This window comes from Nicotiana sylvestris, chromosome 8 (assembly GCF_000393655.2).
Source record: "Nicotiana sylvestris chromosome 8, ASM39365v2, whole genome shotgun sequence".
Taxonomy (NCBI): Eukaryota; Viridiplantae; Streptophyta; class Magnoliopsida; order Solanales; family Solanaceae; genus Nicotiana; species Nicotiana sylvestris.
This window is the reverse complement of record NC_091064.1, coordinates 26,486,230-26,558,318: the sequence shown is the minus strand read 5'-3', so window position 1 is coordinate 26,558,318 and position 72,089 is coordinate 26,486,230.

Below are 72,089 nucleotides of genomic sequence, written 5' to 3'. Positions count from 1 at the left end.
CCACTGAGGAAGAAACCATTCGACAAACGCCGAAGGGCTCTTTTTTGGTCCCCAAAAGCATGTTCTGGATATATCCCCATCCTAAGGTATTCCTTGATATCATGAAACCAGGGTTCGCCATCTGCTTCTTCTTCTACGGCATTGCAGTAGGCGTGCTGATCACGGACCTGGATGTGTAGAGGATCAACATACAGTTTGTCAGGGTGGTGCAACATTGATGCTAAGGTGGCTAAGGCATCCGCAACCTCATTGTGAACTCTCGGGATATGTTTGAACTTTACCGATCGAAATTTCTTGCTCAGATCATGCAAGCATTGTCGGTATGGTACGAGTTTTAGATCTCGTGTTTCCCATTCTCCCTGAATTTGATGTATCAAGAGGTCCGAGTCTCCCAATACCAAGACGTCTTGGACAACCATGTCGGCAGCCAGGCGCAAACCCAGAATGCAAGCCTCATATTCGGCCATATTGTTGGTGCAATAGAAGCGCAGTTGAGCCGTAACAGGATAATGCCGTCCTGTTTCAGAAATGAGTACTGCTCCTATTCCAACTCCTTTTGCGTTTGCAGCTCCATCGAAGAAAAGCTTCCAACCCGGTTCCTCAGGTAATTCCAAATCAGTCGTGTGCATCACCTCTTCGTCAGGAAAATACGTTCTTAAGGGCTCGTATTTTTCGTCAACGGGATTCTCTGCCAAATGGTCTGCCAGTGCCTGGGCTTTCATGGCCGTCCTCGTTACGTAGATGATATCAAACTCTGTGAGCAGAATTTGCCACTTTGCCAACCTTCCCGTGGGCATAGGTTTCTGAAAGATATACTTCAATGGGTCCAAGCGGGATATGAGATAAGTAGTATATGAAGACAGGTAGTGCTTCAACTTCTGAGCTACCCAAGTTAGGGCGCAGCATGTTTTCTCGAGTTGAGTGTACTTGACCTCATGCACTGTGAATTTCTTGCTAAGATAGTAGATGGCCTGCTCCTTCCTTCCTGTGTCATCATGTTGCCCCAGTACACAACCAAATGAATTTTCCAAGACTGTCAGGTAAAGGATTAGGGGTTTCCCGGGCTTAGGCGGGACCAACACGGGTGGATTAGACAGATACCCTTTGATTTGGTCGAAAGCCTCTTGACACTCTGTCGTCCAACCTTCTGCAGCATCCTTTCTCAGTAGCCGAAATATGGGCTCACAAGTTGCTGTGAGTTGAGCGATGAACCTGCTGATGTAATTGAGTCTACCCAGCAAACTCATTACCTCTGTTTTGTTCCTTGGCGGTGGCAAGTCTCGGATGGATTCAATTTTGGATGGGTCTAACTCAATCCCCCGTCGACTGACGATGAATCCTAGCAACTTTCCTGATGGAACCCCGAATGCGCATTTGGCCGGGTTAAGCTTGATATCATACCTCCGGAGTCTTTGGAAAAATCTCCTTAGGTCTGCCACATGGTCCTCCTGACGCCAAGATTTGATGATCACATCATCGACGTACACCTCTATTTCTTTGTGTATCATGTCATGAAACACAGCAGTCATTGCTCGCATGTACGTTGCCCCGGCGTTCTTTAACCCGAACGGCATTACCCGATAGCAGTAGGTTCCCCATGGCGTAATAAACGCTGTCTTCTCAGCATCCTCTTCGTCCATTAGGATCTGATGATAACCCGCATAGCAATCCACAAAGGATCCGATCTCGCGCCCAGCGCAATTATCGATCAGGATATGAATGTTGGGTAACGGGAAATTGTCCTTGGGACTTGCTTTGTTAAGGTTGCGGTAGTCGACGCACACCCTGATTTTTCCATCCTTCTTTGGGACTGGTACCACATTGGCCAACCACTCGGGATATCGAGTGACCCGAATGACCTTCGATTGCAACTGCTTAATCACTTCTTCTTTGATCTTTACACTCATTTCTGTTTTAAATTTCCTTAGTTTTTGCTTGACCGGAGGGTATGCCGGGTCAGTGGGCAATTTGTGAACCACTAAATCGGTGCTCAATCCAGGCATATCATCATATGACCATGCAAAAACATCTTTGAATTCCCTGAGAGTTTCGATCAATTCTGCTTTGACATTCGGCTCAATGTGGATGCTAATTTTGGTCTCTTGGATGTTATCAGCGTCTCCTAGGTTCACAGCCTCAGTGTCATTTAGGTTAGGCTTGGGTTTCTCTTCAAATTGGCACAGTTCTCGGTTTATTTCTTCGAAGGCTTCCCCTTCGTCACCTTCGGGTTCATTATCACAAACGACCTCTTGCATCATTGAGTCAGATTCAGATTGATTATTTAGACTAGGTCGAAGATCCGCTGTGCATGCCATGTCATTAGGACCAGTAAAAAGAGAACTGTTCAGAAAGAAAAAGAACAAAACAAGAAATTAAAATGGGACAAAAGAAAAGAACTTTATTAAATTTGCAGGATAAAAAGGGTTCACACTTTTACAAAACGAAAGTAAAGTTGGGATTACACCCTTGAATAATCCGATCAAACAAACAAACAAACAAAACATTAATCAAAGCCTACTACCAAGACTCCCCTCGGACAGGAAGAGGAGTAACCGTCCAATTGTTGATCTTGGCCTCAGGCCCCACAAATTGTATCTCTGCTCTGCTGGAACCTTCTCCAGCTTCCACCATACTGACATCCGCAAATAGCCTCTCAAAACTCTGATTGAGGTCTTCATTTATACCGATCAAAGGTCCTCGAACCTTTGGGATCGCTGACCCCTTGGCACTTGCTTTAACAAAAGACCTTGAGAGGCGTGGCACTGGTTTAGGCAGAAACCAGACCTTCTTCTTCATTCTTCGCGCCTCCTTCCTGTCTGCTGCGGTTGGTTTGAACCCCAACCCGAAGGTTTCCAGATTCTTAGGAAGGGAAACAGGTTGGACTATCCCTTGAAGTTCAACTCCCAGGCCTTTTCCCGGCACAAATCCGTTACCCAGCATCTCCGATACCATCATGACTGTTGCGGCAGCTACCCTAGGGTGCGGGATGATTTCTCCTTCAGAGATTTTGTTGGCCGACCCTGTATCGAGAATCTGGTAGACCCAAGGACCCTTGTCATCAGTGGTCTCTATGAAAGGCACAATGGTTCCGCCCATGGTGCATGTTGTATCCTCACCGTGCAACACGACCTCTTGTCTTTCCCACTCGAACTTCACTGTCTGATGTAGGGTGGAAGGCACCGCTTTAGCTGCGTGAATCCAGGGTCGTCCTAACAGCAAGTTGTAAGATACCGTGGCGTCCAATACCTGGAATTCCATGGTAAACAGGACCGGGCCAATGGTTAGTTCAAGTACAACATCCCCCACAGTGGCTGTTCCGTTTCCGTCAAACCCTCGGACACAGATGCTATTCTCCCGGATTCTTCCACGGTCAATCTTTAACTGGTCCAGGGTGGATAATGGACAAATATTGGCGCTTGAGCCGTTATCCACCAATACTCGGGTTACCACCGAGTCTTCACATTTGACAGCTAGGTATAGAGCTTTGTTATGCTCCGTACCTTCCACCGGCAGGTCATCATCTGAGAATGTCACTCTGTTCACCTCGAAAATCTTGCTAGCAATGGTTTCCAGGTGGTTTACAGAAATCTCACTGGGTACATGAGCCTCGTTCAATATCTTTAACAGGGCCCGACGATGTTCCTCGGAATGGAGGAGTAAATGACAATAGTGAGATCTGGGCAGGTGTTTTTCTCAGCTGCTCAACCACAGAATAGTCTTGCACTTTCATCTTCCTCAGGAAGTCTTCAGCCTCTTCTTCTGACACTGGCTTCTTGGTTGCCACTGGGTTGGTTTTCCTTAACCTCCACCGGAGCAAAACATCGACCTGATCGAGTCAGCCCTTGCGCTTCACAACTGACTTCTTCCACCTGTTTTCCTTGGTACGTTATCACTGCTTTTTCATATTTCCAGGGGACAGCCCTGCTGTCAAGCATTGGCAGTTGGACCACCGGCTTTATGGTTACCCGTTCTCTACATACCCCTTTCAACACGACCGCCGGTGTGGGCAGGATCCCTGGTATTGCCAACTTGCTTGGCTCGGGTTTGCTTGCTATGACGGACGGGTTCTTCCCCCATAATACTACCGGCTTGACACCTTCTCCCTGCGACTGTACATTTGTTCCTCCCCTGGTTAAGACTTCTTTTGGGGCAGCTTGGATCATCATCACTGTTTGTGAGGGTTTTCTTAATTCGCCTCCCTCACACACCAACTCAATCATGTGAGCTTCGTGGTGCGCTGGCAGTGGGTTTTGGTTGATGTTAGGAGCCTCTGGTGTCTGGACCTCGATCTTATTGCTGTCAATAAGATCCTGTATGGCATGCCTTAACTTCCAGCACTTCTCGGTATCGTGCCCGAGCATCCCTGAACAGTATTCACAACTGATTGAACGATCCAAATTCTGAGGCGGGGGATTTGGTTCCCGAGTATGGACAGGACTAACCAAACCTAATTGCCGCAGCTTGTGGAACACAGCGGTGTAGGTTTCTCCCAGTTCGGTGAAGGTTCTTTGTTTCCGCAACCTGTCATTTCTAGCATCTGGATTTCCCCGGAAACCTGCCCCCGAAGGATTTCTATATGCCCTTGGTGGAGGGTAAGTGTTTTGTGGTGGTGCATATATGTTCTGGGGAGCCGGTGCGCGCCATTGTGGGCGAACCGGAGGCTGAGTGTATACCTGGGCTTGGTGTACGGAACAATGTGGTTCTCGAGGTGGATAGAAATTTTGTGGTGGGTTGTATGGGTAGTTTGACCTGTGAGGCCTGGGTTGGTTGTAGTGCGGCCTGCCAGCCCTGGACCAACTGCCTGCCTCGATCGTGGCAACCTCTTCTTTCTTTCTTCTTAGCGCACCTCCCGTGCCGCTTTGAATAGCCTGGGTTGTGGCCTTAAGTGCCGAATAGTTTAAGATCTTGTCCGACCTCAAACCTTCTTCTATCATGACCCCTATTTTGACCACCTCGTTGAAAGATTTTCCAACCGTTGTCACCAAGTGACCAAAGTAGGTTGGATCCAATGTCTGCAAAAAGTAGTCTACCATTTCTCCCTCTCTCATGGGAGGATCGACTCTAGCTGCTTGTTCTCTCCAGCGGAATCCGAACTCGCGAAAACTTTCCCCGGGTTTCTTCCCAGTTCTCAATAACGTGAGACGGTCAGGGACTATCTCTAGATTGTACTGGAAATGACCTGCAAAAGCCTGTGCCAGATCATCCCACGTGTACCACCTGCTGAAATCCTGCCTGGTATACCATTCCAGTGCAGATCCGCTCAGACTTTGGCCGAAGTAAGCTATCAAAAGCTCATCCTTGCCTCCTGCCCCTCTCATTTTGCTACAGAATCCCCGCAAATGTGCCATGGGATCACCGTGCCCTTCATATAAATCAAACTTGGGCATCTTGAACCCTGCCGGGAGTTGGACATCTGGGAAAGGGCACAGATCTTTGTATGCCACGCTGACTTGGTTGCCCAGCCCGTGTAAGTTCCTGAAGGATTGCTCCAGGCTTTTGAACTTTCTCAACACTTCATCCTGTTCAGGGGCCTTAACCGGCTTCTCAACCTCTGCCGGGACTTCCAAATGGGGATTGTAAGCCTGTGGTTCGGGTGCATGGAATGTAGGTTCAGGGGGATAGTATTGTGTATCGTGAGCCTGAAACAATGGCTCACTGGTCGTTCGCTGCAAAGGGGCTGATGCAGGTCCCACAAAAATGGGAATATTGGGTGTTGGGAGAGGTTGATGGGGTGGTGGAGCTTGGGAATCATGAGGGCTTCTTTCTTGATGATAGAGGGGATTTGGGCGGCTTGTGGAAGGGCCAGAGTGAGGGTACTCCGGCACGTGTCCCAGTGTCTCAGGGCTCTTTTGCGTTTTGGCCAGGGCTAGCTGCATTGCATGCATCTCTAGTCCCATCCTTTCAATCTTTTCCATTGCCTCTTTTAGCAACTGGCTCATCGGCCTTTCTTCATCATTACTATTCTCTGAAGTAGTCATGCTTGTTGCTACCGGTCCTTTGGATCTGGTTTGGTATGAATGTGTTGCCAGAATTCTTTAACAACTAACTGTCTGGTTATCAGACAACAACAAACTTTGTTAGTGTCAGAGCTTAACAGATTTGATCATAACACATAGAGGATGCAATGCACCTAGGCAGTTAACCGTTTCTACATGCTTTGCTTCAAACCACATGCGTCATCCCGGTTTGTTCATTCGTCTCTTTTTAGAGTATTCTGCGAAACCCCGCGTTTTATTTTATTTACATTTTCTTTTCTTTATTTATTAAAAGCGGTCGAATCTTATGGGGATTGCCTACGTATCACGTCCCCGCGTGAATCAGACCAGGCGTAGTTCTGCCCCAAAGTAAAGACACATAGAAATTCTTCCGGAGTCACTTAATTTCATTATCAAAATTTGCTATTACACATTGCTTCAAACAACATAGCAACAGTACAGACTCCACGGTTCTTTGACCCTATTTGATTGAAGGAAAAATGGAAAACAACATATGGGAAAACATCAAAGCTTAACTAAAACAAGACTCGACCAGAGGTTAATTTTCCAACTTAGGGACTCGCGAGGCATCGTTCGGCCTTTTCGCGGTTCTAGGTGCGAGATCCCTTTCGAGCTGCTCCAACTCGTGCATGGTCTGTTTGACATAACCCATCACTACTGGGAGAACGGTAACGCAGGTCATGTTTTCACACCGTCGACACCTTCTGATGATGGCATGGGCAATGGCCCTGATCTTGTCTCTGGTTTTTTTCTTCTCTATGAGTAGGTGTCTTATCTGATCACTGCACGTCTTGAATACCTGTGAGTCCTGTATATGCTGATCCCTCAGCTGCCGCACTTCTTCCTTCATTTGGGCCAACAAGTCGTAACAGTATCTACTCTCCGATTGGAAATCCCCGGCCTGCTTAACTGCTTTAAACTCGAGTGTAGCCATCTCCCTCTTTATTTTAGCAACAGTCTTCTCATGGTCGCTTTCCAATCGATTCAGGTACCTGCGATGCTTATCCGTTCTTGTATCCCACTGTGCTTTGAGCTCTGCTATGATGTTTTCAGATTTCTCCAAACCATCTCGCCATTCCCTGATTTCACCTTTTAGCCCTTTTATCAGCTGCTCGTCCGATCGACGCCTTGGTTGTCTATCTGCATCCAACCTTATCTGTTTGATCTGGGCTCTGAGCATTTCATTTTCTTGAATCAACCTGTTCCGCTCTCCCAGATCGGTAGCAACTTGCACGTTGTGTTCATATTTCAAGTTTTCCACTTGTTGCTTTAACCTGCTGATTTCGGTGCAATAGCCTCTTTCTTTTGTTAACCAATCCCACTGCTTTTGTGATGATTCGGTAAAATTCCGGATGTGGGGTCTCTTAGCTGGCCTTTCATGCTCGAGTTCCCTTCTGTACCATGCAAGGTAACCTGGCGCCGTTTCTCCTTTGGCTTGATCCCGCACGCAAGTATCTGATTTCAAATATTGACCCTCATTCCAGATTTGGCGAATCTTTGCTTCTGGGAACTGTCCGTTAGGACTTATCTCAATTGCTTGAGTGCTTAGATCTTCCTCATGAGGTACTGTCTGGCATTTTCCGAACTGTCTTAAAACTCGGCAGGGTGCGTAAGGTTGAATGCTCTTAAGCCCCATCAGCAAGAAATGAGTTTTAGCCGCTGACATATATAAGACCTCATCAACGGGCAACCATCCCAACTTCCATTGTATTTGGCTGGCAGTAAGAGTTTGAAAGAACGAGGTCCAAGCCAGGACTCCTTCGGGCAAACTGATCTCTTTGGCTCTCGCGTAAGATTCTTCTATGCGGGTCTTTTCCGGGGAACCATGGCTCAAAATCTCGGAATGATGGCAAAGGTGCTCGGTCATCCATATCTGCAAGAACAAGTTACAACCTTCGAAGAAATTTCCCCCAGCTTTACAAGCTGTGAGAGCTCGAAAGATGTCGGATACCACCATAGGCGCGAGAGTACTGTCACTTTGCGTGAGTAAAGTGCTGACGACCCCAGATATCTTCAAATCAATGTTTCCATCTTTCCTGGGAAATACCAGAAGACCCAGAAACGTTATCATGAACGCCACCCGTCTGTGCTCGTCCCACTTCTGACGAACTCCTTTGCTGCACAGTTTGTTGATTGGATTATTGAATCCCCCCTCGTGACCGTATCTATCATATATGAAGCATGGAGTACAGAATCCGGCTGCTAGATCCGGGTTGTGGACTGTTCTAGGTATTTTCAATGAATCCAGGAACCGATGTACCGTGACGACTCTTGGGGCGACCAAGTATTTTTCCCTCAACGGAAGTTCAGTATTCCCGATGTATCCGGCCATTTCTTCCAAAGTTGGGGTGAGCTCAAAATCAGAGAAATGGAAAACATTGTGCGCCGGGTCCCAATAGGTAACCAAAGCTCTTATGATATCTCCCCGAGGCTGGATTTCCAACAGACCCACAAGACCTTTCAGATTTTTCTTAACCTCATTTTGCCCTTCAACACCTAGATCATTCCACCATAGCCGTAACTTGATAGGGATTTTGGTCATTATTGAAAAATGTTCATTTTGCATCGTGCTCATCCTGCACATTTATTAAGGTGATTTTAACAAAAATGACTGACTCAAAATATTTTACAGAGGGGACCAAGCTTTGAACACGGCCTTTAAGCACTTCGGGGACGAAGATTTTAAGGCTGTGTGGGTCTAAAAATGCTAAGCAAAACCCAAAAGTGGCTATTTATGCAAAGTCAGCCTTCCGGCGTCCCTTTCGGGAACATTCGGCTATTCATGTCAAAACAGCATCACCTGACTTATTTATGACTCTTTAAAAATTTGAAACATATTTTTTTGATTTTGGCTATTTTAGCAAAATGGGGGTTGAACCCGACGAGGGTTGCCTACGTATCTCACATCCGGTGAGAATCAAACCGGCGTAGTTCGGGGATATCGTAAAGTAGGGGAAAAAATCGAATAAACCTAGAAATCAAGAATGCGTATTTTTACATTTTTTGAAAAGAGATAAAGATTATATTATATTTCTTTTTAGGAAAAATTTGGACCTTTAGTCTGAATTCATAAAAGGGGTACTACGAAAGAAACAACACATTTTTTTTGAATTATGAATTTTTGATTTTTTTTTTTTTTTTTATTTTTAAAATAAATACCTTTTCTTTTTTTTTGATTTTGAAAGTGATAAAAGAAAATTTTTATATATATTTTTTTTTTTTTTTAATGACTCTCAATAAACAAGACAGTTTTTTTTTTTTTAGGAAAATTTCGGCAAGGTTTTGACACTACTTGGACATTGGTTTTTATTTTCCAAAATTAAGTAATTATCTCCCCTACGCTGCTATTTTCCCTTCTTTTTTTTTTTTTAGGAACCGGTCGACATGCGGAATCGAAGCAAATAAATGCACAACACAGATAGGAATGCAGCATGATGGTCTTTTCCATTTCAGGTTGCCTGTCCTAGACGGACCCAACCCCTGTGTTGAGTCCCCTAAGTCAAATGCAATATGATGCAAATAAGCGTTCCTACTAGGGATCCGGCATGAAGTTTCGTTATACTAGGTTTAAACCTTGGTATTTGTTCTAGACTGTGTACCCGAGCGGACAACTCGAGTCGAGGAGGGGGCTACGTACCGGGGACCCGCGAGATCGTCCGGCTTTGTAACTTGTCCGTCCTCTTTCTTATTTTAGGTATTGACATTAACAGAATAGGGAGTCCCGACCAGCGAGCTTCTCCCCGGAAGTAAGAAGAGAAGGGTTTCGGCACAGTTTATATACAGTTCAGATAATATCAAAGCGGTAAAAGACAACATTTAGCACGTTATGCAAAAACATGTAATAAAGATCAGATAATAAAGCCAAATATAACAATTATTCTAAGCTCGAATTCTTGAACCCTGAACCGGAGGTTCTGGGTTCGATCCCCAGCAGAGTCGCCAGAGCTGTCACACCTCCTTTTTCCGCACCCGAGGGGACAAGGGAGTTTTTTCCAATTAAAGGACAATCGAAAGGGGATTTATTTGTTTATTTCAGAGTCGCCACTTGGGAGGTTTAGGGTGTCCCAAGTCACCAATTTTAATCCCGAATCGAGGAAAATAATGACTCTATATTACAGTCTGCATACCAGAAATCCGGATAAGGAATTCTGTTAACCCGGGAGAAGGTGTTAGGCATTCCCGAGTTCCGTGGTTCTAGCACGGTCGCTCAACTGTTATATTCGGCTTGATTATCTGATTTTATACAAGTGTGAACTTGCGTGCAAAATTTAACTTTTAACCGCTTTTGTCATTTACTGTTTTTATCAAGGATTGCAACGTTGTGAAAATGTATCTCGAACCGCGTTACAATCAATGTACCCGTGGTCGTCGACACACTTTGACTCCGTTGAGATTTGGATTCCGGTCACATCAAATGTGCACCCGATTTTAAGAAGATTAAATTATTAAAGGCGCGCCTAAAGCGACTAGCGTATTTATTTTGGGTAAGACCGTGGAATTTTACTAAACGGTCCATCCCGAAGTCTAAACAATTTTTAAAGCAAATATTCATTGAGGGCCCCGCAATTGGTATTTTTATTTGGCGAGGCTCATCTCATTCTTATTATTATTATTTTTTTTTTAGATGAATTTGCAACGTTATGGACACACACCTCGAACCACGTCACAATCAATGTGCCCGTGATTAGAAATACGTTTCGACTCCGTTGAGATTTGGATTTGGGTCACATCAATGTGCACCCGAGTTTACGGAAGTTGAATTATTAAAGGCGCGTCCTAAAGAGTCTAACGTATTGTTATTTTGGGAAGGTTGTGAGATTTGCTTAACAACCCGTCCTGGAAACTAGATGCTTCACTAATATACATTTAACAAGGGCCCCGCATCTGCGTTTTGTTTATTTTTATCGAGGCTCATCTCGTTGTTATTTTTAAAGGATATCCTATAGCAACTACGTTTCTTGTCGTGTTTGTCTCTATCAATTTGAAAGCAGTAAATAGCCTTAGTCGATTATAAAACCGGATTTCAAGTGCTTTTACAGAATAGTAAAACGTGACTGCACTTATGGACAACTAGTCGCAAATTATGGGCCCAAACCTATCTCGTGCATGATGGCCAGACTTGGGCCCTGTTTTTCCGATACTGGCCTAGCTGATTTTTTGATTTGGGCTCGGCCTTCCTGAGGTTGAGGCCTAGAACTGATTCTTTGTTCTTTATCAATATATATGTGACAAACTAGCAAAAGGAGAAAGAACTTTAACTCATGTGAATAGTTTTCCTACTTGGCCTACATTATAGAATATGCTACGCCATCAGACTAGGTCTAAAATACAACTTATTACACTGGGAAGGGTTTTTTTCACCTAACATCATACATACATGACTATCATTCATTAACCTATATTGATGTCAACTAGGCTTGCAAACTACTTCCAGCATCCAAACAAGAATAAAATTATTCTACATTACATGATATTTAATGCAACAATCTATGTATAAAGAAGACATTCTTCAAGTTTCTCATTTGTATTCATCCTCATATTTCCGATTACATCTGACAGTGTATTAGGTGTGTACCTGGTATGGAGAACAACAGAAGAAAGGGATAGTCAGTTGGACAATATACCACTAACACAGCAGCAGCAGATACACAGCAACAGCACAGCAACAAACCAAACCAAATATCTTCCACAACCCTCAGACAACCAATAATATTTCCCAGGGAAAGAGTACCAGCAAATAGTCGAACACCAAATGAGCAATCCCAGGAAAGAATAATGAAACAACAGCAATAACTGAGTGTTCAATGCAGCAAAACCACCAGTTCAACAACCACAAACAGCTCAGTCAATGCAAGCAATAGAACTTGGCCAAGACAGCTTGACCAATATGCACTCTTATACAACTTTCAGGCAGTGTTTGGTTACAATGTTTATTGGAAACTGCCTTATACTTTTCAGTTTTCTTTAAGCTCACTAGACCTCTCTTTAGACTAAGAGTTCCAGCCTCAAGACTAAAATTCCAACCTTTCGTTTTCTCTTTTTCTGAAGACTCCCAAAAATCCCTGTTTAAGTTATCAAATGGCCTATTTATAGGCCAAATGCACCAGTACAGCTGAGCTGCCCTGCCTGCCAATTGGCAGAATGCCCATACCCTTTAAGCCCATGCCTAAGCATGCTTGGTGCCAGCCCCTTTGTTCCCCACGCCTGATCTTTGTTTAATCAAGAGTTATGAGCTCGTTTTATTTATTTATTTTAAACCCCATACTCTTATGTCTTGTTCCCCCATTGGCATTAGTTTAATCCTAATTTAGTACCCCATTTGTCAGCTCACTTAAACTAATTACTTCTGTTCTTGTTAACACCCCAGATTACCCCTGTTAAACCCTGGTTATCACTGTCTTGACCCTTTGCAGCATCAGGGCATTTTTGAACTGATGAGAGTTCAAATTCAGGACTGCCTAGACTGAACCCTTTTAGTTATTTTTATAATGCCAACAAACCATTTCAAACATTACTAGGTCATCCAGCCAGTGTCCGAGTTCAATTAGTTATGTGAAAATACTAGCTCATTCGATTCATTAGTTATAGCAAACTAATCGACGACATTTATCGAGTCGACTATACTAATTATAACAGGTAATAATCAGTCGCTCATATAAACAATACATTCAGGGACCTAAAGGGTATCAGACAACTTTTGTTCAATCATTGGGAAACTATATAAGTTTATTCATTTGACGACTAATCTAATCGAACATGTTCATCACAGAATACATTCAAATCATACACAGAAAACAATTGACCAAATAAAAGGTCTTTACAGAGATGAAAGAAATCCAAAAAAAATAACAAAATAACAACCAAACACAAAGAGATATGCTGACAACTTATTTGGAAATAAAACAAAAGAACGGAAAACTTACCAAAACGTTTAAACCAAACAGACCCAAATCTGATTCAAATTCGAGCCCTTGAGGCCGAACAAACTTTAATCAGGGTGTTCTCACATGAGAACACCTTGATTAAGGTCTATTAGACCTCAAACCCTTGTCGAAACTGGCCGGGTCCCCCAGGTGCATGTGTTTCAAGTTCTGGATTTCCTAGATCTGAATTTTTAGGAGTTGTGGGTAGATTGGTTTGGTCACGAGGAAGGTCAGGAGAGTGTCTAGTATGAAGATGGGGTGGTTTGGCATAGGTCCAGGTTCGACTCAAATCTTCAAACGAAGATTCAAGACGAGGGAAGGTGATTCGAGGCAAATGGATAGTAGATCCATGTTCAGGAGAGTGATGGGGTCTTAGGGTGTTCAGGAGGTGGTCACCGGCGTCCATGCCGCCGGCTTTAATGGCGAGGGAGATGGGGGCGGCTAGGGTTTCTAATGGGAGGTCCGGGTTTGAGCTTGGGGACGATGGGATGGGGTGTTGGTATAGGGGGCGTGGGGTGTAAGGGAAGGCTTATATATGGTCTAGGGGTTTAGATCTGAGCCGTTGGATCATATGATCTCAACGGCTTGGATCTGATGCTGAGAAATGAGACGGGGTCGTTTTGTAGTTAAACGGGGTCGTTTGGTTTAAGTGGGGGGTTGGGTCAGACCGGTTATTGGGTCGGGTTTAAAAACGGGTTGCTGAAAGAGGTCCTGAGTCGTTAGATCGTCCTGGGCGGACGGCTCAGATCAAACGCCTATATACGGCGTCGTTTGGGGGGGTTTGCCTGAGGCCTGGTTTGGACTGGGTCGGCTCGAATTGGTTTGGGCCTTTTTTTGGTTTATTTTCTTGGCCCAAACCGATTTCTTCATTCTTTTTTTTTCTTTCCTTTTCTAATTTTTTTTTTTTTTTTTTTAAAAAATAAAATAAAATGAAGTTCAAACCAACATTAATTTAACACCTAACATAATTATCAAAATATTTAAATAGATTAAATCGCACCCTATATATATTTTTGAATTTTCTTTTACTGAACGAATTATGGTCTAATAACCATGACATACACATTTTGTATTTTGTTTAATAATGTTTAAAAAAATAGCAAAATGGACAGAACCGCACGTGACTAGCAGCACTCGTTACGAAAAATTGAAAATTGTACAGTGAAATCATTTGTCACTATTTTTATTTTCTTTTGGAGCGATTGCTCGTAAAGCAAAAATCACGTGCTTACAACGTTGAAGTTGTATTCGGAAAGTCTGGGGTAGGAAGAATCTCGAGAACCTGATGTCTCCTTATCTTGTAACGACCTATTATTTTGGCCGCGATCAACTCTTGTATCAGTAGCAAATCTATCCACTAACAGAAACCTCTATCGCATCCTTCGACCCGTTCATAGGGCAAAAACTGACCCCTTGAAGATCGTCGATTTGTGTCGAAATCATCCTTTGATTTATCTTCATTCTTCTCTTGGTCTCGACCCTTGGTCGACGCTGGGAAACCGAGATGATCATCCTCAATTCTTATTTTTGACTCGTACGGTTGTGAACATCCACCCAAGTTGTTGCTTGGAGCTCGAGCAAATTTTCTTTTAATTTTTGGGAAGCGTCGGAACTTCTCGGATTCAGACCGTTGGTGAATGCTTCAGCTGCCCATTCGTCTGGTACGGCTGGTAGCAATATCATTTCATTCTGGAATCTGGTCACAAAGTCCTATAGTAATTCAGACTCTCCTTGTGCAATCATGAATATGTCAGCCTTTCAGGCCTGTAACTTTCTGTCCCCAGCATGGGCCTTGATGAAAGAGTCTGCGAGCATCTCAAAGGAGTCTATAGAGTGTTCGGGCAAAAGCGAATACCGTGTCAGGGCTCCATTCGTAAGAGTCTCCTTGAATTTCTTCAGTAAGACTAACTCAATGTCGTGGGGAGCTAAATTGTTCCCCTTCACCGCCATTGTAAATGTGGTGATGTGCTCCTGAGGATCCGAATTCCCATCATACTTTAGCACATCTGGCATTTTAGACCGCTTCGGGATCAATTCTGGTGCCGCTCTTGGTTTGAAAGGCAATTGTGTGTACTTCTTTGAGTCCAGCCCTTTTAGTAGTGGTGGTGAGCTCGGTATTTGATCCATTCGGGCATTTATTTCCCTCCTAAACTGCATGAAGCTGACCTCGCCAATTGAAGCTCGGTATTTGATCCATTCAATTTTAAAGGGATCACTCTCGATGTTGTGACCGGATCCGCAACCGTTCCCCTCGGGCCAATTGAAGCTGACCTCGCCCCTCGGGGTAATATTATCGACCCTCTGTGCTGTTTAATTTGCGAGAGCATCGAGAGGAAATGGACCTTATTCATTCGCATTTTTGGAAGCACACAACAATGCCCGTTTCAGCTCTGTCATGACCCTATCATGTCGTGTGAGATGGCCTATAATAGCCTATTCACTGTAATAGTAGGTAGTGAATTTCATATTCTCTATAACGAACCACATACTTAATGCTGTAGAATATTCACCATTAGATGCTACCAAGCGACAATCATTTATCTCGCCTTATGAATATCATTCGCTCCGGTAATAGACGAGATCGTTGCCTTCGGACCTGACTATCTCTGTCTTTGGCTCCACGTGTCACTTTCTCATGCAATCATTTAATATGAACATATTTTACCCTATGCAATCATATTTTCTGGAAGTCAATGAAAGAACAAGTCCATCAAAAAAAGAACACCTTAAAATTTAACATAAGGACACAAAAAACAACAACAACAACATCAACCCAGTAACAATCCCACTAGTGGGGTATGAGGAGGGTAGAGTGTATGCAGACCTTAACACTACCCCGGAGGGATAGAGAGACTGTTTCTGGGATGCCCTCGGCTCAGAGACACAAGGACAAAAAAAAAGAACAAACAATTAAGACAATAAAGTTTCATTTTTGCTGGAAATAAAATAACTATTCCCGCCAGGTTCTTTCTTAAATTGCAAAAAGTTGGTTTGTTCTATCACTTTTAAGGATGAGATCAGGAGAATTATTTAAAGATTACTTACCTTAATAATTAAATTATTAAGGAATCGTATTATTGTATACTATAGAACTTCAATTTTGAATCCTCACACAAGAAGTGTTATGCGGTGCCTTCCTGATATTCCTTGGAAGGGTGACGTAAGGCTAAACAACTGATATCAGTGCAGTTACTATCTGTCAACTGAGGTCCCCTCCGTACGCTAGACTATCTGCTTACGGCTGGGAACTGGCGAGGACTATCGGTGGGGCGACATAGGCACACACGCGCTTATCACTTGGCGCGGGCAAGACCACGGGGCCGACCATGGATCTAGGGTTGGGAGGCTAATCAGTACGCCATGGGACGTATCCAAGGGGTCATGGGGCATGGCTGGAAAGACGCCCATGACCGAAGGCATGCAATCAAGTTCCTCAAAATATTTGTTTAAAATTTTCAGCTAGCTTCTTTTCCTCTTTTCACCCAGCCCCTTACTTCGAAAAACAAAGAGAAAAATTAAAAAGCAAAAAAAGAAAATTACAAGTTGTATATTTATTTATTTACTACATAAAATTTCGTGTCTAGTTTTATCATCTATATATGTCTGTCGCAACACTTACATGTATTTCTTTCATGATTTCCTTTTCTTTGAACATGTCTTTTGTTTATATATTGATTATTTGAAAGAGTAAGTCGTAATATAAGAAAAGAAAAACATGTTGCAAATGAGAATAAGTTGAATTTTTTTAGATTCTGAAGTGTAACGACCCGGTCAGTCGCTTTGAGTATTTTAGCCCCGATCTCCTATTTATTGTCTCCTCTATGTTATATTGTGTTTGCGTGACTTGTTGGGGGTGTTTGGATTTAGTTTCAGGTGAGTTTCGGAGTGAAATGGGACATATAGTCCCTAAGTTGGAGCTTTAAGTTGAAAGAGTTGGCCGTAGTTTGGATTTTGTATAGATGACTCCAAATGGAGTTTTGACGGTTTTAATAGCTCCGTATGGTGATTCCAGACTTAGGAGCATGCCCGAATTTTGATTTGGAGCTTCGTAGGTCATTTCGACATGAATTGACGAGAGTTAGAAAGTTGAAGGTTTGAAAGATTCGGAAAGTTTCACCCGGAGTTGACTTTATTGATATTGTGGCCGGATTCCGATTTTGGAGGTTGGAATAGGTTATTCATGTCATTTATGACTTGTGTGCAAAGTTTGAAATCAATCCGAGTTGTTTTGGTATGAATTAGCATTAGTTTTGGAATTCGGAAGTTCATAGTTTCATAGGCTTGATTGGGTTGCGATTCGTAGAAACAATGTTGTTTGATGTGATTTTTGGCCTCGAGTAGGTCCATTTGGTATTTTGAAACTTTTTGGTATATTCAGACGCGGTCCTGGGGCCCCCGGCTGTGATTCGGATTCAATCCGGATCAATTTTGGACCTTAAGCATTGCTTAAGCACGACTGCTTCTGGTTTGATCGCACCTACAATGGGTGTGGGCGCAGGTGCGGCCTTAGGAGCCCAGGTGCGGTAGTGAGTGGAAGAAGCTGGGATCACAGAAGCTGGAAGATCTCCGCAGAAGCGAAGTCATTTCTGCGATGGAAGGAAGCAGAGGAGCGGGCGTTGGTCGTAGGTGCGACATTTCCTCTACAGGCGTGCGTGGCAGATGCAGTTGTTTTCTTGAAGAAGCGGAGGATGCTGGGCTTAGTGAGAACCGCACATGCGATGGAAATTTCACAAGTGCGGAGCCGCAGACGCGGTTGTGTTCTCGCATGTGTGAATTCCCTGGGCAGAAAAGGCCTAATTTTGAGGGTTTGATCTCATTTTTTATTTTTGGACCTAAAGAGCTCGGTTTGTGGTGGTTTTTTGAGAGATTTTCAAGGAAATCATTGGGGTAATAAATTCTAACTTGGGTTTTGATTATATTGCACGAATATATTGTTATTTTCATCATCTAATTAGTGATTTGAGTTGGAAATTTGGGAAAAAACTGTGAAAGCTTCCTAGACTAAATTTTGGGGTTTTCAAAGGCAATTTGAGATTGGATTTGAGTAACTCTTGTATGGTTGAACTCGTTATCGATAACGTGTTCTGATTTTATAATTTTGGTCGGATTCCGGGATGCAGGTTCGAGTTAACTTTTTGAGTTGACTTTTATTTCTTTGCAAAGATCGTAATTTATTGTTCAAAATAGTTTCCTATAGTTTATATTTATGGTATGAAGTTGGTTTAGCTAGATTCGAGCCGTTCAGAGTTGGATAATCGAGGAAAAACATTACTAGTGGATTGAGTTAGCATTTTTTGAGGTAAATGTCTTGCCTAACCTTTTGTGGGGAATTACCCCTTAGGATTGGTGTTGTTTTGTGATAATTGTGATGTGTGAAAGCCGTGTACGCAAGGTGACGAGTGTGTACACATGCCAAATGTGGAAATTTACCGGCATTAGCTATGTAGATTCCTTTCATTCCTTAATTGAATTATATAACATATTATATTATCATTATTAGTCTATTTTCACATGATCTACTTGTCTTATCTCTTGCTTGTTAATTGCTCTACATGTTTAGTTGAAGTTCTTGTTTTCTTTATTCCATATTCATTATTTAACCGTTGATTTCCTTACTTGGAGTTGTTATTCGTGAAATATCTTGTTGTTAAAATTGGTATTGAGTTATAAAAGCCGTGATTCATAGTGAGGCAAAGTGTTAAGTTGTGAAATACTATTCTTGTTGAGTTATTCACTTCCGGTTATTATTGTTGAGACTCTTGTATACATTGTGGTTGAGCCATGGACTATTTATTGTGAAAACACCGTAATTATTGATTTCTTTGGCAAGTTATGATATTGGGCACTTGAGGTGCGATTTGTGATACATTGTGATATTGATACGCATGCGGTGGTATAAGGTTTGTTGAAACGCATACGGTGTGATAAGGTGGGCTTGATATGCGTGTTGCTAATAGGGGAACTACTTGAAGTCACCGGTGTAATAAGATTGACAAAAATGCGGGAAGCTATTTCGGGAAAATGATTTTCAAAACTAAATTCAAGGTTCCCACAGTAATATAAGGAAAGTTTGTGAATTGTTTTGTGATTTGACACTACGAGGCGGTACCTCGATAACGACTCTTGTTGATAATTCTCTATTACTTCACTTGAATTTGGTTGTTTTGTTTCCTTGACATAGCATTCCTTGTTTTCTTCGGTGATGCATTATTTGCCTTAGTTCAGTGTAGTTAAATCTTGGTATATTTCTTACTTGTTTCATTTCCATCGTTATTATTATTACACTGTTAGTTACTCGTCATGTTCCTTATTTATTCCAGTAGGGCCTTGACCTAACCTCGTAACTACTCTACCGAGGTTAGGCTTGTCACTTACTGGGTACCGTTATGGTGTACTCATGCTATGATTTTGTACATCTTTTTGTGCAGATCCGGATACCTTCTACTAGTTCAGGCACTGAGGCGAGCTCAGTTCAGAGACTTCATGGTATACCTTCCAGCGTGCGTAGGCCTCGGAGTCCCCCTCTATCTAGTCTATTTTATTTCCTTATCCTTTTTATTGACACTGATGTATAGAGATGTTCAGTACCATCTTATAGAGCTTGTGACTTGTATTCGGCGGGTTTTGGAAAGTTGCATTTTATGAGTTGTGAAGTTATTTTATATTAGTTGTTGAGTTATTGAGACTTTAATTATCATTTCCGTTATATTCTGCATGAATGTTAGTTTTACCTAGTCTTAGAGACTAGGTACCATCACGATATCCTACGGAGGGAAATTGGGGTCGTGACATGAAGATACAGTTATATCCTTTTTATTTTGTTAGAGTTGTCTTACTAGTGGATTGAGTTAGCATGTTCTGAGGTAAGTGTCTTGTCTAACTTTGTTTGGGAAATTACCCTTAGGATTGGTGTTGCTTCGTGATAATTGTGATGTGTGGAAGCCGTGTACACAAGGTGACGAGTGTGTACACATGCCAAATATGGAAATTTACCGGCTTTAGCTATGTAAATTCCTTTCATGCCTTAATTGAGTTATCTTAACATGTTATATTCATCATCATTAGTCAATTTTCACATGCTCTACTTGTCTTAGCTCTTACTTGTTAATTGCACTACATGTTTAGTTGAAGTTCTTGTTTCCTTTATTCCATATTCATTATTTAACCAGTGATTTCCTTACTTGGAGTTGTTATTCTTGGAGTATCTTGTTGTTAAAATTGGTATTGAGTTATAAAGGCCGTGATTCACATTGAGGCAAAGTGTTAAGTCATGAAATACTATTCTTGTTGAGTTATTCATTTTCGGTTATTATTGTTGAGACTCTTGTGTATATTTTGGTTGAGCCATGAGCTATTTATTGTGAAAACACCGTTGTTGTTGATTTCTTTGGCAAGTTGTGATATTGGGCACTTGAGGTGCGATTTGTAATACATTGTGATATTGATACACATGCGGTGGTATAATGTTTTGGGGTTGAAACGCATGCGGTGTGATAATATGGGCTTGATACGCGTATTGCTAGTAGAGGAACTACTTGAAGCCACACAGTGTAACAAGGTGGGCTAAAACGCTGGAAGCTATTTCGGAAAAATAATTTTCAAAACTAAATGCAAGGCTCCCATAGTGATATAAGGAAAGATTGTGAATTGTTTTGTGATTTGCGACTAGTAGGCAGTACCTCGGTAGTGACTCTTGTTGATACTCTCTATTAATTCACTTGAATTTGGTTGTTTCATTTCCTTGGCATAATATTTCTTGTTTTCTTCTGTGATGCATTATTTGCCTTAGTTCAGTGCAGTCAATTTTTTTTATATTTCTTACTTAATTCATTTCCGTTGTTATTATTATTATTATTATATTGTTAATTACTCGTCCTGTTCCTTATTTATTCTAGTAGGGCCTTGACCTGACCTCGTCACCTACTGAGGTTAGGTTTGGCACTTACTGGGTACTGTTATGGTGTATTCATGGTATACTTCTGCACACATTTTTGTGCATATCCAGGTATCTCCTACCAGTCCAGGCACTAGTAAGGCGAGCTCAGTTCGGAGACTTCAAGGTATACCTGCCCGCGTTCGCAGGCCTCGGAATCCCCCTCTATCTAGTCTATTTTATTTCCTTATCCTTTTATAGACGCTTATGTATAGAGATGTTCAGTACCATCTTATATAGCTTGTGACTTGTATTCGCCGGGTTTTGGGAAGTTGTATATACTGTGTTGCGGAGTTCTTTTATATTAGTTGTTGAGTTATTGAAACTTTAATTATCATTTCCGTTATATTTTGCATGAATGTTAGGCTTACCTAGTCTTAGAGATTAGGTGCCATCAGGACATTCTACAGGGGAAAATTGGGTGTATTGGGGATAATCGACTTAACATTTGGAATTTATTATGTGGCTGACATGTCAAGACATGTGGATTAATAGAAGAGCGATAGCTGGAAAATAGTACTCAAAGAGATGCGGGTCTTAATAGGCACGGGCAAAGGTTCAAGAAAACAAGAAGGAATGGTTACTCGGGTCTCTTTATAATTTGAAGAGGTACTAGAGGAATGAACCAAGACAGTAAAAAGTACAGATACGTAATATCTGCAATTAATGAGCATAAATGATGAGGAACGTTATAGAATCTTCACGAAACAGTTACGATTGCCAATTATAATATTTTATTAATATCATTAATTGCTCATAATGACTCTATTATGAAAGGAAAGAAACGTAGTACTTAGAAACAGCTATAAAAGGGGGAGAAATAACATTTGTATGGACACACTGATTATTATTGGAATATACTTTTTTACATTGCTTTATATTGCTTGGCTACTTCTCAGTCCAATTTTTCTTTTCTTGTTTCATAATTATTTTCTTATTTGATTATCAGTAACCCGAGTTCTTCTAAAATTACGCTTTGACCGAAATTCCTATTTTCTGGTTAAACAAATTGGTTCTGTTACCGGGAATCTTTTAATTTTTTACTTTCTTAATCAACTCTTTTGTCAAAACAATCATGTTGAATGTCAACAACAATAACCAACAAAATTTACAGCACTAAGAAAATTAGCAACATCAGGAGAATCAACAAAGTGATGGAACTCCAGTCCCCTCACAACGAAACTCTCCTCGACAATCTCGAGAAGGGACTCCTGATGGATCTGAATCAAATATGAACGAGCAGTTTGAAAATGATCAGGCTATTGATGAAGCTTTGAAAAAATTAATAGCTCAACAAGTCAGCAATGCTCTTCAGGCTTTTGCCAACCAGTTGCCGGCTATACCACCAACACCAACTCCAAACAACAACACCGTAGAAAATCCTTGCTCGGGACTCGCTAACTCAGGCAGTGGAGGAACTCCCAGCGAATCTCGTGATGGAGGTCAGGTAACATAGTTGATTCCGATTTACAAAGTTTAGTACTAACTTTGTAGAAACAGCTCAAGGAGCAGAGTGATAACATAGAGCAGATACCTGGAGTGCCGTCCGTAATCAAGGGAATAGATATGGACAAATTCTCTCAACAACCTTGGAAGCCAAGTGCCAATACTTTTACCAATTCCAAAGAAATTCAAGATGCCTAATATTCCAAAATACGATGAAACAACCGATCCACGGGATCATGTAACTGCATTTACAACTGTTGTAAATGGCAACGATTTAACCAAGCAAGAAATTGAATCAGTGTTGGTCAAAAAATTTGGAGAAACACTCACAAAGGGAGCATTGATATGGTATTCTCTTTTACCTGAAAATTCTATTGATTCTTTTGTTGAGCTTGCAAATTCATTTATCAAAACACACTCGGGAGACCAAAAAGTTGAAAAACGAATGGAGAACATTTTCAAAATAAAATAAGGAGATACGGAATTGCTCAGGGAATTCGTAGACAGATTCCAGTATGAAAGGATGATGTTGCCACGTGTACCTGATAACTTGGCGGCTGTGACCTTTTCCAGTAATCTAAATGAAAAAAGCTCGGAAGCCACGAGGAGACTCAAAGAAAGCTTACGAGAATTTCCAGCAACTACTTGGAATGATGTTTATAATAGATATATTACAAAGCTGCGGATAGAAGAAGATACTATCATCCAGTCCCAGAAAAATGAAAGAGTGAGTTCAAGACCAGCTGAAACTGAAAAAAGGTCCGGTAAAATAAGTATGAACCTTATATAGGACCAGCAAGAAGGGATTCGCGTTCAAAACAGGAAAACCCAAGGTATGATCCTAGATCAAGAGATAGAGAGTCAGGGTCATCATCAAGGTTCGGAAAAAAATGAAACATGCAAGATACGCGAGACGGTGACAGAAGCTCAAAAGTAAAAATCGGCGGCTACAATTTTAATGTTAGCACATCCGATTTGGTGGCTGTTTTAAGAAGCATGGGAGACAGTGTATGTTGGCCAAAAGAAATGAGATCAAACCCAAATAGGAGAAATCCCGATTTTTGGTGCGAGTTTCACAACGATCACGATCACAAAACGGCGGATTGCAGATAGTTACAAGGTGAAGTAGAGAATTTATTAAAACAAGGGTACTTAACTGAATTGTTTAGTGAAAAGGGAAGGCAAGCATATATGAAGAATAGGCAGGAACCGCCAAAACCACCTTCACCAAAGAGAACGGTTAATGTCATAAGTGGAGGGGAGGAGATCATAGGCGTAACATATACGGCAACAACGAAGGTGTCAAAAATTACAGTCACCCACGGGAAGCGAGTTCGACAGGTTTTGGAAGAAGATAGTATAACATTTGATGATGCAGATGCAGATGGCATGCTGACCCCACATAATGATGCACTGGGAATATGTTTACTTGTACATGACACTAATGTAAAATGAGTTTTGATTGACCCAAGTAGTTCTGTGAATATCATTCTCTTGAGAGAGGTAAACGAGATGCAAGCCAATGATAAACTAATACCCAAGGCACACACCTTGTCTGGTCTTAACAACTCGAGCGTCATAACAAAAGGGGAGATAATACTCACCACATTCGCAGAAGGAGTAGTCAAAGACACCAAATTTCAAGTAGTAGAAATGGATATGGCTTACAATATGATTCTAGGCAGACCATGGATTCACGAAATGGATGCTGTTCCATCTACTTTACATCAAGTTGTCAAGTTTCATTTACAATAGGGAATACGTCAAATCCGTGGTTACCAACAAGCTTCTCAAAGCATTAACTCCGTGGCAGATTCAAGCGCAAAAGGTGATGAAAAATAGCAATCATAGAATTCAGTTGAGGATGCAGCAACACGAGCCTTAACTGAAGACGGGCAAACAGATGTAGACTCGAGGCCTGATACTATTCAAGAACCAGAAGAAAATGAAAACATCAAAACAACAATTGAGGAACTGGAAGCTGTGGTACTATTTGTACATTGGTCGGGCAGAAAAGTCTACATTGGGACCAGCCTCAGCCCAGAGATGAAACATAAGTTGATTGAATTTTTAACGGCTAACGTAGATTATTTTGCTTGGTCCCATTCAGTTATGACAGGTATACCACCGGAGGTAATGACCCACAAATTAAATGAAGATCCATCATACCCATCTGTCAAATAGAAGAAAATGAACGAGGTTCCTACAAGAATCACGTGATTCAAGATGAGGCGCAAAAGCTTTTAAAAATTGGGTCCATCCACGAGGTAAAATATCCAGATTGGTTGGCTAATACTGTAGTAGCACCCAAAAAGAATGGTAAGTAGCGAGTTTGTGTAGATTATATTGATCTAAATAAAGCTTGCCCTAAAGATTCTTTTCCATTATCGAACATAGATCAAATAATTGATGCTACTGCAGGATATGAATTATTAAGTTTTTTAGATGCCTATTCAGGATACAATCAAATTAAAATGGATCATGTAGATGAAGAAAAAACTTCCTTTATCACAGACATGGGGACTTACTGTTACAAAGTTATGCCTTTCGGCCTAAAGAATGTTGGGGCCACATTGTGAGCACGTGATTTTTGCCCTATATGAATTACTCCCATAAACTCCAAGAAAATAATGTTTTCCCTTTATTTGCAATGATTGTAGATTTTTCATAGGATTTTTTTTAAATTGTTTGCATTTGTCTGTGCATGTTTATTTTATTTAAATCATGAAAAATACAAAAATAACTCTGCATTGCACTCAGGGTTTGTTTTTACATTTTTAGGTTTACTAGTAAATTAATTGTTTTATACAAATGAAAAAATCACAAAAATGGCTCACTTTTGCATTTTTAGCCATTTATTTTTAAATTTCTAGTTCTTCTTTTTAATTTAGGAGTTAATTAATTCTTATAATTATTATATAAGATAATTAGTTTAATTTCATAAATTAATCTAGTTTAAGAGTCCAATCTAAGTTTTAATTAATTGAAAAGAAAAAGAAAACTAAAGAAAAAAGAAACAAAAGAGAAGGAGAATTGGAAATGTGTTTAAACTTCGAAATTGGGCCAATCCAATAGAAAACCCAAACAAGATCTGATCCAATCCCTCCTAACTCGCCCCAACCCAGTTAGAGATCCGGTCCATTGTCCCTAGCCTAACCAAACGACGCCGTTTGGAGGTTTTCATCCCACCCGTTGATTTTCACTCATCGAACGGCTGGGAACTGAGGTCTCTACTGATATTTAACTATCTGAAGACTAGGACCCCCCCCAGTCCGAACTCATTCCCTCACCATCGTCGTCTCCATCAAAGAAACCCTAGGACTCGCCGCCCCCAAAACCCCTGCCATATTTGCCGGCGGCGCAACCCCAATCCACCTCAAAACTACACCTTGGAATCCCTTTCATCTCTTATTTCACAAAATCCAAGCCATGTTCCTCGAATCCCTCTCAATTGTCTCGAATTTCAGATATAACTTTGACACCCCAAAGCCCTAAAATCCCCAAATCTACCTTAATTTACACCATGCAACCCCTCACCCATTTCTTTCCTGTGAGATACACTATTAGAGTCATTTTAACACCTCAAAACCTCTTGCTTGATCTGGGTTCAAAAATGACTTGAAAGGATTTGAATTTGTTGAGTTTGCTGATATGCTGCTGCTGCTAATCCTTCATTCTCTCTGATTTTTCCTTTGAATTCCAGGTATCTTTCAAACAATGGACAACAAGTAAAGTGTGAACATGTATTTCGAATGCAAACATGATTGAATACAAGTCGTTATTGAGTTTTATTTTCTTTTGTTTCTTCCATTTCTTTAGTATTTTATAATAGTTCAATATTTTGCATGTTATATTAGCCTTCTCATGTTGTTGACATGGTAAAAGATGAATTACTGTTGGGTTTTGTTGTTTTTTTTTTGCTGAGAGTTTGATGTTGGTTCTTAGATTCAAGTTAGTCGCCTGTCAATTTCTTGGATTTTTACTAATGTTTGTATTACGAGAGGGGTTTTTGTTGAGATTAAATTTTATATGATTACTTATGGGTTAGCTTAGAACTGAATATTGTTCAGTGTTGTTCTCATTGCAATTGATTTCGAAATAATGTTGCCTTTGAGAATGTAATGTGGTTTAATAGCACTTGAGGCCTCCTGTATGTCAAGCTGCTGTGTACTGGTGATTAGGCTCATTTGGTATTTCTCTTGAATTTGCATATTAGCTTTGTTTCGTGTGGACTCGATCTTGAGTCCCCTTCTTTAGCTTGTGCTTTTTCTTTGTAAGGCTTGGGCTCCCTTTGGGCCTGAACCTTAAGGCTATTGTGAAACAAGGAAACTTGTAGCCTTGCAACTCTGTTAGGCTTTTGCTCGATCCCGTTGCCTTCTGCATTAATATGGGAGTTTTCAATAAACTATTGGGCCTTCCGCCAGGCCCGGGCTTTTGAATAAATATAGATCGGATCTCCTTTAACACTAGCCTCTCTGATTAATTAGTCTAGTTTGAACATTAGCTTTAAAAAATAATAATTCTGAATTCCCTTAGCCTTTTAATTAATTAGCTCCTCTTAAAATTAGATTTGAGGCGTGCCATATTGAGCAAATTATAATTTATGGCCCTCAAAACATTAATTCAAATATCCTTTAAAATTAGATTCGAGGTGTGCCATAAACAAAATTAGATAACCCATGGCCCTCGGATAATTAGTACTAACTCTTTAAAATCGAGGTGGGCCATACACAAACAAAAATCCATATAATATGGCCCTCACATTAATATTAACGTAGTATAGAAAACACCTTTGAATATCCGTAGCTTGCTTAGGCACGTTTTTAATAAATCATTGTAGCTATGGGTACAGTTCCCGTGGCATAGTCATGATATCTAATTCCCAAATTCGGGTGTACATTTCATGTGACCCGATTCTAATTTCCAACAAGGTTAAATAGAACGGGTCGTGAATCACAGGTGCATTTCATGTAGCGTGGTTTGCGATGTGTTTTAAATAACCTTGAAATAATTCTTTAAATAAATAAAAGTGGTTAGAAAGTTAAAAATACACATAGGTTTTAAAAAATATTTTAAAAAAATCAGATAAATAGGCCAATAATAATAGTTGAGCGACCGTGCTAGAACCACGGAACCCGGGAATGCCTAACACCTTCTCCCGGGTTAACAGAATTCCTTACCCAGATTTCTGTGTTCGCGGACTATAAAATAGAGTCAACCTTTCCTCGATTCGAGATTTAAATCGATGACTTGGGACACCATAAATTATCCCAAGTGGCGACTCTGAATCTTAAATAAATAATCCTGTTTCAATTGTCACTTAAATTGGAAATAAACTCCCTTATATCCTCTTTCGGGGGAAGAAAAAGGAGGTGTGACAGCTCTGGTGACTCTGCTGGGGAACAAACCCAGAATCTCTGGTTTAGGGTTCAAGAATTCGAGCTTAGAATAATTTTTATATTTGGCTTTATTTATTGTCTGATTTTAGCTATATGTTTGGGCCTAATGTGCTAAATGTTGCTTTTTATCGCTGTGATATTATCTGATCTGTATATATAAACCGCTATGAAACCCCTCTCTTCTATCTTCTGAGGAGTGCACACTGGCATGACTTCTTTCTGTTAATGTCATATCCCAATTTAGAACGAGGTTCGGACAAGTTGCAAAGCCGGATGATCTTTTGGTTACCAGTACGTTGCCCCCCCCCCCCGGCTCGAGTTGTCCGCTCGGGTAAGCCAAGTCTAGAATAATACACCCAGGTTTTAAACTTAGAATAACTCATCCTCATGCCAGATACCTAGTAGGAATGCTTGTTTGCATCATGTGAATTTGACTTTGGGACTCAACACAGGGGTTGGGTCCGTCTAAGACAGGTGTACCCGAAAGTAAATGACCAACCTGATGCATTCTATGTGCTACTTGTGCATTTAATTTGTTTCGGATTGCACGTTGACCAGCTTCTAGATTGAGTGAGGAAAACCAAAAGACAAACCGAGTTGAGGTATGAGAGAGGATTTCACCCGTTTCCCAAAAATGATGCCCAAAATGTCCTGAAACTCTACCGAATTTTTGAAAAAAAAAAGAAGAAAAAGGATTCCTTGAAAAAAGAAGTTTCTTGAAAAGAGAAGAATTAGTCCAAAATGATTTTTGTTTTTTTTCATTTCATGTCAAAACTAGCCGAACTACGCGAGTTTGATACTCACCCGGTGTGGGACACGTAGGCAACCCTTATCGGGTCCAGTCCCGCTTTTTGAAAATTTTGGAAAAAATATATGAAGCGTCGTCATTTTGTCGTAAATAAAGTGGGTAATGCCGTTCTTGTCTAAATAGCCGAATGTCCCAACGGGACGCCGGAGGGCTGTTTTTGCAAGAATAGCCGCTGACTATGTTTTTGTCAAATTTTGGCCACTGCACATCCCTAAAAACTTCCATTTCAAAGTGTTGAAGGGTTGTATTCGCAAAAGTAGCTTTGACTTCTTGATTTTTGCAAAACATAACCCCTTTTATCAGTTTTTCAAATGAGATTCACTTTGTGTGTAAACCAGTCACCCTAATCTAAATGTGTAGAATGAGGAGAAGTCAAAATTTACCAATGAAGGTCATGTCCAAGATTTCGTTGGATCTACTCATATGGTGGGAAGATTTGGGTAAAGAAGGTCGAGATGTGGTCAACCTTTATTTGGGAGGGCTCACCGGATTAATGAAGATCAGGCCTAGAGGAGACATAATAAGGGCACTGGTAACATTTTGGGAGACAGCTCACAATGTCCTACACTTCTCAGATTTTGAACTCACACCCGCCTTGGAAGAGATAACGGGTTATATGGGAAGTACTGAAGGTCTAAGGCATAAGTATCTGGTCGCTCCAAGAACCGTTACCTCTTACAAGTTCCTGGATTTGCTAAAAATAAGCAGGGGGTCCAGTACGCAGATTTGATGGTCAGTTTTTCCACTCTACGCTTCATATACCAGAGGTCCGGGCATGTAGGAGGATTTGACAACCCGGAGAGTGGGGTTTGTAGCAAAGGTAACCGAGCAAAATAGGATGAGCATAGGCGTTTTGCTTTTATGGTAGCTTTCTTAGGCCTCATGGTGTTTCCTCGGAAGGATGGGAATATCGATCTGCGGGTAGCTGGAGTCGTCAATGTCTTGATTACCAATGCCAAGAGCACCCTCGCCCCTATGATAGTGTCTGAGATATACCGAGATCTCACAGATTGTAAAGCTGGGGCAGACTTTTTCGAGGGATGCAATTTGCTATTACAAATGTGGATGATCGAGCATCTGTGTCACCGCCCTTAGTATATGAGTTATGGGTCCACGGATAAAAGCTGCATTGAAGAGTTCGAGACAAGGATTTTAGGGTTCAAGCTACCAGAAGGGTTTGGAGATTGGGTATCCCGCCTTCGCTCTATCATTGGTGGGCAAATACAGTGGGCACTGGGTTGGCTTCCTGTTGAAGAAATTGTGTATATGCCTGCCACTGATCCTTACCTCCTCCTAATGGGTCTTCGAGGCATTTAGCCTTACGCTTCATACCAGGTGATGAGACAGTTCGTCATATTTGGAACGAGTGCTAGTATTTGACAGCAAACACTCGAGTGCGTGACCTATCTAGAGGCGAGGTCTCACCCGCCTATCTTGCCTGGTATAGGAAGAAGAACACCGCAAGGGCCGAACGTGAAAGACCAACCAAAAAGCCTCACATCTAGGAATTTGTTGAGGCGTCGCAAGAACAGTGGGCTTGGTTGGCTAAGGAGAATGAGTACAAGGCCACAATAGGCAAACTGGAAAAATAAGTCAGGGATATTCAGTTTGAGAATGGTTTGCAAGCCTCCACGGATGGGGGCGAAAAGAAAAAGCTAGCCAAAGAAAATGACGCCCTTCGAGCCCAAATTCAGGAAATGAAAATAGCAGCTAAAAACCCCGCCAGAAGTGTAAAAGATGAAAAGCTTATAAGTAACCTTAGGCAGAAAGCGGGTGAATATGGTTTTGATCTAAAAAAGCCGAGGGCGAACTGGTAAGGGCTCGAACAAAATTGGCTAAGAATGCGGAGGAACGAGCGCGCTTGGTTCAACAGTTAAAAGAGAAATATGACAATGGAGTGGTGGGGTTGAAGAAAAAGATCATCGTCCTTAAGAACAAAATGACCAAGCAGGCAAAAGATTTCAAAGCAGAAAGAGAACACTGTTATGCACTGATGTCGCAGTTAGAAAAAGACCTGCAGTAGCTTCAAGAACAAAATCATATAGCTGAACAAGTTTTGGGGGTCAGGTCTCAGCAGATTGGACGGTTGCTACAAGAAAAGGGTATCATCAGGGAGAGGGTTAGAGCAATTGCTGACTACATCGTCGTGAAGTGCCATGAATTTGAAGACATGACTAGAACCACCTTCTTTGCTACGTAATGACCTTTGTTCGCCAAATAATGAGTGATCTAGAGCGTCTTCAAGGGGATCTTGCGCATAGGCCCGTGGCAAGACCGACTAACGTCCCACGGGCCCCTGGAGCAGTCGAGGCATTGATGCATTCATGATTTTCCTTCGAGTTTGTATTTTCATTTTCTTTGTTGGAGTCTGTTAGTCTATTTTCAAGTCTGTATTTTCATCTTTCTGTTGGAGTCTGTTAGTCCCCCTTTTCAAGTCTGTTAGTTTAAATTCTGTAGGATGAGTCGTTGTAATCAAGACATTTTATGAAAAATTTGAAAACCCCAAAATGTTTTTACTTATTTTTTTATTTTACACTTATTCCCAGAACTACGCTTGGTCTGATTCATGTGGCGTCATGATACGTAGGCAATCCCCATAGGACTCGATCATAACCGTGAAATGAAAAAAAAAGAGAAAAAAAGAGAAAACAAGAGAATTGTGGGAGGTAAATAATAGCAAAACAAGAGAGAAAAATGAGGGAATAAAAGAAAAACAAGAATCAAACAAAGAAAAGCAGGAATGAAAAAAAAGAGAGAAATTGCAAAATGAAAATTAGGGAAAGCCGGGATAATGAAAGCAACCGATCAAATGCATAATAGAAATGGTTAACTGCTTAGGTGCATTGCATCCCCAACGTGCGGTTGCCTATCTATTAAGCCATAATCGTTAACAAGTTTGTTGTTGTCATCAAGTTCAGGCAGGTGGTTAGTTTGTTTGGCATTCTGGCAACTCATCCATACAATATCAGGTCCAAAGACAAGTTGATCATGGCTAACCAAGAACTGGATGCAAGTGTTATTGATTCGTCAAAAGAGGTGGAAGAATCTAATGTTAATCTTAAAGAGGAGCTGTATAAGTTGAAATACCAGATGGCAGAGATGTACCAGGCATGGGTAAAAGGGCATCCACCACCATCCTACCCCGCTAACCCTGCTTTCGTCCTGCCGCTAGCTCAATCCTAAGAACCTCCCACTGTTGATTCATCTCCAGGCTTCACCATTTACCACCACTACCAGGGCACCACTTCCCAAACACCACAAGCTCCACCACCCAAACCAGTTCCATACCCTCCTCCACCAGCCACCCCTATTTTCGTGGCACCCCCACCCGCTACACTCCGCTGATCCTCCAGTGAGCCTTTATTCCAAACCCAGATAACCAATACTATCCCCCAGAGCCTACTTTCAAGGCCTCGAAACCTTACTCCTACACTCCTCGTTTCGACCTCCCTGTTGAGACTGAGAAACCACCTAAAAACCCAGAATAGGAGGAGATATTCAGGAAGGTTAGAAGCCTGGAATAGTCATTCAGAAACATGCAGGGATTGGGAGGCCAGGTAAGCGTGGCCTACAAAGATTTGTGTCTATTTCCTGATGTTCAGTTACTGGTGGGATTTAAGATGCTAAAGTTTGATTTATATGATGGGCACGGAGACCCGACAGCCCACTTGAAAGGATTCTGTAGTAAAATGAGAGGAGCCGGCGGGAAAGATGAGTTATTGATGGCATACTTTAGCCAGAGTCTGAGTGGCTTGGCATTGGAGTGATACACCCGTCAGGATCACAACAGATGGTATACCTGGGATGATTTGGCCCAAGCATTCACCCGTCATTTCCAGTACAACATTGAGATTGTTCCAGATCGTTTGTCTTTGACTAAGATTGAGAAGAAACCTAGTGAAAGTTTCAGAGAATATGGTTTTCGCTGGAGAGAACAAGCGGCAAGAGTCAACCCTCCGATAGAGGAGAGTCAAATGGTGGAGTGCTTTCTGCAGGCTCTAGAACCCACCTATTTTGGCCATCTGATATCGGCCATAGGCACGTCATTCAATGGGGTAGTGAAGATGGGTGGCATAGTGGAAGAAGGGCTTAAATCAAGAAAAATCATGAACTACTCGGCTATCAAAGCAACTAACCAATCCATTCAAAACGGTACTGGGGAAGTGATTGGAAAGAAGAAGAAAGAAGATGTGGCAACAATTGATTCAAGATCATGGTTTGGACCCAGGGGCCCATCACACCAATATACCCAGACTCGACCCCATCACCGAACCTACACCCAACCCCCATATAATCCATCCCAACACTACTTGCCATCACTAGACCCTCATATTTCTGTCCACCACACCCAAACATATACTCAACCTCCTGCCTACGCACAATTGCGTGTCGCAGCCCCACAAAACACCTACCCAGCTCCACAAAATGCTTACCCACCCCCACTAGCCTACCGAAACCCTACCGACCCAGGTTTCCGACCCAATCCAGCATTTAAAAATGAGAGAATGCAGCGGAAGAAAACCTTTACCCCATTGGGGGAGTCTTATACTAGTTTGTCCATAGATTGAGACAATTGGATATGTTGAAGCCAATTGAGTCAAAATTGCCAAACCCTTCTTCAAAGAATCTTAATTACTCTGTAAGCTGTGAATATTGTTCTGGTACTCCGGGGCATGATACGGAGAAGTGCTGGCACTTGAAAAATGCCATCTAGGAGCTCATTGACACAAACCGAATTAAAGTCCAAACTCCAGAGGCACCCAACATCAACCAGAACCCATTGCCAACCCATCAGGAAACAAACATGATCAAGATAGTACATAAGGGAGGGGAGCCCAAGAAGCCTTCACAGACCATCATGATGATTCGGTCGAGTGAGGTTAAGCCAGTTAAAAAACCAATAGTTGAAGGATCAGTGAACTAGTTGAGCAGGGCAAACAGTGATCCATCTGTGGTAGTCAAGGAAGGACCCCCAAGTGATGTCGCGAAGAAGAAAGAAAAGTTAAAAGTGGTTGTGCCAGGAGTGGCAAACAAGCCTATCATAATTGTAGAGGGTGCCCGTACGGATCCTATCATCATCAAGCCTGTAACCTAGTTGCCAATAGTCAACAACAAGGCTATCCCGTGGAACTATGAACGGGTGATAGTGACCTACAAGGGAAAGGAAGTGAAAGAAGAAGTCAGTAAGGCCTAGGGATTAACTCGTTCGAGGAGATGCTTTGCCCCGAAAGAGTTAAGGAAAGCTAAAACATCCAGAGATAACCCAGTTCTAGTGAAGAAAGCAGTGACTGACGTAGAGGCGGAGGAGTTTCTGAGAAAAATGAAGGTACAATATTATTCCATCGTGGAGAAATTGAGAAAGACGCATGCTCAAATTTCATTGTTGTCATTGTTAATCCACTCAGACGAGCATCGCCGGGCCTTGACAAAAATTCTGAATGAGGCTCATGTTCCCGACAAAATTTTAGTAAACTATCTGGAAAAGGTCGCCAAAAAAATATTTGAGGTGAACAGGGTCACCTTTTGTGATGATGAGTTGCCTGTGGAAGGTACTGAACACAATAGAGCTCTCTATCTTACGATAAAATATGAAGATTCTGTGGTTACTAGGGTATTAGTTGACAATGGTTCCAGTGCAAACATCTGCCCTCTCTCTACTCTGAACAAGTTGAAAGTGGATGATGAGAGGATTCACAAGAACAACATCTGCGTTTGGGGATTTGATGGTGGAGGGAAAGATTCAGTTGATGATATAGTGCTTGAGTTGACAATAGGACCAGTGGAATTCACCATGGAGTTCCATGTGCTGGACGTAGCCGTCTCTTACAATTTGCTGTTAGGTCGACCTTGGATTCATGCCGCCAAAGTAGTCCCGTCCACTCTACACCAGATGGTCAAGTTCGAATGGGATAGGCAGGAGATTGTCGTGCATGGCGAAGATAATTTGTGTGCTCACAGTGATGCCTCTGTCCCGTTTATTGAGGTTGAAGATGTCAAAGGGCCTTGGGTCTATCAAGTTTTTAAAATAGTGTCGGTCGAGAAGGTTCCAGAGGGGAAATGTGTTCCAACTCCAAAGATAACCTCCGCATCAGTCATGGTGGCCTTTAAAATGCTGGAAAATAATTTTGTGCCCGGTAAAGGTCTGGGTACATCTCTGTAGGGTATCATACAGCCAGTGTCCCTCCCTAAAAATTTGGGTATGTTTGGTCTTGGATACAAACCTACAGCGATAGATGTGAAAAGGGCTAAAAGGTTGAAACAGAAGGCGTGGGCACTTTCAAAGCCTGTTCCCCATCTCTCCAGGTCCTTTGTCAAGCCCGGTGCCAGGAAATGCCCAGTGATGACGGTCCCAAGTTCTGTGGTTGACATTGATGAGGAGTTAATTGAAAGGTTCCAGAGGTTGTTTGATGATGTGAACATGGTGGAATTTGGAGAAGGTTCTAGCAAAGCGGACGTGCAGTTCGTCGGGCCGAATGCGAAGCTTAAAAATTGGAAGGCTACTCCTCTCCCTACCAGGAAGGAGTCTTGGTAGTTTGTTTTGTTTTTCTTTCTATTTGGGTCATTCCAGGGTTGTGACCCAGACTCTTATTTTTCGCTTGTTGATGTACAAACCCTATTATCCTTTATTTTTATGAAATGCAATTTCCCTTCCAGCACTCCTGATAATTTTATTTTTCTTTTCTTCTCTGTACAATTCTTTTTATGCTGGTTTCAATGACATGCCATGCATGATGAATCTTCGGCCCAATCTTAAAAGTCAATCAAATTCTAAAATAATAATCCAAGAAATAGAGTGTGATGATAAATCAGAATATGATGAGGATGTGGCCTTTGAAGAGATTAGTAAGGAACTAAGTCATTTTGAGGAAAAACCAAAGCCTAACCTGAATGATACAGAAGCAATCAATTTAGGGGACGCGGATAATGTCAGAGAAACTAAGATAAGTGTCCATCTTGAACCAAAAATCAGGGAAGAAATAACTAAAGCATTGTTTGAGTATAAGGATATTTTCGCATGGTCGTATGATGACATGGCAGGCTTAAGTACCAATTTGGTTTTCCACAAATTGCCAATCGATCCAGCATTTCCTCCCGTCAAACAGAAGTTGAGAAAATTCAAAACTGACATGAGTGTGAAGATTAAAGAAGATGTCACAAAGAAGCTTGATGCAAAGGTCATTCGGGTCACGTGGTACCCCACGTGGTTAGCCAATGTTGTGCCTGTACCAAAGAAGGATGTCAAGACCAGAGTGTGTGTTGATTACCGTGACCTCAACAAGGTAAGTCCAAAGGACAACTTTCCACTGCCAAATATTCACATTTTGATCGATAATTGTGCCAAGCAAGAGATTGGGTCTTTTGTGGATTGTTATGCGGTGTATCATCAAATTTTAATGGACGACGAAGATGCGAAAAAGACGGCATTCATCACGCCATGGGGAACATACTGCTATTGGGTCATGCCTTTTGGTTTGAAAAACGCCGGGGCAACTTATAAGAGGGAAATGGCGACCATATTCCATGACATGATACACAAAGAGATTGAGGTTTACGTGGATGATGCGATCATAAAGTCCAGAAAGCAGTCTGACCACGTCAGAGATTAGAGAAAGTTCTTACAAAGGCTCTGCAAGTACAATCTTAAACTCAACCCTGCAAAGTGTACATTTAGTGTCCCATCCGAAAAACTGTTGGGATTCATAGTCAGCCGGCGGGGCATTGAATTGGATCCGTCAAAGATTAAAGCTATTCTGGAATTGCCACCGCCAAAGAATAAGACCTAGGTGATGAGTCTGTTAAGGAGATTGAACTACATTAGCAGGTTTATTTCTCAGCTCACGACAACTTGTGAGCCCATCTTTAAGCTTGTAAAGAAGGATGTTGCGGTCAAGTGGACTAATGAGTGTCAGGAAGCATTTGATAAGATAAATGGATATTTATCAAACCCGCCTGTGTTGGTCCCACCAGAACAAAGAAGATCTTTGATTCTTTATTTGACAGTCTTGGATAATTCATTTGGATGTGTATTGGGTCAACATGACATAACTGGCAGGAAAGAGCAGGCCATCTACTATCTCAGCAAGAAATTCACATCTTATGAGGTTAAGTATACTCCCCTTGAAAGGACGTGTTGCGCCTTGACTTGGGTAGCATAGAAGTTGAAACATTATTTGTCATCTTACACTACTTACCTTATCTCTCATCTGGATCCTTTTAAGTATATCTTTCAGAAGTCCATTCCCACAGGAAGGCTTCCAAAGTGGCAGATCTTTCTCACAGAATTTGACATCGTATATATGACTCGAACGGCGATGAAAGCCCAAGCTTTGGCTGATCACTTGGCCGAGAACCCGGTGGACGAAGAATGTGAACCTTTGAAAACTTATTTCACTGATGAAGAGGTAATGCACATTGATGAGGTCGAGAAGGAGGAAAAGCCCGATTGGAAACTCTTCTTTGATAGAGCTGCTAACATGAAAGGTGTCGGGATAGGGGCAGTACTTATTTCTAAAACAGGGCATCACTACCCTGTTACAGCTCAACTTTGTTTCTATTGTACCAACAACATGGCTGAATACGAAGCATGCATTATGGGCTTGAGGCTAGCTATAGATATGGGAATCCATGAAGTCTTGGTCTTGGGAGACTCGGACCTTCTGGTGTACCAGATTCAAGGAGAATGGGAGACACGAGATTTAAAACTCATACCGTATCGACAATGTCTGCATGATCTTTGTCAACTATTTCGATCAATAGAATTCAGGCATATTCCAAGGGTCCATAATGAGGTTGCCGATGCTTTGGATACCTTGGCATCAATGTTGCATCATCCAGACAAAGCTTATGTTGACCCTTTGCATATTCAGGTCCACGATCAACATGCTTACTGTAACATGGTGGAAGAAGAACTTGATGGTGAGTCGTGGTTCCACGATAGAGTACATCAAAATGGGGGTGTTATCCGGTACAAGCCACGGGGGATCAAAAGAGAACAATTCGACGTTTGGCAAGTGGGTTTTTCTTCAGTGGAGGAATTTTGTACAAAAGACTCTAGATCTTGGTTTGTTAAGATGCATAGATGCTAGACAAGCATCGACTATCATGTCCAAAGTACATTCCGGGGTTTGCTGGCCGCATATGAGTGGGTATGTTCTGGCAAAGAAGATTCTCTGAGCAAGTTATTATTGGCTCACCATGGAGCGGGATTGTATACGTTTCGTGTGCAAATGTCATCAATGACAAGTACATGGAGATTTGATTCATTCTCCACCATCGAATTACACACAATGTCCGAACCATGACCCTTTGTTACTTGGGGTATGGGTGTCAACGAACCAATTGAGCCAGTAACATCCAATGGGCACAGGTTCATTCTTGTGGCCATTGACTATTTCACTAAGTGGGTCGAAGCTAAAAATTTCAAGTTTGTGACCAAGAAGGCCATGGTCGATTTTGTTCATTCAAATATCATTTGTCGGTTCGGAATCCCAAAGGTGATCATCACAGATAATGGTGCTAATATTAACAACCATTTGATAAAAGAAGTGTGTCAACAGTTTAAGATTACGGATCGCAATTCCACCCCATATCGTCCCAAGGTGAATGGAGCAGTCGAGGTAGCCAACAAGAACATAAAGAAGATACTTTGGAAAATGGTGCAGGGTTCCAGGCAATGACATGAAAAGTTGCCCTTTGCATTGTTGGGTTACCGCACTACTGTTCGCACTTCAGTAGGTGCAACTTCTTATTTGTTGATATATGGCACTGAGGCAGTGATACCCGCGGAAGTTGAAATCCCATCCCTTCGGGTCGTTGCTGAGGCCGAAATTGATGATAATGAGTGGGTCAAAACCCATCTGGAGTAATTAAGTTTGATTGATGAGAAAAGATTGGCAGTAGTGTGTCATGACCAACTATATCAGAAGATAATGGCGAGAGCATACAATAAGAAGGTGCGTCCCCAGAAATTTGAAGTGGGTCAGCAAGTATTGAAACACATCCTTCCACATCAGGCTAAAGCAAAAGGCAAGTTCGCCCTAAATTGGCAGGGGCCGTTTATCATAACAAGAGTGTTGTCCAACGGTGCTTTGTATTTAACAGATATAGAAGGCAAATGTGTAGATATGGCTATCAATTTTGATGCAGTCAAAAGATATTATGTATGATTTATGTGGTTTAAATTGTGTTTCTTTGTACTTGACATGTTTTGAAGATTGGAATGACGAAGGCATTTTGTTCTGATATCTAAACACTTTATCCTTTGTTTACCCCTTTTGAGTCTTATTTATTTTCTTTCATATCCCTCTTTTGGAATCAAAAGCAGAGTTTAGAAATACGATACAGAATATAAGAAAAGGAGAGAAAAGAGGAGAAAAAGAAGAGAAAAATAGAAAAGTGGAAAAAGAGTAAAGAAAGGAAAAGAAAAGAAAAAAAAGAAAAAAGAAAAAAAAGAGAGAAAAGTACAAAAAAAACAAAGCAATTCCTATGTCATGAACTACGTTCGACCTGATTTCTTTTAAGGATACGTAGTCAGCCTCATGGTTCGGTCCCATCAAAATAAAATTCAGAAGTCCCCAAGCAAAGAAACTGGGGCAGAAGTTGTGGTTGTTAGAAATCTGATTTCAAAAGTTATAATTTTAAATTCATTCAAGTTGTTCTGATCCTTTCTTTCTAACCCTATCCCCAAACCCCCACATTACGGTCCAAAGAAAGACCTTCCGATCAGTCTTCGAGAGATGCCAAGTCGAGCAAGTAGAGTTATGAATCATATCAGGGGCAACACTCCGGTCTAAGCAGAAAAAATGAAAATGAGAGTCTTATTGGTGAAAACCCTCACGGGCACCGTAAGGCAATGGAAAGCTGAGAGAAATTAAAAATGAAAGAGTCTTATTGGTGAAAACCTTCACAGGCACCGTAAGGCGACGGTGAGTTGAGAGATGAATAGATGAGAGAGGTTTGTTGGTAAAAACCCTTCAGGGCACCACAGGCCGAACAAGGTCAGTGATTGGGCAAAGAAATTGGGTTTTGCAGATCTCGGGGCATAAAGTAGGACAACTGAAAGGTGATTGGTTGAATAGGCTGGGCTGATTAATCCGAAATACATGTCATGATCATTGGTGCCAGCTGTTCCACTCAGATAAGTTTCTTTTCTTTTTCCCCCTCAAACAGTCATCTAGTTTTGGATTTTTTTTTATTCCTAACTCTCGAAGTCATTGCATTTTATTTCTTTGGGTTTATTTCTCTAAGATTTTTCCAATGTCAGTTTTGTTTGAGCAAGTGAGAAGGGATTTCAAAGCTTACTACCAACTTCCAAATTGCACAAAGTAAAGTACGGCCAAAGCATACCAGAGAAAGCATGATGTAAAGTGGGAAATAAGGTGTCAGTGAAAGTTCCACTAATCAAATGATTTAGTAATCTTGTGGGAGATACAGAGGTTCAGGTAGAAGGGTCAGAAATGTAAAACAATGATTTGGGTGTAGAGCACTCGGGTCATCCAAGGTCCTGCGTTTGAGAGTCAGTCAGGAAGTCAAACAGTTCTTAGCCAATTCAAGGAAACCAATCAAAGCAAAAGCACAACAGCGGGGAGGCCACCTTCAGCAATAATGCCTCAAACTAACCACCACATTTTAAACTGACAAGATTTTTCTTTGAATTGAAACAGGGGCAGAAAATTTCATTTGTTTCGAAGAAACCTCCCGTAAAGAACGCAAGTACGAGACAGGTTCGACCGTAAGACATCAGGACCCTCCTAGACAATGGGACTTAGTTAAAATTTAAAACATTCATGAGTAACAAGATCTAGCATAGGCTCTACCTTGAGGGAAATATAAGTTGACTTTAAAGTTTTCATGTTTAGGATGAGATTCAATTTAAAATTTTCAGGATCCTCCTGAATAATGGGACCTAACTTTAAAAACTCCATTAGATAACAAGATTTAGTGTAAGTTCTGTCGTAGAGGAATATAATTTAGACTTAAAGTTGTCACTCTTAAGATGAGATTGGATTTTAATTTTCAAGACCATCATGGATAATGGTATCTAGCTTTAAATTCTTAGGAATATTGGGTAACATGATTCAATTAACACTCACTGATGTGCCCAACTACCAAACTAGGGCAGAAAATTTTCTTTGTTTTGTCTATTTTGTTGTAATCAGGTGCCCACCTCTAGAGCAAGGGAAAACAACACGAGTTTCGAGAATAGAAAGCAGTCCAGGTTCAAGCAATCGGGAGCCCACCTGGAAAACAAAGGGAGAAGCAGTTCAAGTGTCGGAAATCAGGAGCCCACCTGAAGAACAAAGGGAGAAGCAATTCAAGTGTCGGTAATCAGGAGCCCACCTGGAGAACGAAGGGAAACAACAATTCAAGTGTTGGTAATCAGGAGCCCACCTGGAGAACAAAGGGAAGCAGTTCAAGTTTTGAGGAAAAACAATGCAGATGTTGGTAATTAGGCACCCTCCTGGAAAACAAAGGAAAAGCAATCCAAGTGTTGATTATCAGGAGCCCACCTGGAGAACAAAGGGAAAGCAGCAATGTTCAAAAGAAGACGATTCAAGTTCAGCAATCAGGTACCCGCCTGAAAAACAAAGGGAAAGCACCTTAGAATACAAGTCAAGTCACCAACAAAGGAAGTTCACCTGGAGAGTACAAGTCAACAGAGCAACAAAAATTGCAAGATCAAGTGGAAGATATAGATAGGATTCTTGTAATTCGTAGATCATAGTTTAGTCTAGCTTCTTTTATTTTGTCTTGGTGTAATAAGGAGTTTATCAAGCAGTAGCAGCAACAGCAGCAACAGTGAAATCACAGCTTCTTGGTAGTCCCAGCTACCGAAACTTTCCGAACTACACTGACCTGATTCCTCTATAGCCAAGGATATGTAGGCAACCTCGGAAGCAGGGTGCGGTCAGATCTTTTCAAAATGCTTCCCACGGAGTATTCAAATGGAAAAAATTGCTCGTATCCGCTCACTTTATCTTTGTACGAAAACTCTTCGTGTTTTCGAGCAAAGAGGGGCAGCTGTGAGCACGTGATCTTTTCCCTATATGAATTACTCCCATAAACTCCAAGAAAATAATGTTCTCTTTATTTGCAATGATTGTAGATTTTTCATGGGATTTTTGTTAAATTGTTTGCATTTGTCTGTGCATGTTTATTTTATTTAAATCATGAAAAATACAAAATTACTCTACATTGCACTCGGGGTTTGTTTTTATATTTTTAGGTTAACTAGTAAATTAGTTGTTTTATACAAATGAAAAAATCACAAAAATGGCTCACTTTTGCATTTTTAGCCGTTTATTTTTAAATTTCTAGTTCTTCTTTTTAATTTAGGAGTTAATTAATTCTTATAATTAAAATATTAGATAATTAGTTTAATTTTTTAAATTAATCTAGTTTAAGAGTCCAATCTAAGTTTTAATTAATTGAAAGAAAAACAAAACTAAAGAAAAAAGAAACAAAAGAGAAGGAGAATTGGAAATGTGTTTAAACTTCGAAATTGGGCTAATCCAATAGAAAACCCAAACAAGATCTGATCCAATCTATCCTAACTCACCCCAGCCCAGTCAGAGACCCGGTCCATTGTCCCTAGCCTAACCAAACGATGCCGTTTGGAGGTTTTCATCCCATCCGTTGATTTCCACTCATCGAACGGCTGGGAACTGAGGTCTCTACTGATATTTAACTGTTCGAAGTCTAGGACCCCCCCCCCCAGTCCGAACCCATTCCTTCACCATCGTCGTCTCCATCAAAGAAACCCTAGGGTCTGCCACCCCTAAAACCCCCGCCATATTTGCCGGCGGCACAACCCCAATCCACCTCAAAACTACACCTTAGAATCCCTTTCAACTTTTCTTTCACAAAATCCAATCCATGTTCCTCAAATCCCTCTCAATTGTCTCGAATTTCAAATCTAACTTTGACACCCCAAAACCCTAAAATCCCCAAAACTACCCAAATTTACACCATGCAACCCCTCACCCCTTTCTTTCCCCAAATATGTCTTGTTTCCTATCAAATGAGCCCGTCAATGTTGAAGCAAGGGTCTGGAAAGCCCTAGGTTTTGCCCTTTGTTCTTTTCTTGGTCAGTACAAGGTAGAGTGAAACCCAAACCGTCATTAATTGATTTCCCTTTGTTAAGGACAATCGATTAATGACAGTCAAAGGTTCATTTTCTTCTTCAACGAGGCTATTCGAGTTCATACGGGGTTCTGCCTGAAGCAAGTTTGGGGTAATTTTCTTCTACTTTGTGTCATTGGTTTCCCTCTGATCTTCTCCTCTTCTTCTTCCAGTTTCTTTCTTCACAAGTTTTGGTTCTTTTCTGATTGCATGACTTAGGTTTCTGGCTTTAGGTTTGTTAGCTAGTTTGTGTGCCTAATTGTTAAATATAATCAGTTTCATAGGGGTTTCGTTTAGCTTGGTTTCAATTCATGATATATTAGGTCTTCATTCTTTTTGCTCTTTTAATTTCTACTGGTTAGTCAATAGTTTTAGGTTTCATTTTATATATGTTAATTGATTCCAGATCTTAAGCACTAATGATAGTCAGTGTAGTTCATCATTTGCATTAATTCTTATTCCCATGGTATTTTCTGAGTTTATACTTATATGAGAAGGGTCTAGGTTTAATTCAAGGTTCAATTGTATTTGTTCTGGTTTATTCGAGTATATTCTGGAAGTCATCAGTTTTCTAGCATTTCTGAAAGTTCCATCTAGGGTTCTTGAGCAGACTAGTTCTTCATGAATTAATATGATTCACCAGTTGTTAGATGCATTCCTAGTGTTGAAGTTCATTTGTTTTCAATCCATTTGAAGGTATTAGATCGCTTGTTTTCTATTTGTTATGTTTGTAAGTATTCAGAACTTTAGGGGTAATCGAATAATTAGGAATGTTAGGGGTGGTTTGGGGATTGTTTAACTTAGAGAATCTTTAGTAACTGATTGGAAAGCTTCCTAAATGGACAGCTGCCCAAAATTGTTAGGGAAAACAGGCTGAAAAATAAAAATATCTGAAAGGAAAGGGACAACTGTACAAAATCAGTTTTAAAAGATGCCCTATGAGGGTATCTTGGGAAAATCCCATTTCCTTGCCTTGGAAGGCACACAAAAAATTTTCTGTTGTATAAATAAGACCCTCCCCTCATTCAGCACACACAGACAAACACCCTAAAAGACTGAAAAACTCTCTACGCTATTCTTGGTCAAAACTGCTTGGAATTACACTATGAGATACACTATTAGAGTCATTTTAATACCTCAAAACCTCTTGCTTGATCTGGGTTCAAAAATGACTTGAAGGGATTTGAATTTGTTGAGTTTGCTGAGCTAATCTGCTGTTGCTGCTAATCCTTCATTCTCTCTGATTTTTCCTTTGAATTCTAGGTATCTTTCAAACCATGGACAACAAGTGAAGTGTGAACTTGTATTTCGAATGGAAACATGATTGAATACAAGTCATTATTGAGTTTTATTTTCTTCTATTTCTTCGATTTCTTTAGTATTTTGTAATAGTTCTATCTTATGCTTGTTATATTAGCCTTCTCATGTTGTTGACACGGTAAAAGATGAATTACTGCTGGGTTTTGTTTTTTTTCTTGCTGAGAGTTTGATGTTGGTTCTTAGATTCAAGTTAGTCACCTGTCAATTTATTGGATTTTTACTAATGTTTGTATTAAGAAAGGGGTTTTAGTTGAGATTAAATTTCATATGATTACTTATGGGTTAACTTAGAACTGAATATTGTTCAGTGTTGTTCTCATTGCAATTGATTTCGAAATAATGTTGCCTTTGAGAATGTAATGTGGTTTAATAGCACTTGAGGCATCCTGTATGTCAAGCTGCTGTATACTGGTGATTAGGCTCATTTGGTATTTCTCTTGAATTTGCATATCAGCTTTGTTTCATGTGGACTCGATCTTGAGTCCCCTGTCTTTAGCTTGTGCTTTTTCTTTGTAAGTCTTGGGCTCCCTTTGGGCCTGAACCTTAAGGCTATTGTGAAACAAGTAAACTTGCAGCCTTGCAACTCTGTCAGGCTTGTGCTCGATCCCGTTGCTTTCTGCATCAATATGGGAGTTTTCAATAAACTATTGGGCCTGCCGCCAGGCCCAGGCTTTTGAATAATATAGATCGGATCTCCTTTAACACTAGCCTCTCTAATTAATGAGTCTAGTTTGAACATTAGCTTTAAAAAATAATAATTCTTAATTCCCTTAGCCTTTTAATTAATTAGCTCCTCTTAAATTCAGATTTGAGGCGTGCCATATTGAGCAAGTTGTAATTTATGGCCCTCAAAAGATTAATTCAAACATCCTTTAAAATTAGATTCGAGGTGTGCCATAAACAAATTAGATAACCCATGGCCCTCGGATAATTAATACTAACTCTTTAAAATCGAGGTGTACCATACACAAACAAAAATCCATATGATATGGGCCTCATATTAATATTAATCTAGTATAGAAAGAACCTTTGAATATTCGTAGCTTGCTTAGGCACATTTTTTAATAAATCATTGTGGCTATGGGTATGGTTCCCATGGCATAGTCATGATATCTAATTCCCAAATTCGGGTGTACATTTCATGTGACCCAATTCTAATTTTCAACAAGGTTAAATAGAATGTGTCATGAATCACGGGTACATTTCATGTAGAGTGGTTTGCGATGTGTTTTAAATAACCTTGAAATAATTCTTTAAATAAATAAAAGCGGTTAGAAAGTTAAAAGTACACATAGGTTTTAAAAAGTGTTTTTAAAAAATCAGATAAATAGGCCAATAATAATAGTTGAGCGACTGTGCTAGAACCACGGAACCCGGGAATGCCTAACACCTTCTCCCAGGTTAACAGAATTCCTTACCCGGATTTCTGTGTTCGCGGACTATAAAACAGAGTCAATCTTTCCTCGATTCGGGATTTAAATCGGTGACTTGGGACACCATAAATTATCCTAATGGCGACTCTGAATCTTAAATAAATAATCCCATTTCGATTGTCACTTAAATTGGAAAAAAACTCCCTTATATCCCCTTTCGGGGGAAGAAAAAGGAGGTGTGACACACGTACCAAAGGCTAGTGACCAAAATATTTCAAGAGCATCTAGGTAAAACTATGGAGGTGTATATAGATGATATGCTGGTCAAATAACAACAAGCAGGGGATCATATTCAACACCTGTCAGATACATTTCAGATTCTTCGCAAATTTAACAAAAAAAACAACAACAAATTTAACATGAAGTTAAATCTTGAGAAATGTGCATTTGGCGTGTCATCAGGTAAGTTCTTGGGATTCCTTGTTTCTAACCATGTCATTGAAGTAAATCCCGCACAGATTAAAGATATTAAGGAAATTCCGGATATACTTACAAGCAAAAAAGAAGTACAGAGGTTGACATGAAGAATAGCATCTTTGGAAAGGTTTATTTCCAAGTCATCGGAAAAGTGCTTCAAATTCTTCTCAACCCTAAAAAACCAAAATCAATTTGAATGGTCTGAAGAATTTCAACAAGCGCTCAAAAATTTAAAAGCGTACTTATCAAATCCAACATTGCTAGCCAAACCAAAAGATGGGGAGAAACTACTCATCTACCTTGTTGTTTCAGAAGTAGCGGTATGTGCCGTATTAGTCCGAGAGGACCAAGGTAAACAATCTCGGATTTAATATGTTAGCAAGTCTTTATTGGATGACGAGACTCAATATCCTCATTTAGAAAAGCTTGCACTAGCATTAATTATGGCATTTAGGAAATTAAGGCCTTATTTTCAATCTCATCATATCTCTGTAGTAACTGCCTACCCCTTACGTAATATATTGCATAAGCAAGAGTTATCAGGTAGATTAGCCAAGTGGGCTATAGAGGTAAGCGAATATGACATTACATATCAACCTAGAACTGCAATAAAGTCACAAGTTTTAGTAGATTTTGTGGCAGATTTTATCCTAGGGATATAAGTAGAGGCAAAAAAGAACTGTAGGTATTTAACGGGTCTAATCCAGGTACTTGGACCTTATTTACCGATGGTTCATCAAATGTAAAAGGAGTAGCTCTAGGTATTGTCTTGGTACCACCTACGGGAGAAACCATACGACAAGACAAAAAATGTCATCCTATTACTAATAATGAGGAAGAATATGAAGTTGTGATTGCAGGTTTAGAATTGGCATGAGAGCTCGGAATAGAGCAGGTCATAATCAAAAGCGATTCGCAGCTCGTAGTTAACCAAATGCATGGGCTTATATAGCTAGAGAGGCAAGGATGCAACAATACCTAGAAAAGGCACGGGACTTACTCAGACAATTCCAAACTTGGAAAGTTACGCCAGATACCGAGGGAAGAGAATGCTGAGGCAGATGCTTTGGCTAATCTTGCATTCGCTGCAGAAGTAACAAATGAAGAAAACGCTTCCGTAATACATTTGTTTCATTCAGTGCTTGAACAAGAAAAAAAATGAGGTAAATTACAATAATCTAACATGGTATTGGAGAAACGAGATTGTCAATTTTTTGCAGTATGGAATACTACCTGAAGATAAGAAAAAGGCTCAAACACTTCGCCAAAAGGCTGCTCGTTACTATTTAGATCGGGGCAATCTATATCGAAAAATGTTCGGTGGCCCTCTAGCAAGATGTCTCGGGCCTTCTCAAACGGAATATGTGCTGAAAGAAATACACGAGGGACATTGTGAAAATCACGCTGGAGGAAGATCTTTGGTAAAAACTATAATTAGAGCTGGCTATTATTTGCCAAAATGGAAGAAGAGGCGGAAAATTTTGTGGCTAAATGTGACAAGTGCCAAAGATATGGTAGCAACATGCATTGACCAGCTGAATTATTACATCCGGTTGTTGTACCATGGCCTTTTATGAAGTGGGGGATGGATATTGTAGGTTCACTACCACAAGCCAAAGGCAAGGTAAGATTTCTATTAGTACTCACTGTTGATACCCAATTTTCTCCTATATTTTTTATATACATAAATACCTTCAAAATAGCATATATATGCATATATAAGCATGCACAAGGTTTTTATAATTGTTTCCATAATTTTAAGGATTTAAATTAATTTATTTCCTTTCCTTTTATTCATAAAATCCCCAATAATTATCCCTCAAATTATTGTTTTGATGATTTAGTAATTTAATTTCTATATTTATGCAAAATTATGGTTAAAATATTTTTTATGCATTTTTATAATTACATTTGGTGTTTTTAAAACTAAATTGCATATAATTGCAATATTAGCCCATTTAATGTATTTACATTTATATGCATAAAATAGACCTTCTATATTTTTAAAATATTAAATATATATTTTAAAACATTTTGGTATACAAAATTATTTTCCAGAAATTTGCTGTTATTTATTATAAATTATAGAGGGGAAAATTGGCTATTTAAAATATAGCCAGATTTACATTTCAATTGTAGCCTAAATTAAATCCAATACCCAGCCCAATTCCTAATCAGATTACCCGACCCAGGCCCCAATTACCCCTACCCGGCCCAAAGACATATTAAATCCTAGCTGTTGATCCAAAAGATCAACGACCCTCATCCGTTCTTACCAATTTTAATTCAAATGACCCCCTAACCCTATCTCATTTCCCCAATCCGCCACCTCATTATTCTCTCATCTCCTCTCCTCTCTCAACCCCTCAACCTAACCCTAGCTTCCTCAACCGCCGACCTTATTCTCCGGTCTTCTCCAGCGATCTCCACTCAACTCCTAAGCCTCCAATGGCTCCTCTAATGCTATACTTGCCTTCTCTAAGGGCTTCAAGGGCCCTAGGCCACGCCGACTTGCATCTAAGGTTTGCTACTTGCCTGTTCTTGGCCACTCCGGTGTGATTTCAAGCAAAATTGCGCTGTATTTGGCACGATCCTTGGGATTCTATACATGTTTTTGCACCTCTATATGGATTTCTTCTGAAAAACCTAATTTCTTCCTGTATCTAGGACGATTTGATCTAGGACGATTTGAGTTGGTTTCTTTAGTATTTTACACTGTTCTTGAAACTCTTTTACAAGAATCATCGATTTCAAAGTGTTTTCACCTTCTTCTAAAATTAGGGTTTTCGGAACTTCTTCTAAAACCCATTTTAAACTGATTCTTTATGTTTAAACTTCCATCTCTTGCATATTTCGACTGATTCTATGATTTTACTACCTTTTCAACTCGCCTATGTTGAAAGCCCTAAATTTCTAAGATTACTTTATTTGGTTCTGTGTGTTAGCATGACTACTCGATTCTTGTTTAAGTATCTGTGATTACCTTGCCTCGAATATGTTCTTACTGAGTTTTTAGCCTAACTTATACCACCTCTATTTGATTATGTTCATCTTGACTTTTCAGACTTGCCTCTTTCTATCGATACTGTTTAACCTGTATGTTTGTTATGTCTGGTTGCTCTTACTTTATTTATATGCTGAATACTGAATCATGACCTCCTCTTTGATTGATTCTGGATTCCCTATTTTATGGTTTGATTGAAAGACCTTCCCTCAAACTCTCAATTTCTACCTCTTCTATTCAAATTAACTGATTCGCCTACCTTGTCTGTTGTGGTACTTTATTCTTACTGAACTATTTCCTTAATTGGAGTTTTCTGAACTTAGCCCTAATTGCTTACCCTATACTTACTGAATTTGATTCTTTCCTTATTAGTTATACACTGATTTCTTTCCTTATATGCTATTTGTTCTTACCGTTTGAATTAATTCCCTTAACTTAAGGGAGTACTTGCCCTGACTTTGCTCTAATTGATTCTGAGTTCCATAATTACTATGCTACTATAATTCTAACATTATTTTTTTGTTATCTAATTTCGAACTATTATATATACATACTCTCTCAATAATTATCTAATTTCGAACTATTATATATACATACTCTCTCAATAACACAAGCACACGAACAATTTGGTTCAAAAGCTCTCTCTCACACTTAAACTTTCTGCTCTCTCTTTGTGCTACTTGCTACTATTCTGAGTTAGCCGGTTGCAAGCCAAGGCTAACTATTGTGCTCGCCTGCCCCTTCATTTTTGTCTATTGTCTTCTTTACTGGTATGTTCTAATTTCAGTTTAAGTTCCAAAAAACAATATGGTTCTTTTATTGCTTCAGTTCATCCTGTTTCTAGTTTGCTTTTACTTATGGTTTTGCTGTGAAACTTGCAATTAATATGATTTCATGATTAGCATGTCATGTACTTCCCTTCCTTAGGATCAGCACAAACATGTTACCCCTCCCCTCTATGAAGTATGTCTCCATGTGATTCTGCTTTATCTGGTTTCTGTATGAGTCTCCTTGTGAAGTAGTTAGGACTCCTAAACTTATATGGTTTTGGGATTGACCTAACATCATATGGATCCTATACTGAACCCTCTTAAACACGGTTGGTTCCGTGACTATGTCTGATCAGTTATATCTGAGCATGGCTATACCAGTTCCTAAGGCCTTTGCCTGTTATGTGTTTACAATCATGTGTTCTATGTATCCCCAATCCCCATCACCCTTGTGTGTAGGTTATTTCTCTTATTTTGGTCCTGTGAGCATTGTTGATGGGGTTTTAGACTCCATATTTGATTTATTGTTGCTTGATCATGTAATTCTCTCTTTTAAAGTTGTTTTACTGCATAACTCCATCTTTTACTCCACAAAGTATTTCAAACAAACCTCCTTTAATACTATTTTCCTACTAAAACTTTTCAAACTATGTCAAGCACTCCCACCTTACTCCTAAGATAATAGGTTCTGCCCCCTCCAGTATGTGTACTCCCTTTGGATCCTCTTGAGAACCCTCCGAACTCTAGCATATTGAGGTTGGCCCTTCCACACTGCACTTATTCAATTTTGGTTACCAAGTCTAGGTGTAAGCACTGCCCGGGATCCTTGAGATCCTTAAGGAACTTTGATGCACCTAGACTATGGCATTGTCTATTGAATTTGGGCATTTGAGGCTATTGGAGACATTGGAAACCTGGGCCTAATTGAAGGCTCCCTATAGAATAACTTCTTATTTTCTTATTTACTCATGTAATTCATTCGTATGGTCTGTAATAATTTGTAAATGAATATTGGGGTAATTAGTGAAAAGGGTGGGTAGCTACATGCTTGTGTGGTAATAATGGTAGAAACCATGCCTATAGGACTTTACACCTTGTTATGTTTGTCTCACCGTGTTAGAAATCATGCCTAGAGGTTTCAAATAATTCCATAGTAGAAATCATGTTTACAAGTCTTAAAAACAGCTTCACAAGTAGATGTCATGCCTATAGGATATAATTCAATCCAAATTCTGTTACGACAAGTGTTTACATGTTTCATGCCTGCAAGTTTCTAAAATCAGTATTCAACAACTAGATATCATGCCTATAGGGGTCAACACTATAAATTCTGCCTGTCAATCTGAATTAGTTCAGTTTAAATAAATTAATGATTAGCTCACTTCTAAATGGTTTAATTAAGTGGTGTATATTTCCCTGAAACGAATACTTTTTAAAATTGTCTTAATTTATCATTAGGCAGCATGCCTATAGGGATTAAAAAGTCTGTTTTAAAAACCTGCCTTGTTTTACTATAAGACGTAGTTATCAGTGTTCCGCGTAGACCAGCCTGTAGGGCATTTTCAAAACTTGCAATTCTGAAATTGTTTCTGTGACTTAATGTTCTTTTGGTTTAACAAGCTTTAAAAAATCAGTAGGCAACTGATAGAGCACTACTTCTGAGTTTATAAAAATAAACTACTTGTCTTCTGTATATTCACCTAGACATCCTGCCTTGGGATACTATTTAACAAAAAGGCCTTTATTAATGTTTGAGTCGTGCTGTTTACATGCCTTATTGTGGAGGTAAACTGAGCCTCTTATTTGCTCCTTCCTGTTCTTGTTTGCTAAGAGTCCTATGTGTTATTTCTTGTCGCCTTAGTATTTTTACCTTTTAAACTATAGGGGTCTGTCTAGAACCACCTATAGGTAAATTCCTCCAGGACCATTAAGAAGGGACATGTAACAACACGCAATAGAGATCACTGACCAACACTCGCTTTGAATGACCACTATTGGGATGGGAAGGGTAGATATGGGATATGATGACTACGCGTTAATATTACGTGCAACCCCTCATTGAGGAGTGTTTACCGGACATTGTGTGGCTATAGGCTAATCAACCTAGGACTCCTCCTTTTCAAAATACCTTTTGTTTAAACTTTGTTTTATAAACACAACTTGTCCAAAGCCTTTGTCTTATTATTTGAGTTATAAAAACATGCCTTATTTGTAATTATTTATTGCAAGTATTTATTTGGTTTAATTCGTAAATATAAGTTTGGTCGGGACCCACAATTATGGACTAAAAGGGGTGCCTAACAGCTTCCCCTCGAGGTCATTTTGAGCCCTTACCCTAATCTCTGGTAATGCAAACCAATCCAAGAGTCAATCACTCTAGGTGCCCTACCGCACCATAACTCGTTAGGTGGTGACTCTTCAAATACCCAATTCCCAAAAGGAAAGGAGTTATTACACCCCATGAATGTCAGAACCCGGACCTCTCTCCACGAGGAGGGAAAAAGGGGGCGCGACAGCATGACGACTCTGATGGGGATATCTTTAGGCTCTTACCATAACAAACTTATCTTTTTACTAATTAGTCCAAGCATGCTTATCCCGTACCCTTCTCCCTTATTTGAATTTAACCGTCCATTTTTAAGCATTTATGGTTCTTTATCCTGGAAACTGAATTGTCTCTTTATTTTCTTTTCCTGTAACCGTCGTTCAATTATTTAAACACTGTATTTACTTTTCATTATGTGCAAATACTTGACTACATGTTATCAATTGCTGCATAAATCATGCTCTGCATCATATTCCACTCGTGCGTATCAAATCCTATAGCAACGCTTTAATGAGTGGTTGCACTCTTCCTATTTACTACCCTTAAATTTGGAAAAGCTTATTTGCGGTATAATCAGTCGATTAGCGGTGCAGTCGACGGTTTCGTGCCTTCACCCTCGAGTTGTTCACTTGAGGGTGTCACACCTCCTTTTTCCGCCCCCGAGAGGGGCGTAGGGAGTTTTTTCCAATTGAAGGACAGTCGAAACGGGATTTGTTTATTTGTTTCAGAGTCGCCACCTGGGAATTTTATGGTGTCCCAAGTCACCAGTTTTAATCCCGAATCGAGGAGAATATGACTCTGTTTGTTATTCTGCGAACCAGAAATCCGAGTAAGGAATTCTGTTAATTCGGGAGAAGGTGTTAGGCATTCCCGAATTCTGTGGTTCTAGCACGGTCGCTTAACCGTTATTATACTTGGCTTAATTATCTTGATTTGCTAAATACATTTTTTTTTATTTTTTATTATTGCATGATTTTGTTTCTGCTTCTATTTAGATTGTTTACAATTAAAGATTTTCTTGAAACGAATCACGCGTACGTATATTCGTATTATATATTTTTTATAAATGTAAAGAATCGTGTCACGCATACGTGTACACAATAAGATTGATAATGTTATTTTTTGTTTATTTTTATTATAAAAAAAAAAGAATTATGTTCGAAATTGCGCTTAAAATAAAATTAAGAGCTTTCGCCTTTCTTAAATAGTGAACCGCACATCTCGGGTTTTATAAAATTAATTTAATATCCTCCGACGAATTAAAATTTTGGCTCAAAGTTGCGCGAACGCATAATCTGAACTGCCTTTAAAAATGTAATTTAGGCCACGCGAACGTATCCCTAATTTCACAAAATATTCTTGATAAAATTCTCTACAAATTGTTTATTGCATCCACTTATTTTTATATGAAAGCCATAGAGAAACATTGATTTAGACGTCTCTATATTTTCTTGAAAAGAATTCAAAAGTTATTATGTGTTGACCGTAAGTCTTATTTTACGCGTATGAATTATATTCTTCCAAGCCATTCAAATTTAAAGAGTAAAAATAAACAACGTGTGATTAATATTACCATTTTCTCATAAATACAATATGTGTATACTTAAAAAGTGAATGGCGTATAAAACAAAAAAAAATGATTCACAAAAGGAAGTGATGTTTTCGAAGAATTTTCATTATTCTATTTGTAGCAAACGCTATTTACACATTTTTGACTTAAAATGTTACAATTTATAAATCTCATCCTTCTTTTACACCACTTGTTTTTAGTCCGAGGTTATAATTATTTAGTTAATTTTGCTTACGAAGATTGAGTTTGAGATAAATAAACCAATTTTTATTCTCTGCCTATGCGAATATTTGCAAACACTAACTCTATATTTTGTAAAAAAAATCATCGACATTATTTCATACATTAAAAGAAATGAGTTGATCGCGTTCCTAAAATAACTATGCCATTTGTTATTAAGAAAGAGAACTAATCTACCAATTGATTTAATAAGACGACATCATCTAGCCTTAAACATACATCATGACTTGTTCGCAATATTCCAACATTGTAATAGTAATGGATTATATTAATTCACCTTTCCACTATAGGTTATACACATAACCGTTATTACGCCATATACGAACAAAGTACGACTGACATCATCTAGCCTTAAACAAAATTGGATATTTGACAAAATAAGCTAGTAATGTAATTTCTGGGTATTTCTGTACTATTCTTTACTTAGCTAACAATATCACAAGATTTGATTAATGGCCAATTTTCTGCCATGTTCCCTATCTCAACAATTCAAACAGTAAATGTCATCACTAGTCCTCAAAACATATAAGATTATCGTGGAATTTACTACTCCAGAAGGTTAATTAGTTAACAGTTTATCATGTCAAGTATAATACTATATTAACCAACTAAAACAAAACTGAAACTTAAACTAATAAAATTTAAATGAGTAGAAGACATCCTTATAATTCCAAACTTCATTTACTTGCCATGTTGAAGCTTTTCATGACATGAATTTACAGATATGTACCTGATATTGGAAGCAAAAGAAAATGATGATGAGAATCAGCGACAGTAATAACAATACAGCAACAACAATCCAGCAGCAGTAACAACCCAGGAACAGAGTTTGCAAACCAGTAGAACAGTAATCCCAAAAACAAAAGCTTCAAGCTTTGAATGAAACAACAACCATTAATACTAATTTCAAACAAAGAAAGAAAGCAAAAGATTTTTTAGTTTTTATTTTTATTTTGAAAGCTTAAATATTTTTCGGAATTTTTCTTTCTCTTAAATGTTCAGCCCTTTTTTCTCTCTTCTATTTTTCTTCCAAGATTCGTTTCTCTTATCTGTGTTTTTTCTCTCGTATCTGTGTGTGTTTTTTTTTTCTCTATCTGTCTTCTCAATCTGATTTCAAGACTTCATATATATAACTCATCTCATAAATCTTTCAATCAATTAAAATCAATACTTTTTCACTACCCAACCCATTATCTTCCCACTCATCCCCATTACATTAAATAAACATATCACACCACCCCATTATATTTTGTCCCCCATGCCTAACATAAAATAATACAAGATTCCCCCACTAAATTTTGTCTTGTCCCCCTTTATATTAAACAACTATATCACAACCCACCCCATTTCATTTTGTCCCCCATGCTTCATATAAACAATTACAAAATGTACAATTCCTAAACTACCCCTCCGACCCTATTGCAAATTACTATTTTACCCCCGAAAGTACTATAAATTACCAAACTACCCATCAGCTATAACACATCAATTAATCAAACTTAACCAAAATATAGACAATATGATTAATTTCTAACAATGTTCAAACAACAAATTTCATGAACATGATTTCTTCAACATTTCAACAACAAATCACATGAACATGATTTCAACAACATTTCAACAACAAATCACATGAACACAAATTGAACAACAAAGAACAACTAAAATTTGATTGAACAATATTTTAGCAACAAACAATCCTATTTTCGGATTCAACAACAACAACAAACAAGTATATTTAGATTTCTAAATTCAATAAATATTGAACTTAAAATCAACTACTCTAACAACATTACAACAAACAATTCCTATATTAAACTTAAACAAGATTATGAGACAAATTCAAGAAATAATCATAAATGATAAACAAGAAATCAAACTATACAAAATTCGGATTCAAGATCATCCAAACAAAGTATGAACATGAATGAATCTATTTTAACACAACAAACATGACGGATTAAAACGATTAAATCAATATATTTCCTTTAACACAACTAAATTCTTTTTAGACAAATAACAAGATCGACGAATAAACAATTATGAACTTAAGCTTGAACTTAACAATATTAACAATTTCTAACAATACATAAACACATGAAACAAATTGAAGAAATAGTTAATTAAATTTCAATTTGAATCTAACAAACATCAAACTAACAAATATTCACTTAAACAATAATACAAACATGAAATGAATATGAAAACAACTAATTAAACTTCTATTTTGAAATCTGAAAATTAATTTAACAAAGCACATGAACATGAACAAAACCAAAAATCAAATATCTAACCATAGACATGAACAAAACAAACATTCACCGATTTTAGATTCGAAAAATATCAAAACAAAATACGGACAAAATAAAACTCAAAGAAAAAAAAATCTACTAACCGAATCGAACAACATACATACGGACTGTTTCGACGACCCTCGACCAAAACTCAACCAAACAACGACGAACACGAACCTAAGAAGTTGACGCCGAAGCAACAGCAACAACTGACGCGGCAGAAGAAGCAGCGATGAAGACTGGCCATGGTTGTTCGAGCTGAAGAAGACGAAGTGAGGCAGCAGCAGCTCGGACGGCGAGGTTGAAACAGAAGTAGCAGCTTGATGGGTCTGTTTGGCTCGAACGGGACGTCGAGCAGCTGTTCGTCAAGGAGGAAGATGAAGCAGCAGCTCGGACGACGACGTCCATGGCAGCAGCGCACGTCGAGCAGCAGGTGAAGGAGCAGAAATGGCTGCGTCAATAGCGGACGCGGGCAGCAGCTGCGACGTTGAAGCAGCAGCAGAAATCTCAACTGTGGGCTTTCATGGTGGAGCTCGACGGACTGGTTGTTGGTTGTCGAAGACGAAGCAACGACGAGGTTGGAGAAGGTTGTTGGTTCGGTCGTGTTCGGAGGTCGTTTGGTTGAGCCGGGGTCGTGAGGGTGACGTGCGTGTGTGTGTGTGTAGCCATGGCTTCTTGAGGTTGAAGGCAAAGGGAAGCCATGGGAGGTGGAGAAGCTTGAGGAAGAAGAAGAAGATAGGAGGGGTGGGGGCGGATGACTTAAGTTTTTAGGGTTTTGGTTTTTTTTCTTTTGTTTTGTTTTACAAGATATGGGTCTTTTGGGTTATGGACTGGGTCGACCCAGTTCGAAATGGACTGGGTCGTAGGGAAGATTGGGCCATTTTTTGGGCCTGTGGCTTGAAATCGAAGAAGAGGCCCAATTCCGACTTTCTTTATATTTTCGCTCTCTTTTCTTCTTTTATTTCTCTAAAACTAAATTATAAAAATACTTAAATTATTATTAAGAACTAAATTAAGTTATAAAAGCGCAAATTAACTCCCAATAACAATTAACGCATAATTAAGTAATAATTAAGCATAAAATTGTATATTTGGACATTAAATGCTAAAAATGCAAACGATGCCTATTTTTGTAATTTTTATTTTTTGTAAAACAAACTTAATTACTAACAATTGTAGAATTAAATCCTACATGCAAAATGCGACATATTTTTGTATTTTTAATAATTTAACAAATAAACATGCACATACAAGCGTACAAATAGTTACACAAAATATCACAAAATATCACGAAAATTATTTTATTTTTGAATTTTTTGGGAGTAATTCTCATATTGGGCAAAAATCACGTGCTTACAGCTGCCCCTCTTTGCCTTAAGACACGAAGGGTTTTCGTGCAAAGATAAAGCGAGCGATTTTTTGCCCATCCGAGTACTCCGTGTGAAGTATTTTTTGAAAAAGATTTGACCGAACCTTTGCTTCAAAGGTTTCCTACATATCCTGGGCTAAACAGGAATCAGGTCAATGTAGTTCGGGATAGTTTTGGTAGCTGGAACTACCGTGAGACTGCAATGTTACTGTTGTTGCATGCTATTACTACTGCTTACCGATCTCCTTGTTACACCGTACTTAAAAGAAAACAAGAAGCTAGGCTAGAGTACAATTTGTTTTTGTTGCCTTGCTTCCTTGTCTGCTTGCATTTCTTCCGGTGCTTTTCTTCTTTTGACACATGTACTTGAGTTTGTACTGTGACCTCTTGTTGCAACCTTCTGTTTCCCGGTGCCGGGGAATTTTATTGTTTCCTGCTGGGGATTCCTATTGTAACCCTCTGTTTTATTGTCCTCTGACTTGATCTTGAAATGTATGCCTCTGTTATCTGGGCGGGCTCCCAACTTCAATACTTGAAAATTAAAGACTTGAAATGTATGCCTCTGTTATCTGGGCGGGCTCCCAACATCAACAACTTTGAAAATAATCGCCATTCCTCTCTTTAGGCGGGCTCCTGACTTCAACCAATACATCGCCATTCCTTTCTTTAGGTTGACAAGATTTCAACAACTTTTAAAAAACGCCTTTCCTCTCTTCAGGCGGGCTCCTGACTTCAACCAATACATCGCCATTCCTTTCTTTAGGTTGGCTCCTGACTTCAACCAATACATCGCCATTCCTTTCTTTAGGTTGGCGAGATTTCAACAACTTTTAAAAACGCCTTTCCTCTCTTCAGGCGGGCTCCTGACTTCAACAACAACTTTGAAAATAATCGCCATTTCTCTCTTCAGGCGGGCTCCTGACTTCAACAACAACTTTGAAAATAATCGCCATTCCTCTCTTCAGGCGGGCTCCTAACTTCAACAAATACATCCCCATTCCTTTCTTTAGGTTGGCGAGATTTCAACAACAACTTTGAAAATAATCGCCATTCCTCTCTTCAGGCGGGCTCCTGACTTCAACCACAACTTTGAAAATAAATCGCCATTCCTCTCTTCAGGCGGGCTCCTGACTTCAACAACAACTTTGAAAATAATCGCCATTCCTCTCTTCAGGCGGGCTCCTGACTTCAACCACTAAATCGCCATTCTATTCTTCAGGGGGCTCCTGACTTCAACCAATACATCGCCATTCCTTTCTTTAGGTTGGCGAGATTTCAACCAATACATCGTCATTCTGTTCTTCAGGGGGGCTCCTGTCTTCAACAACTTTTCAAAAAATGCCATTCCTTTCTTTGGATGACCAGATTTCAACAACCTTTTTTAAAACGCCTTTCCTTTCTTCAGGCGGGCTCCTGACTTCAACCAATAAATCGCCATTCTGTTCTTCAGGGGGCTCCTGACTTCAATCAATAAATCGCCATTCTGTTCTTCAGGGGGGCTCCTGACTTCGTAATTTCTTCTTTTCTTTTCTTTTTCCTTTGCGCTGCTTTGTTCTTGCTTGCTGGGGATAATACCACTGTGGGAGTCTCCTTTCTTCCCCTCCTTCAAATTCAATTTTTTTTCCAACAATGGTGGGGATAAAAGTGTTATCTTCTTGGGATAACGTTGTTGAGAATAACGCTGCTGGGGAATTTTAGCCCTTCAAATCGATGCTTCATTCTTATGGAAGCTGCTGGGGATGATAAGGCCCTTTTTTTTTTGAGCACAAATGTCATCCCTTTGTTCTGTCTGCTGGGGATCAACTTCCTTCATTGGAAACTTATTATGTTGGGGCAACACCGGTTCCAAGACCACTTCCCTTGAGACTAGTGTTATCTTTATTCTTCCTCGAATGGGTACCTGACTTCCAAAAAATTTTCCAAATGAAAGGAAAATTTTCTGCCCCAGTTTTACAGTCTCCCTTATGGCATGCATTTCTGTCATCAATGCCATTCCCTTTACCTGTTTCAAATCAAACAAAATTTGTTAGTTTAAAACGTGGTGGTTGGTTGTGATACTCCTACTGGGATGGTTTTCCTTTTTTCCTTCCTTGCTCTGCGTTCCACAACTTGTTGGGGATGATATTATTTGCTGGGGATAATCCTTTTCTGCTGGGGATATCCCTCTTCTTTCGTGGCATGGCTCGGAGACTTGCATTTTCCCGACCTTTTAGTCTCGCATGTATTTTCCAAATCATGCTTATTGCTCTCCTTGTTTGTCCACGGGCCTTGGCCTTGAGGTTTTAATAACCTCTGATTTTGGCAAGGATATCCCTCTTACACTCGTTGATTTTTTGTCAATTCCCTTTTGCTGGGGATATCTTTTTTGACACTGGCCTCGCACTTGTTCCTTGCTGACTATACCATTTGTATGTACTAGTCAGATCTTATCTTGGAAAGCTGATGGCCTATTTTGAAGTCATTTCCCACTGGTTCTGACCAAACAGACTCTACTGGGAAAATTTCTATGAAAGGAAAAGATAAAAGGAAACAGAATAAAAGATAACGGAAAAAAGATGACTCTTTAACAAAAGAAACTATAAAGAAAAACCTATCAAACGCATATACCGACTCTAATGGTCATGACATGCACCTGTGGCCTATCCTCTGCCGTCAATCGTTTTTCAAGACCTTCAATTGGCAATTCCCCATCTGATTCCCAATCTTATTCGACTTGTAGTGCCCGAAGGGTTTTCACTATCAAGCCTCTCTCATTTTGGTTTTTCTCTCAGCTTTCATCGCCTTATGGTGTCTGTGAAGATTTTCACCGATAAGACTCTCTCATTTGTATCACTTTCCAGCTGGGGATTTGGATTGTTGCCGGTATGACTCTCTCTGTTGGAGATTAGAGTTCTTTCTGCTGTGGAACAGAATGTTATGTTCGCCGGTAAGACTCTCATTTGTCTGACTTGGCATCTTTTGCAGACTGGTCAGAAGGTCTTTCTTTGGACCGTAATGTGGGTTTTTTGGATAGGCTTAGAAAGAAAGGGTATTAAAGGCTCAAAAACAAATCAAATTTGGGGTTCAAAATTACAACCTTCGAAATCATATTTGTTTACAACAAGCGCAACCCTTGCCCCAGTTTCTTGCTTGGGGATTATTTATTTATTTAAATTTTTTTTTATTACACCATGCATACCATGCACATTATGCACACTATGCACCCTATGACCGAGCCGTGAAGCGCCTACGTATCCTCTTTGAGGAATCAGGTCAAACGTAGTTCCCAATTCCTCTTTTTTTCATTTGACTTTTTTTTTTGTTATCATTTTTCTCTTCTTTCTTTTCGTTTTTTTTTTGTTGATTTTTTTTTCTTTGCCTTCCAGGCTCGTATTTCCTAGTCATTGCTATTGATTCCGAACGAGGGGTATGAAAGAAAATAAATAAGGCTCAAAAGGGGTAACGAAGGATAAAGTGTTTAGGTAGCAGAACAAAATGCCTTCGTCATTCCAGTCTTCAAAACATGCCAAGTGCAAACAACACAATTGAACATAGATTTATAGTCTCTTCCGACGGTGCTGGTCTTGACAATTATGTTAAACACTTGCTTTTCATTTGTCCTTTCTAAAGCACTGCTGGGCGACACTCTCACTCTCATGAATGACCCTCATGCCAATTCGGCGAATCTTGCATTTAACGGTTTTCTTTGTGTTTTACTTGCCCTAATTCCACATGACTCGGGCTTCAAATAATCTCACACCGTTCTTATTTCCTTTAAATGGTCTGATCACCTTTCCAGAGTTTTATAATTAACTTTTAAGACTAGGCCCAAACTGTGTGCGCATGTCATATCCCTAGAATCGGCATTGAACGAAAATGACAAAAGGACTAAACAAAAAGATGACTGGAAATAATAAAAGACCGGCTTTTGTATTAGACTACCGGCGAAATGGTTTGAATAATAAAACAAACAAAACAACCAGAATAAAATCTTAACACAACCTCAACGAGACTTAAACAAACTGATACGACAAAAATGGAAAGATAAGAAGGTTTGACACAAGACAATATTCGGATTACAACCCTCAGAATAATCCGGATAACAGAAATGACAACAAAATAAACCACCAACAGCTTCTCTCTTGCTAACCAAGGAACAGAGCGTCCTCCCATTTTATCAAAATTGACATCTTAGCCACTAAGCTTTGCATTAGTATTGCCAAGACCATTATCAGCTTCCACATCATCAACCTCTGTCAACAAGTTCTTGATAGGGTTCGAGTGCTCCATGTTACTGTTATCGATCACAATCCGCCCTTCTTGGATCATTTTCTCTACTTCCCTTTTCAAATTACGACAACTCTCAATGTTGTGCCCTATGACATTGGAGTGGTACGCGCATTGCGCTGCCGGATCAAAGTTTCTTGCATGTGGATCTGGAGTATATGCGGGGAGCGGCTCAATCAAGCCAGCATGCTTTAGCCTTTCAAACAGACTTGCATAAGATACTCCGATAGGGGTGAGAGCCTTTCCTCGTTTCAGCAACCTTTCGTTCCTAAATGCTTGATTGGGCCGGAAACCTGATCCAGGGGGCTTCCGGTAGGCTTGTGAGGGTGGATAGGCCTTCTGTGGAGCTGGGTATTTGGAAAGTGAAGCCCGTCTTTGGGAATCTCGTGGAGAGAAGTAGCATTGGGGAGGGGAGTAGCGTGGACGAGTGATGGAGCTACTCGGGTAGCTAGGAAAGCTGTCATAAGTGGGTTGGGATGGAGAGTATGGGGGATGGGTAATGCCAGAGTTTGAAAAGCTTGGCGGTGGTGGGGGTGGTGCTTTCCCAGTTATCCATGCCTGATACATGTCTGCCACATGTTGTCTAAGCATTTTCACTTCTTCTACCAACCCGTTGTTCTGTTCGACCAATTGTTGTCGGTCATCAGTACCGACCCATCCTGTTCTGAGGTTCTGTGTCATTTGCTTTGCAGGGAGGAGTTACCACAACCAACCACTTTTCTATATATGAACACAGCAAAGGGAAGCCATCACGTTAGTGTCAGGGCATTTGACAGATAATCATATATTAGAGATGCAATGCACCTAAGCAGTTAAACCGTTCTATCAGAGATGCGATGCACTTGCGCTTACCTTTATTTTTCTTTCTTCCTTTTTTTTTCAGCGGTGGTCGAATCTTATGGAGATTGCCTGCGTATCATGACCCCGCATGAATCAGACCTTGCGTAGTTCGGACCAATAAAAGATAAACAATACTAATCATTTTTTTTTCATACTGGGTTTCAGAGGTTTAAACAAAATGACCTACAAACTTGAAAATCAAACGTACCACATATTCTAATCAAAATATTTATAACCTCAAAACAAAAAAAGGCCATCTTCCTTTCCCCGTATGACAAATGCAACCAAACGGCTATTTTTGCAAATGTGGCCCCTTCCAAATCTCACATGAATTTTGAGGCCGGGGAGGATTATTTTGACACTTTACAAACTTGTCCGTTCTTTTACGAAAATAACCTTTTGACAATTGAAAGATACTCTAAGGCTATTTCGGCAAGAACGGTTTTAAGACGCGGCCGAAGCTGGCTCGGCTTTATTTTGACCAAAAATTCAAATGGTATTCACCTAACCGCTGACTCTTTGTTGTTTTTTTTTCAAATTACAATAAAAACCGGGTGTTGCAAACACGGCCCTTCAGCACCTCGGGGACGAAGATTTTTAAGGCTGTGTGGGTCAACTAGACCAAAAATCCTAAACATGACCCAAAAGGTGGCTGTTTATGTAAAGTCTGCCTTCCGGCGTCCCTTTCGGGAGCATTCGGCTATTTATGACAAAACAACATCACCTGACTTATTTACTACTCTTTTTATCGTTTTTCAAATTAGAAAACTCAATATTGCAAACACGGTCTTTCAACGTCTCGGGGACGAAGATTTTTAAGGCTGTGTGGGTCAACTAGACCAAAAATCCTAAACATGACCCAAAGGTGGCTGTTTATGCAAAGTTAGCCTTCCGGCGTCCCTTTCGGGAACATTCGGCTATGTCTTGATAAAACAGCGTCACCCGACTTCTTTATGATAAAATTAAAATTTGACATATTTTTTTTGTTGCTATTTTTTTAGCAAAAAAGGGGGGGGGGTTGGACACCACCCGACTTATTTATGACAAAATTAAAATTTTGACACGTTTTTATTTATTTATTGGTTTTTGGCTATTTTAGCAAAAAGGTGGGGTTGGACCCGATGAGGGTTGCCTACGTATCTCACATCCGGTGAGAATCAAACCCGCGTAGTTCGGGCCAATTAACCGAACTATTTTAAAACATGATTTTTTTTTCTTTTTCAGCAACAAATAACAAAACCACTCTCAAAGCACGACTCTTTTCATTTTCATTTTGGCATTTTCAAAAATGAATAAAAAAAACTATTTTAAAAGTAAGACTCTTTTTCATTGTCATTTTCAGGGGAAGACAAACTATTTTCCTTTTTTATATTTTTTATATATTTTTTTTTTTAAAAAAGACAAAACAACGACTTTTTTTTATTTTTTTTATTTTTTCTTTGCTTTTAGTAAACAAACTAATAAGACATTTTTTTTTTCATTTTCTCAAATTTTCTGCAAGAGTTTTGACGGTATTCGGGCATTGGGTTTTTTTTTTTCAAAATAAACAATCAATTCCCTAACCGCTTATTTTTTTTCCATTTCAAAATATTGTTCTTGATATTCAAAAGTAAGTCAACACACAAGTCCGAATCAAATAAATGCGCAAGTAGGAGCAAGTAAGATGCATCAGGATGGTCATTTTCATTTTTGGTACACCTGTCCTAGATAGACCCAACCCATGTGTTGAGTCTCCAAAGTCAAATGCACGTGATGCAAACAAACGTTCCTACTAGGTATCCGACATGAAGCTGAGTTATTCTAAGTGAAAAACCTGAGGCGTATTGTTCTAGCCCTGGCTTACCCAAGTGGACAGCTTGAGCCGAAGTGGGGGCAACGTACCGGGAGCACGAAAGTCTACCCGGCCTAGTTACTTGTCCCAACTTCGTTTTATTTGGTATGACTTCTAACAGAAAGGTGGGCCACACGCACGTGTACACCATAAATTCGGAAGACTCAGAAAGAAGAAGGGTTTCGTAGCAGTTTTATATACACAATTCAGATAATATTAAAGCGGTAAAAGCATCATTTAGCACATTAGGCATATATCATGTAAAAATCAGATAAAAAATAAAGCCAACTATAACAATTATTTTAAGCTCGAATTCTTGAACCCTGAACCAGTGGTTCTGGAACTCAAAGTCCCCAGCAGAGTTGCCAGAGCTGTCACACCTCCTTTTTCCGCCCCCGAGAGGGGCGTAGGGAGTTTTTTCCAATTGAAGGACAGTCGAAACGGGATTTGTTTATTTGTTTCAGAGCCGCCACCTGGGAATTTTATGGCGTCCCAAGTCACCGGTTTTAATCCCGAATCGAGGAGAATATGACTCTGTTTGTTATTCTGCGAACCAGAAATCCGAGTAAGGAATTCTGTTAATTCGGGAGAAGGTGTTAGGCATTCCCGAATTCTGTGGTTCTAGCACGGTCGCTTAACCGTTATTATACTTGGCTTAATTATCTCGATTTGCTAAATACATTTTTTTTATTTTTTATTATTGCATGATTTTGTTTCCGCTTCTGTTTAGATTGTTTACAATTAAAGATTTTCTTGAAACGAATCACGCGTACGTATATTCGTATTATATATTTTTTATAAACGTAAAGAATCGTGTCACACATACATGTACACAATAAGATTGATAATGTTATTTTTTGTTTATTTTTATTATAAAAAAAGACTTATGTTCGAAATTGTGCTTAAAATAAAATTAAGAGCTTTCGCCTTTCTTAATAGTGAACCGCACATCTCGGGTTTTATAAAATTAATTTAATATCCTCCGACGAATTAAAATTTTGGCTCAAAGTTGCGCGAACGCATAATCTGAACTGCCTTTAAAAATGTAATTTAGGCCACGCGAACGTATCCCTAATTTCACAAAATATTCTTGATAAAATTCTCTACAAATTGTTTATTGCATCCACTTATTTTTATATGAAAGCCATAGAGAAACATTGATTTAGACGTCTCTATATTTTCTTGAAAAGAATTCAAAAGTTATTATGTGTTGACCGCAAGTCTTATTTTACGCGTATGAATTATATTCCTCCAAGCCATTCAAATTTAAAGAGTAAAAATAAACAACGTGTGATTAATATTACCATTTTTCTCATAAATACAATATGTGTATACCCAAAAAGTGAATGGCGTATAAAACTAAAAAAAAATGATTCACAAAAGGAAGTGATGTTTTCGAAGAATTTTCATTATTCTATTTGTAGCAAACGCTATTTACACATTTTTGACTTAAAATGTTACAATTTATAAATCTCATCCTTCTTTTACACCACTTGTTTTTAGTCCGAGGTTATAATTATTTAGTTAATTTTGCTTACGAAGATTGAGTTTGAGATAAATAAACCAATTTTTATTCTCTGCCTATGCGAATATTTGCAAACACTAACTCTATATTTTGTAAAAAAAATCATCGACATTATTTCATACATTAAAAGAAATGAGTTGATCGCGTTCCTAAAATAACTATGCCATTTGTTATTAAGAAAGAGAACTAATCTACCAATTGATTTAATAAGACGACATCATCTAGCCTTAAACAAAATTGGATATTTGACAAAATAAGCTAGTAATGTAATTTCTGGGTATTTCCCCTTTCCACTATAGGTTATACACATAGCCGTTATTACGCCATATACGAACAAAGTATGACTGACATCATCTAGCCTTAAACAAAATTGGATATTTGACAAAATAAGCTAGTAATGTAATTTCTGGGTATTTCTGTACTATTCTTTACTTAGCTAACAATATCACAAGATTTGATTAATGGCCAATTTTCTGCCATGTTCCCTATCTCAACAATTCAAACAGTAAATGTCATCATTAGTCCTCAAAACATATAAGATTATCGTGGAATTTACTACTCCAGAAGGTTAATTAGTTAACAGTTTATCATGTCAAGTATAATACTATATTAACCAACTAAAACAAAACTGAAACTTAAACTAATAAAATTTAAATGAGTAGAAGACATCCTTATAATTCCAAACTTCATTTACTTGCCATGTTGAAGCTTTTCATGACATGAATTTACAGATATGTACCTGATATTGGAAGCAAAAGAAAATGATGATGAGAATCAGCGACAGTAATAACAATACAGCAACAACAGTCCAGCAGCAGTAACAACCCAGGAACAGAGTTTGCAAACCAGTAGAACAGTAATCCCAAAAACAAAAGCTTCAAGCTTTGAATGAAACAACAACCATTAATACTAATTTCAAACAAAGAAAGAAAGCAGAAGATTTTTTAGTTTTTATTTTTATTTTGAAAGCTTAAATATTTTTCGGAATTTTTCTTTCTCTTAAATGTTCAGCCCTTTTTTCTCTCTTCTATTCTCTGTCCGTTTTTTTTCTCTTATCTGTGTTTTTTCTCTCGTATCTGTGTGTGTTTTTTTTCTCTCTATCTGTCTTCTCAATCTGATTTCAAGACTTCATATATATAACCCATCCCATAAATCTTTCAATCAATTAAAATCAATACTTTTTCACTACCCAACCCATTATCTTCCCACTCATCCCCATTACATTAAATAAACATATCACACCACCCCATTATATTTTGTCCCCCATGCCTAACATAAAATAATACAAGATTCCCCCCACTAAATTTTGTCTTGTCCCCCCTTTATATTAAACAACTATATCACAACCCACCCCATTTCATTTTGTCCCCCATGCTTCATATAAACAATTACAAAATGTACAATTCCTAAACTACCCCTCCGACCCTATTGCAAATTACTATTTTACCCCCGAAAGTACTATAAATTACCAAACTACCCATCAGCTATAACACATCAATTAATCAAACTTAACCAAAATATAGACAATATGATTAATTTCTAACAATGTTCAAACAACAAATTTCATGAACATGATTTCTTCAACATTTCAACAACAAATCACATGAACATGATTTCAACAACATTTCAACAACAAATCACATGAACACAAATTGAACAACAAAGAACAACTAAAATTTGATTGAACAATATTTTAGCAACAAACAATCCTATTTTCGGATTCAACAACAACAACAAACAAGTATATTTAGATTTCTAAATTCAATAAATATTGAACTTAAAATCAACTACTCTAACAACATTACAACAAACAATTCCTATATTAAACTTAAACAAGATTATGAGACAAATTCAAGAAATAATCATAAATGATAAACAAGAAATCAAACTATACAAAATTCGGATTCAAGATCATCCAAACAAAGTATGAACATGAATGAATCTATTTTAACACAACAAACATGACGGATTAAAACGATTAAATCAATATATTTCCTTTAACACAACTAAATTCTTTTTAGACAAATAACAAGATCGACGAATAAACAATTATGAACTTAAGCTTGAACTTAACAATATTAACAATTTCTAACAATACATAAACACATGAAACAAATTGAAGAAATAGTTAATTAAATTTCAATTTGAATCTAACAAACATCAAACTAACAAATATTCACTTAAACAATAATACAAACATGAAATGAATATGAAAACAACTAATTAAACTTCTATTTTGAAATCTGAAAATTAATTTAACAAAGCACATGAACATGAACAAAACCAAAAATCAAATATCTAACCATAGACATGAACAAAACAAACATTCACCGATTTTAGATTCGAAAAATATCAAAACAAAATACGGACAAAATAAAACTCAAAGAAAAAAAAATCTACTAACCGAATCGAACAACATACATACGGACTGTTTCGACGACCCTCGACCAAAACTCAACCAAACAACGACGAACACGAACCTAAGAAGTTGACGCCGAAGCAACAGCAACAACTGACGCGGCAGAAGAAGCAGCGATGAAGACTGGCCATGGTTGTTCGAGCTGAAGAAGACGAAGTGAGGCAGCAGCAGCCCGGACGGCGAGGTTGAAACAGAAGTAGCAGCTTGATGGGTCTGTTTGGCTCGAACGGGACGTCGAGCAGCTGTTCGTCAAGGAGGAAGATGAAGCAGCAGCTCGGACGACGACGTCCATGGCAGCAGCGCACGTCGAGCAGCAGGTGAAGGAGCAGAAATGGCTGCGTCAATGGCGGACGCGGGCAGCAGCTGCGACGTTGAAGCAGCAGCGGAAATCTCAACTGTGGGCTTTCATGGTGGAGCTCGACGGACTGGTTGTTGGTTGTCGAAGACGAAGCAACGACGGGGTTGGAGAAGGTTGTTGGTTCGGTCGTGTTCGGAGGTCGTTTGGTTGAGCCGGGGTCGTGAGGGTGACGTGCGTGTGTGTGTGTGTAGTTATGGATTCTTGAGGTTGAAGGCAAAGGGAAGCCATGGGAGGTGGAGAAGCTTGAGGAAGAAGAAGAAGATAGGAGGGGTGGGGGCGGATGACTTAAGTTTTTAGGGTTTTGGTTTTTTTTCTTTTGTTTTGTTTTACAAGATAGGGGGGTGTTGGGTTATGGACTGGGTCGACCCAGTTCAAAATGGACTGGGTCGTAGGGAAGATTGGGCCATTTTTTGGGCCTGTGGCTTGAAATCGAAGAAGAGGCCCAATTCCGACTTTCTTTATATTTTCGCTCTCTTTTCTTCTTTTATTTCTCTAAAACTAAATTATAAAAAATACTTAAATTATTATTAAGAATTAAATTAAGTTATAAAGGCGCAAATTAACTCCCAATAACAATTAACGCATAATTAAGTAATAATTAAGCATAAAATTGTATATTTGGACATTAAATGCTAAAAATGCAAACGATGCCTATTTTTGTAATTTTTATTTTTTGTAAAACAAACTTAATTACTAACAATTGTAGAATTAAATCCTACATGCAAAATGCGACATATTTTTGTATTTTTAATAATTTAACAAATAAACATGCACATACAAGCGTACAAATAGTTACACAAAATATCACAAAATATCACGAAAATTATTTTATTTTTGAATTTTTTGGGAGTAATTCTCATATTGGGCAAAAATCACGTGCTTACAGAGGGTACCAGTCTAAAACCCCATAGAAACCTTACTCTGGTTAAGATTGTGCATGCATCATGGTCAAACCTAGTTGGATCAGTTATGTTGTCTACATAATGATCCTTTAAGATAAGCTTTACCCAAAGTCCATCGCGTTTTCCATAATCCCAACAGATGAAACCACGTTCTGTGCATTAATTTGGAGAACTAAATATCGATATGTTGATCTTAAATATATAAATAGTCGGGTCAGGTGGGGGTAAGGTCTAACCCTTTTGTTTTCCAGAAAATGAGGCACGAGGTCCCCAGATTCGATATGGTTATCAACATCCCACCATTGCTGCTAGATTGGTGGGAGGACTTTTCCTCAAGTGACAAGAAACATGTGAAAAAGTACCTCGGTAATCTGCCTTCCTTTCTAGATATTGAGCAAACAACAAATTGATCGAAGCTGCCACTTTATTCTGGGATAGTGAAAGAGTTGTGTTTCATTTCGGTGACATAGAAATGACACCGCTTCTACAAGAAATAGTAGGGCTTGCAGGATTGACTTGGGACAGTCCCGGGCTATTGGTACCAGAAAACCGTACGGGCAGGAGATTTTTGAAGATGATGGGGCTGAAGAAGAATGTCGACCTAGTGTGTTTGAAGGAATACTACATACCTTTCGAATACCTGTACGAGAGGTATGGCTATAGCAAGTCTTTCCGCACTTACCATGATGAGATCTCTCTCACATATCTGGGTCACATCCACCGCAGAGTGTTTGTATTCATTGTGTGCTTTCTAGACCTGATAGTATTCCCAATGAAAAAGAGAAGAATCCACACTAGGTTGGCCATGGTCGCCAAGATTCTGATGGAAGGGATTAATGTATAGACATATACCATAGTCCCCATGATCATAGCCGACATCTACAGGGCTTTGGAGCGCTATCAAAGAGGGGTCAAGCATTTCGAGGGTTGTAATTTGTTGCTGCAGTTATGGTTGCTGGAGCATCTCCAAAAGGGTCGCTACCACCAAGAATTTCTGCAAAAGGCTTGGAACAACCACATTGCCTTCCATCACCCTAAGCAGATGATTTACATTCCAGACATATTTGCTCAGCTGGAAAGCGCCAGAGAATGGGTAGAGTTTTTCGGCAATCTGACCGAGGAACATGTGTCGTGGATGTTTGAATGGTTCGCAACAGACGAGTTTCTTATCAGGTCCATGGATGCCCCGCACTTGGTGCTGATCGAGTTGAGAGGGATATACTCCTATGTCCCTATCCGAGTTATGAGGCAAGTAGGCAGGAAACAGGTTGTACCAAGGGTTGTCAAGATGAGTCATTTCAGGGCAGACTTTCAAGATGACGGCGTCCCTTACAAGTGCCAAGCTCAGCACATGTGGCACTGCAAAATCATTGTGGAGGAGAACAATGTTGATCCAGACAAGTATCATGCAGGATACGATCCTCTCTACCCGGCATGGTTGGAGGACAATCTGAAAGGAATGGTGACACCAGGGACTGGTCGAGGGAAAAGAATCATAGATGAGGAAGCTGAAGCTCAAGTGAAATATAACAGGCTGCGCAAGAGGGTCCACGACTCTGAGAATGAGCATCGGGAAATACATGAGAGAAATGTGAGGTTGATCGAGGAGTGGAAAGAGATGGAAATCACTTCCAATAGGAAACTGGAATATCTGGAGCTAGGAATAGTGGAGCTGGAAGGCAAAGTCATAAAGAGGATTGAAAATTGCCAGAACGCTGAAGGAGGACATCTGGCCAGAGCCTACTTGCTGCTGGGATTGCGCGAGCTGGGGGATCTATATGATGGAGTCCGAAAGATCGAATCTGGGGAAGGTCCTTCTGGGACCAAATAGGCTAGATTTACTTGCTTTTCCTAAAATGTAATAAGGCCAAGTGCCAGTAGTGACTTATTTTATTATTATCTTAGTGTCGTTTTAGGATTCGTCTATTTTTATATTATGAAATGAAACATTTATTGGCATTAAAAGTTCTCCAAGTTTATTTGTCACTAGGACTGCCTCGGGCACAACGAGGCTCCCAAATTAAGACGTGAATTTATATTTCCGCAATATGTGTTGAAATACTGCAAACATTTCAGAATCCTCACTGACTTGTTACCTTTTTTGTTTTTGCTTATTTTTATTATTATTCCCATCCACTTAGGTTGGTTCACTCATACTGGCCTTATCAGCATATCATACCAGATCCAGAGGCCCTCCACCTCCTCCTCCTCCAAGCAACACAAAGGGAAAAGGAAAGACAAAGATGGACAACTTAAGTGGAATCCGAAAGGAAAATGTTAAGAACGTAGAGACTTCAGATGGTCGTAGTACTCCGGCCTCAAATGACCTGGTTTTGAGATTGGAACAAAAGATACTAGAACTGCAAGGAGAACTTGAGCAGGTCCGCAACTTGGCAAACTTGTCACTTACCCTCAATGTCCCTGATATCCACCAACAAATCACAAAGAACCCAACACTTCCTCAGAACACACAAAACCAACATGCACAAATCCTACCGCGCCAAATCAATACGCAACTCCACCCCAAAACATCAATCCACTACCAATACCAACTCCACAACAACACCATCAACCAATTC